The sequence below is a fragment of the Meleagris gallopavo genome, chromosome 2, assembly GCF_905368555.1.
Source record: "Meleagris gallopavo chromosome 2, MGAL_WU_HG_1.1, whole genome shotgun sequence".
Lineage (NCBI taxonomy): Eukaryota > Metazoa > Chordata > Aves > Galliformes > Phasianidae > Meleagris > Meleagris gallopavo.
Window position 1 is genome coordinate 53,064,508 of NC_139405.1, and position 60,948 is coordinate 53,125,455.

The 60,948-nt window shown below is 37.5% G+C and overlaps 1 long non-coding RNA gene across 1 annotated transcript; it reads left to right on the forward strand.

Annotated features, from left to right (window-relative positions):
- The first annotated feature begins 8,821 nt into the window (after positions 1–8,821).
- On the forward strand, positions 8,822–38,004 carry LOC104909737 (uncharacterized). The gene is made up of 3 exons (XR_014881371.1): positions 8,822–8,978; positions 34,681–34,726; positions 37,738–38,004. It is a non-coding gene; the product is annotated as an uncharacterized LOC104909737 (long non-coding RNA).
- The last annotated feature ends 22,944 nt before the right edge of the window (positions 38,005–60,948 follow it).

The following is a 60,948-nucleotide window of genomic DNA, read 5'->3' on the forward strand; positions in this document are numbered from 1 at the left end:
TAGAAGAAGCCAGGCATAGCATGTCAGGTCCCAGCACACAGCAGCAAGCATATCCCCAAATGTGTCCTTGTACATTTGCATGCAGGTCTTGCCCAGTGTTTTTCCCAAAGGCATAGCGACTGAATCATCTCAGAGCAAACAGATGGTCAGCAAGAATATGATACATGATGATATCACTGCATAAAAGTATGCATATTTGAGTGCGTGTGCACGCCTCCTTGGAGTGAGAATATAGAGTTTCACTGCCTTTTCTAGGGATTTGGGGAAGTTGTTTTCAGCTTGAATTTAGTGTCAAATAAATCTGTTTTATAGGTCACTTGTGATAGCTTGTGACTGAGTTGCATAGTACTGTGAAGCAGATACCATCACATACTATATCTTCAAGAACTCCTGGTGAATAATAAGCCAAACATTTCAGTTTTGTTGATAATGAGTTTTGAAGCTCTTGCAACTGACAAACTTGCCAAAATAAGTAAAATGCTGCATAAAACACCTGACATGAGTGAATTATGCTAATAGAATGAGTACATGTAGCTCACCATAGATGTATATCTCATGGTTCTTGTTTACACCTCGGCATCTCATTCACACATTCCTGAGAGAAAGATCAATCAAAAGTGAGGTGATAAAAAGCATGCCTTTAATTAACTAGATTTCAGAAGTTTTTATGCATCCAAAAACTGTTGAAGATGCATATTGTATGGATATTTTTTTCCAACATTAAAAAGTTCCTGCCCTCCAAGCCTCTGTCTCTCCAGTCATTGCCTCTCTCTTCTGAACCTTTCTCCCAGTGCTTCCTTTTAACAAACACCACACATTTTAGTTTCTCATCCACCAGGTGACTTCCCATTTCACCAGCTTCTTCTAAATCATCTCACTATCTCCTCAGAAATGTTTTGAAGAGCTCTGTGGAACCTTCTCATTGAATTTTCTTGTCCAAAAGCATCACATCACTACTCTAGCATTAACAGGAATATTAAGACATGGGAAAGTAATGTGAGAGGACAGGCTTAAGGGAAGAAGCAAGCATGCACCTTTTCAGCAAGACACCTGAGTCAATCCAGCAGATCCCTATTCCCAGCAGAGCCTTCATGATCTAAGACTTTCCCCTGCACTTGTAGACTACATAGGCTCACAGAATCACTTCTCAAGAGTTCTCTCCAAGATGGCTCTGGATAATAGATGTGCAGGAAGGGAAACTCTAGGGGGCTGAAAAGGTAATAAATGTCCAAAGTTCTGCTTTTTTTTTTAAATCTTTTATGCCTAGATCTGACTTTCAGCACTTGGTGTCTCTCTAGTGCATTCAGTTTTAAAGAACCAAAGCTTTGTCACGGACTTTATCTCTTTGAAGCTCTGCAGCTAGTAGTCATTTTCAGAGACATATTAACACTTTTTTTTTCCAAACAGGCCTGAGTTAATCCTTTTAGAATCTATAAAGTGGAATGGAAAAGTGAGTCTCTCATATTTTCTTTTCAGACCAAACTGCCACAATTCCAGCTGTCCCTCTATTTTCTACAGCAAAGACCTTATTGACAATTCTGCTGTTATGATGTTTTCATATGTGCTGCCTCATGACTATTACTGGTCTTGCAATACACCTCAAAATAATTCTCTCTTAAACCAACAGATCCTGATCAGTCTTTCATGCTCACCCCAATGTCAACAACTGATCTGATTCCTCAGTTCCAAGGAGGAAATCTTCTCCTCCAATCTTAGAAGGTCACAAAGTACAAGCAAACTGTCACGTATGAAAAAAAAAAAAAAAGAAAAAAAAGGAAGACAGATGCTTGTTCCATTTTTCACAGACTGTCATGCAGGAGCTGTATACTCAGCTCCTTCTTCCTCTTTTGCTTTCATACTATAGGCTTCTATAGGCTTTTTATCTGAGGTAAGTGATTGTCAGTTTATTCATGCACTTATTATATTTGCAAGAACTAGCCCAGACCTCTCACATATTTGGTCTAGGTGTGATAAGAACATTTGCTCTTTGTACATTAGCCCCACTTAAAACTTGTAAAAGACACCAAGTAGTTCTGCAGTCTATCATCTATTTGTCAGTGCAAGTGAAGCTGAGTGGTTATTTCCATCAACCCTTTAAGATCACATATTAATATTGCTGCCCAAGAACAGCAAAAGCTGGGATAAGTAGGAAAGATATAAACATCATGTGAAATGATCAGGCCTGTATAAAAGCATCTTGGTTCCGCTCTGTCAGCTGGAGATGCCCTGAAGACTGTAGGTAAGTACCCAAGAGGGAGGCCACAGCTACTCAGTTACACCTGTACTAGTAAACTTAGCAGGTGCTGGGCTGGCTTATGCACTGAATCTCCTTCAACTCCAGTTAAATTTCTAGAACTGTCCTGACACTGGACAACTTGCACCCACTCAAAAGATTTCCAGGAAGTCTTCCTGAGTTGGCACAAGCCAAGGGCTCTTCCCACTCAAGCATGGCTGCAAACACCTTGTTCTTACAGGATATTCAATCACCCAGTCTGTGGATGTGGGCAGTTCAGTGCCAGGTGTCTTCAAGAGCAGAGAGCTGGACATGTTTTATTTATTAATAGAGATGTACCCTCACTGTCTAACAACTTCCTGTGAAGCTGAAAGAGAAAACTTCTAAGGGAGCCCAGCTGGTTCCCATGCCCCAGATCTCCTCTTTGCTAGCTCTGAAAAGTCAGATTCTAAATTCTCTGCTAAAGTCTTCAGTTGCACTGAATGAAAAGGGGATGAGAAGCTACACAGAAGACATAATTCTCCAATCTCCAGGTTACCCACCCTAGATCCATATGCAGAGGGAAATATGTATATGCCTTGGTTTCCTTTAGTAGACCATGCAGTCTACTAGATTACATTTATGGCATGGGCTAATGTAAAATTTATTGTCCATAATTAATTAACCTTAGGCAAGAGTATTTAGCACTTCTGCATTTTTCATTCTCAAAGTGCTTTTCAAACACTACCTAATTAAATATCAGGAACAATCATTTTCAAGCTACTTTACAGGCACTTTTAAAAAATGAAATAAGCACATTTTATCACTTATACGAGGAATCTTTTTAAACTAAAATAGCTCTATTTGTAACCTGCTGAAGGAATGAAAGCAGTAATAGGACAGAAATTTCCAAACACAGCAAAGTAGCAGCGATTTAGTTATGATCCTATGCACATAAAAGCCAGTAGCACAGCTTCATTTTTGAAACTTCTGTCTATTTCACATTTTTAATTTGTCTCAGAAGGAACACTTTATTATTAAAGAACTGGAGAATTGAGTGAGGAAGATTTTTTTCTGTGCACTGGGCAGATGTCACCAGTGGACCTGGGGTTCTGATTCTCATGCTCAGCAGTCACTCATGAGGTCACACCTGTAAGTCTCACCTCATCCTTTTCACAGAGGAAGCAGAACAAGCTGTGTAATCATGCAGCAGCAGTGTCTATACATGCAAGATCAATCCAAGGCATTATATTTGCACAGTGAGAACTGTTCTCAATATTCTTTCCTCATGACATGGTCAGCACTAGCAATTTTCACCAGTCTCTAAAAAATGGGTGTGGTGGCCCATGCCTGTAATCCCAGCTGCATAGGAGGCAGGCAGGTGTCTATGAGCTATGAGGCTGCAACATGCTGGGCCAGTCAGGTTTTGCACCACATTTGGCATCAATATGATGACTTTGATACAGCTCCAGTCATTGTGTTGCCTACAGAAGGAGAATCCACATGGCTTAGAAACAAAGCAACATGGTTGCTGCCAGCACACTCCAGTTTATTTAATAATGCATATCGAAACTGTTGGTGATTTCAATCAATAGGCCAGATGACTGAAGAGTGGACTGTACCATCCTAACACTTTTGCTGCACAGACCACACAGTGGTAAGGCACAGACTGCAGAGGTGATATGTTAAACCTAACAGGTATTGTGAGTCAGGGTTGTCAGAGCTTAACAGCAAGTTCTCATTCCTGCCAGAAAATGAGATTAACACTGCATAAATAAACAAGTAAGGAAGCATGGATTCTTTAGGACAAGAAGTGCGATATTTTTTTACGATGAAATATATCAAATCAAGCAAAAAATATGTTCCCCATTAAATGTTAAGAGTTTATGGATGTGCCAGTATGGCCCAGTGAAGTTCTGGGCAGAGATATCTAGGCAAGCTCTAAGATGCTCTGCTATTGGAAGCAGCACAGCCAGGCAAATACGGCATTCTGCACCAGCTCATTAGCCCTGCTGCAAAGTCAGCTATGTTAACTCAGACAGTGCATCACACTAATGTTTTTTTGCTTCTTCCAAGGAGCAAAGGGGTCCAAGTAGGTTCATTCAGCATGGGTAGCTCAGTGTAGCACTTACATCAGCCCTCCAGGTACGCAACAAGGCAGGGGACAGCAAACTTTCAAGGTTGGTGCATACCAGATGGTATTTTTCTTTCCTAGATTAGAGGTTAAACATGCTGGTAAGAACTCTGTGAGATCCATGAGAGACTGCCTCTTACGGAAACAATATGCTACCATTTTCTAACATCATTAATTGCATCAGTATGAGGCAGAAGCTCCTGCTGCTCTCAGAACTTTGAGAAAGCTAGAAGGTGGGAATCACCAACTTCTCTCTCCATATGGTACAACCCAAAACCAGTCCTGAGCTAGCCTTACCGGTGTCTTAAGAAATTGGCCTCCATGTTGCTACTAGTTTCAGTGCACCAGTTTGTAAATAGGCTGTGAGGGCCACTACAGTGCGATAAAAGAACAGCAAGATTGAAACTTAAGACTAAGACTTTTTTACACATATCCTTGGGACGTTTGCTGTGGCACAGCTGCCTTACAGGCAAATTACAGAATGTGTTCCAACTTAGAAGTAGGCAACCCTATCTTCAATTCACTTTGAGATAATTTGAGAGTCTTTCATAACAGTGCTAAAAATTGGGCTTTGGATTAGGTTGTTGACCTACATGTCTCAGCTGCCTGGCAGTAAAATGGGAGCAGCCCTTCCAGCAGGAACACTGCTGAGAGAATTTCATTCCTACTTCACAAGTGTGGTGAAGTAATATAGACATATTAGTTTTACTAAATTATTTAAAATATTCAGAGAAGGGAAAATGGTCCTAGTCTTTCTTCTGCCTGTACTATTGTAAATTAAAACAATTGTACTGGACACAACTCACTTTATATAAAACCTATTTGAAATTGGCCTATGTGTTTTTATGCAATTAAAATGGATAATAGGCATTTTTCTGGTCCCTCTCACAGCTACACTGACTGTATGTCTGAGGATATATTTGTGGACAATTTTGTTTTGTATTTTAGCTGTTTTCAAGGCTTACACAAAATTCTTGCATGTTTTGATTTCTTTATCTCAGTATCCTCTCCTGGGTAGAGTAACTTGAAAGATGCTCTAGGCTAAGTTTGAAAATATTGCTATAAAATAATTTATGAAGCTGTTTCAGACATCAGATACATCAGCATATCAGATATCAGCAGATATTTTAATAGTCATAATTACGTAGAAACTAGAGACAAAATTAATTGCATCTAACTTGGTGGGGTGCAGTTTTCTGTGTAACATTGCTGCATATCCCCATACATATTTTTACCCTCCTTATAGATATAACAATTCCAGGAACACAACATAGAATATACACAGCTAACAGTTACACTTCACTGATCGCAACTGATTCTGTTTTGATGCCTTTCCCTGTAAGATGGAAGCTGCTCAGCTCAGCACTTCTTGGCAGGGACATGATGACTGACAAAGACAGAGTTCCCAGTCCACTGCAGACATCAAGTGTAACGTGTTAGTTAAACTGCCAGACTAGATCAGGCTTCAGTGATGACTGAATCCCAGCTTCAAAAGGTATTTTATTTCAGACAGAAATCAAAAATGGAAAGGACAAGGGATTCTAGCTTTTCGGTTCCTAATGCTGTATGTTTTTCAAAAACTTTTACAACAAAGGTGTTCTCCTTGATTCTTTTTTAAACAAGTCTGACAGTCTGAAATGGCTTATTTCATATCACTTTATGAAAGCAGAATGAAGAGGGCCCAAGTAAGAATCTTCCAGTATCAAACCAGTAGCCTCTAGTCATTCCAGAAGTTCTTCCATAAGTGAACCTGTCAGCAAACATCTACCTACACATTCACGTCAGAAAAGAGTTATAGGGACAGGAGGACCTCAGGATGGATCCATATGTCTTCCTTCCAAGTGGATAAAAAAGACAAACTTCCTTTTTCTTCTGATCTGACAAGTTAGTTGGTGCCAGAGATTCAAAATGAGACTGAATTGATCATTTCTTCTACATTCACTTGCTTCCAGCATGCATTTTACAAGCTACATGAAAGCTAGTTGGATATTAACACTTTGTATAGTTTGGTTTCTGAAAAAAAAAAAAAGCTTCAAATAAAATATAAACCTGTTCTAGCTCTCACTGATGTAATGGAAAGAGAATAGAATGAAAGAAAATGTGAATGTGAAAGGCTAAATGACAACAGTAATGATATAATTCCAGACCAGATACCTCATGAAACACCAAAGGTAGTGGTCGGAGCAATGCCGTAGTCACTAAATAACATAAATTTCCCAAGCTATCCCACAAATCATAATACTAGCTTGTATTTCTGGTAGTTTACAAGATATAATGCTATAAATGATCAGCAGTTACTTAGAAAAGTCAAATATACAATCCCTTCACCAAGGACTCCAGGATACTTCTCATCTGCCAAAAATTCTGGACTAGTCAGTATTTCCATGGAAGCTACTTAACAGCTTTCTGTCATTGCATGTTGCATTTTGTTACTCTTCTCCTAAAGAATCACACTGTGATTAAGAAGGATAGAAAAATAAGTTGTTATTATAGCAGACAATGATTTTAAGCTTTCCAAAACAGTTAAAGTATAAATCTTCCAGCAGCTATAATAATTCCATAAAAAAGACTTGGATGCAACCAGCATCCAAGAATACAAAAACCCATTACATTGTTCTTTAAAATAGCAAAGTGCTGGGTTTTTTTTTTCATTTTATTTTATGACTAGCTGTTTATTTCCTTTACAAAATTCCTAGTCTCAAAAAATCTCAAGAAATTAGGTGAAAATGATAAATATTAACCCATTAGCATTTACAGAATTGCAGCCAACTTTCCAAATTCACGTTTCTCAGGTTTAAATTGTGTGTGGACTCCTCTAGGTCAGATGTTGATCTTGGGTGTGGAGGTAGGGATGGGGTTAAGGGTAGGGAAAAATAAGAGAGAAAGAAGAGAAAGGAGAGAAAGTTTAAAAAATCTTTCTCTAGCAAAGGCTGTTATAGTAAGATAGCATGGAAAGACTAACAGGAACAATTGAACCAGTATGTGAGGTTGTTCTGAAATTAAAAATAAAGTGTATTTTGTTTAAAACTTTTCATGTAATTTTTCTCCTTATTTTAAATAAATAAATATAGGAAGAGGAATTCCAGCTGGGATGGAACCTACAGAGCCCTTTGAGCAATTTGAATAATTATGGACTTGGACAAATTGTAGCTAAACCATTTGTTTCAAATGTGCTACAGCCAAAAACTAAACCAACAACCTTTCAATGAAAGAGGTCTGTTGTTGGCTTCAGAATAAAGTACAGTGAGCTGTAGATAGTCACTGACTATCCATAACTTACATAATGAAGAAAATTTTTCCTCCATAAAGACTGTAATTTCCACATTTCAGATACCAGCAAAAATAATGGTATGCATTTGCCATATGTATTCAGACAAGAGTAAAGGTATTTTCCTGAAATAGCAAATATAGAGTTGGTTTTTGTCTGTTACATCCTCTAATTTCAAAAATGAGGGTTGTCTTAGTAATAAACTAATCTTTATTCTTATGAGTCTTAAATGCAAAGGCAGGAAGACTTATTTTCATTCTAACAATGGCCAGAGCATCCATCACGTTCTCATTTAAAATTTCACACCCATCCTTTTCTTACTGATTTTGTACCAGTTGATGACTGCATGTACCTCTACCATGCCAAATATTTGAGACTTTACTCAGGTAAAATGGTGACATATGGCAAAGCTTCATATTCAGGGTTCCATGAAAATCACTGTAAAATTTATCATTCTTTTACAGACAAGATTCCAGTAAAAATCCCTGATTTTGCAGTGAGCTCAGCATCATGACATCTCTGGCCACCTGGAACCTGCAGGATTCAGTGCAGCTGATTTTGCCACAGGTTCTGCCAATCTCGCCTCTTAGAGAAGCATAGGAAGAGAGGTATAGACATGAGGATTTGATCTATTTGACTCTGCCAAATATACAAAATTTTTCACATACCAAATCTACTGAGATACCAAATTGCTTAATTTGCTTAAGCCTAAGGTGGCTGAGGTAAAACAATGTTATTCAAACTTGTATGCTACGTAACGGCATAAATGGTTCGAATTGTATATTAGGAAGAATTTCTTCTCAGAAAGAGAATGGAATAGGCTTCTCAGGAAGGTGGTGGAGTCACCATTCCTGGAGGTTTTCAAGAAAAGTGAAGATGTTGCACTGAGTGACATGGTTTAAAGTGGTCACAAGCATGGGTTGATGGTTGGTCTGATGGTCTTATTAGTCTTCCCAGCCTTAATGATTCTATGAAAATCACATTGCCACAGATCTGAGTGGTCATCTAGCAATAGCAGTCCCAGTTACACCTGTCACCCTCAACAGCAGTCATTTATCTTCTTTCTCTAACTCCTTTGTATAAACAAATATAAACGTGCACAGTGCTAGTGCATTTAAACGGTGTAGTCAAGACTTTTTTACTTCACATGCAGTTGATTTGGGATTTGCCTGTGGCTGCCAGGATTATCAGTGAAATTTGGCTGCCTTCCCTGAAGTCCTGCTGCTTTGGAGGTCTCCACTGTAGTACGCAAGACAGTTGGGGCAAGGGAACAGATGCTTCTGCAGGATCCTTTCATCTAGTGGAACAGAAGTGCAGCACTAGTAAATATGTACCTGTGAGAGCACACTGAAACTGGGACAAAGGTAAAATGCATTGATTTCACTTTTCATAGCTAAATTCCTTCTTTCACATGAAAAACAGATAAAAATTTAAAAGGAACTAAAAGAGTTATGAAATTGAGCGAACTATTGGAGATTTAGTTTTAATAGAAGCAGAATGACAGTGCAGGAAAAAAAATTAAGCTATTTGCATAGGCTGATGGCTTCTGTTGACATCTCAGTTGGGCATTTTTATGACCAGCTCAGCGAGGAACTGTGTTTTGTTTTCAGCAGTGACTAGAATAGCAAAATCAACTGCTCAAACTGTTTGACTTTAAAGGACAGATAGTGAAGATATATTGCAAGACTGGAGAAAAGCAATACAGCCTCAGTTCCAGGTCTGGAGAGGATTGCTTATGAACTGAGTTGTAGACAGCAAACCAATATATGTTTCTCAGCAAGAAATATAGAATAGAAACAGAAAACAGAAATTAGAGAAATGGGCCACTGACACATTCTTGCTTAAGTGAAATTTTCATCTCTGAAAGGGAAAGTGATCATCATAGCGATGAATGTGATATTAAAATAAAGGTGTGATAGTTTTCCAATGTTCTGTCCAATCCATTTTTAATAATTTGACCTACTTTTCTTTTTTTCTTTTTTTGTGAACCTGTTCTAAGCATTTCTACTTATATCCAGCCAGTATCTTCTACTGCTTACTTTCGTCTTGTTATTGTAAGTGATAATTGTATGAAAAATCCTAAACAATGTGTCTGCCCTTGCTGTTCACAGTCTTAAAGTGTTTATTCATCATGATTTGAGATTTAATTTAATTCAGACAAGCTACATAAATTACATTCTTTTAATCTTCTGTCATAAACCAATTCTTCTTGTCTCTTCATGATCCATCTTCTTTGATTTATATGCATTTTGACTGACACTATGAGGTTTCCAGGAAACAATGCATGATTTTATGTATGCCTTCATCCATGCCAAAAGTTGTATAGGGTCTCTGAATAAAATCAAATACCACAAAAGACTGCTGCTTTTCAACAAAGAGCTATGACAACATCCACTTCTCCCCCAAAACTCAGAAATTCTATTCTTCCCTGTGTCTCCAAAGTATAAAAATGGTTTTATTTCATTCTAATAATCTGCAACCATTCTGAGTTACAATTGTAATGTTTTCCCCAAGGGCCATAGTACTGATTTTGATATTTGTTTCCTTATCTTCTGTAAGTTGTTGCCATGTAAGAACAACTTACTATTTAAGGGGAAATCCTTACAAACTCTTCACAGTCTTGAGACTGGGCCTCTTCTCCATGTGACATTGAATTTTGGGGCACAACAAAAAGTAGGACTTCCTAGAGCTCAGTAAACAGAGAGAAACAGGGGCAGTCTGCTGCTTGCTCTGTAGGCAGCTCCAACTCTTTTTTCAAAACATTCCTCTGAATCAATTATCTAGGAAAAAAAAAATCTCAAATACCTGCTTTGTCTTAAATATGCGAAGAAAATAGTGATTTTGATAGGAAAATTCAGATGCCTAAATTGGAGTGTACTTTAAAGTGTTTTGCTGAAACAGAGCCCAAGGACAAAAGATAGAGTTTGGAAACTGCATCAACAATAGACAGCCATTACCTAAAACATGAAATGAACTCAAATATTTTAGCTCTGCTATTTAATTATTTATTTTAATATTCACTCATACCTGCAATTCCTGCAGTGAGAGTTACTGCAATAATATAATATGCAAGAACAGTCTCTTGATACTTTCTGCATATGTAAAAGTGGAAATCTCACAAGAGAATTTGAGCTTGAAAGATTTTTAGCCTGATTTCTGCTGAAAGGCTTTGTTGTGCTCTTGGATCAGCTTCAAAATTTTTTGATGCCTCTTTCCGAGGCTCTCCAACTACTGCTAATGCAAAGATCACAGTTTCAATTTTAAGCATTTATTAAAAAGATAATTTTCTCTGAGGGGAGGGGAAATAATAAATCCACCGATTAACCCGCATCACTTAGTTTGTATCAAGGAAACCTAAATAATTTTCATGTTGCCCTTAATTCCTCGGTTATCAGAATCATTTCCCTACAACTCTCCATCAGCTTCTCACTGAGGGTGTGTTACGAGGCTGAGTGGGGACATGCAAATCATGCATACATCCCCGGAAAAATGCTTGGCAAATCTGGCTTTTCAGTTTTGTATTCACTTGCCAAAAAATATTCCCTCATCCCCCAAGCCTTCCCTCTGCCATGCCTAATTTAATTTCAAAAGTCAGAAGCTTAACGGGGACATAAGCTTCCTAAACATGCTGTCATCTAGCAGGGAATGTGAATTCAAAGCTCATAATTATGAATTTCTTTAGATGCAGAAAAGTCTGTACAATCTTCCAGATATTCTCTTCCACAAGTGCTAACATAACAGGCTTCATACAGAAGGTGGGGAGCTGCCCCTCCCAATCCACTTATCCTTCCCCCCTCCCCCCCCCCCAAAAAAATAAACCATAAACATCGGGTTTTTCACTATCCCACGTAGCCAATGAGACATGACACTTTTTTTCTGTGATGCCAGCGGTTGTGAGTTGCAAAAATATTCCACATTTCATTGCAACAAGAAGCTAAAGGTAGAGAGCTGAGGGCAAACCGGAGTTCTGTAACTTCGTTATTTTATCTGGCAGAGAGGACCTGCATGCACTGAATTTTCAGTTTTAAGTAAAAATAGATCACTCGCTTCCAAGAACTCTCTCTTTGCACCTTCCTTTTCCTCAAGTCTTTAGGACCTTTGCAATGTACGAGTGCAAATACACTGTGCCTATTTAGGAGGGAAGAAAGGAAATGATGGCGATATCATTCATTTTAATCACTGGTTTTAAAACAGCTGGTGAGACCTGCCTTCTTTAAGCACAACCATTTTGTACCTTTTTCCTTCCTCCGATAAGGAGGAATTTTTGCTTAAAGTGAGAGTTAAGTACTTGCCAATAGCCCACAGTAAATACTTTTTTTTTTTTTCCCCTTTTTGTACTCCTGTGATGACTGGCCTTCTTTCCCCTTCAGTAATCACTGTCTAAAAAAAGAAAACCTCCAAGAGCACTTCACTTCTGTCCCTTCCCCCTGGCAGAACGCCCAGCCTCAGTATGATGCTTTTAAACCCTTCCCCCCACAGACACACGGTTTCCACCACATCATTATCCTGCACAGCAGAAGGGGGGAGGCAGGGCTGGGGGATATGATACAATACAAGCAGAGAGACATTCAGACAGCTCTTTAGAGCAAGCACCTAACGCTTTCCGTTCTATATATCTGCACATACAGTTACACGTATGCACACGTGCACGAATAACCACAGAAGAGAAATCTTTTGGTGCAATGTATCTCATGGTTGCCTTGGGTAAGAGGTCTGTGCCACAAGGAAAACATATTGAATATACAATGAGTTGAAATTGCCAGGGAATCTAAAGTGCATGTGAATGCATCGTGCACATGCAAGTATGCTGGTTTGTTGGAAATCCTGCAGCAATTCCAGTAGGCTGAGAATAACAGCCAAAAGAAAGAGAGAAGGAAAAAAAAAAAAAAAAAGAGGAAAAAAAAAAAAAAAAAAAAGAATGCAGAGCCTTTCTATTGTTGTGCAACGGGCAGGTTCTCAGATAATGATATGAACTGTGATACAGCACTCTTTCCACAAGAAACTAATGGGAACTGTGATGATGCACAACAATTTTGGATCCTACCCTGGGTTAACAGTGCTGTTATCATCCTAAAGAGTGCTGCAGGGAGGTGACCAGCAGATGAAGGCTGCATTATTCAAGACATTTGGATGGAAAAATTAAACTCGGATTTACAGCAAGGAGTCCTTTCAGTGCTGTAGCTTTATCAGTCACCCAGAGAATCAATACGTTTTTTGCTATATCACTTATACTGCTGCAGCAAGGCAAAGATCTTCTGTGATAAACTATGGTTTATTTTTTCATTCCTGTTCCTAAGTAAGCAGTCACTCAGGTCATACAAAGCTAAGTATCTTACTCTCTTCCTTTTAACCCAATTCTAGTTTTCTGGGCATTAGCTCATGAAATTGCCCAGAAATGCTGAATAAGACTGTGTTCTCTTTAAGCTGATGATAGCAGCATAAAACAATTGAGTCTGGTATCTTTTTTTTAACTTGCTCCTAGTAGTTTCAATAGAGATCAAAATAAATATAGAGATAAGCCTATTTAACTAGAATTAAGATAACCTGTGAAATGTCACTGGATGAGGAGATACAGTTCTATCCAGGGAAACACTGAGGTTGTGCTCAATGGCACCAAATGTACAGAGCAGCCCTGGCTGAAACTGTCCCTTCCCCCTTCCTGTGAGCTGTTTACTCCTGTTTGCATGATCTCAACCATTTCAGGGTTGCACCATGAAACTTATTAGGAAACAAATCCAATTAAAAAAAAAAAAAAAAGCAATAAAACAATACAGATGGGAACATGGGAACAGAGAGGCAGAATCAACTGCTGAGGACAAAACTCCCATTACTTGTATTTTATCATCAAATCACAGTCTTGAGCAAAAGTCCTGCAACTTTTAGATGCTGTGTAAGATAGTGTCATGCTACAAAATGCACCTCCTTTCACAAACAGCTACAACTCCTCCATTTGTGGAGGAAACCTTCACAGTTTTTGTGGTCATATTTTGAGCCAGATTTGAGAAAGGATCTTCTGCGAAAGGTTGGGTTTTAATGGTTTTGTGTTTTTTTCTCCTGCAAAGACAACAGAGGGTTTGTTTGTGAAGTAGATGAGTTGGAAGACCTGGTGAGAGTGCAGCTGTACCAGCAAAAGGAGTAATTCCTGGTTGGGGGAAAGAGTGAATACGATGATGGGGCAAAGCAGGGAAAAGAGCTACCTCTGGTGGGAGCAGGGTTTCCAGAGCAACCCATGCCCCAAAATATGTAATCGTGCACATAAACTGAGCTGCAGTCACTTTGCTCTCCACAGGCTTTAACAGTCATTTTACGGCTCAAGTGTGCCAGACCCTTATGAGACCTTTTACAGAGGAAAATCTGCCACTTAAATAAATTCCTATCTATATTAAGACAAGACCTGACACTCAGACTTCAGAAGAGCTGGGATTCTGCTTAATGCAGTACAAAGACAAGTGTTTCCCAAATCATTCACCAGAGTCTTGGGAATAAGCCTATTAGCAAACCAGGTGAAAAACCTGACCACACCTTTTGCATTTGGAGCCACGTGCATTCAGATGATTAGCTTGTGTAAGGTTAGGATCAAAAACTAAATGTTGACACTGCAGTCAGTCAATCAAATCTTGCAGCTAAATAAGAAGGATGCCTTCGGCAAGACCTAGTCGACCTAGATTTCAAGACTGTGTAAATACTCTAATCCTGTTTATCTGCTACCTCTCTCAGGGAAAAGCAAATCCTTAGTGGATTCCCAAAGCCCCTCTCCCTTGTGCTAGAGTTACATTTGGTCGGTGAGGGGACAGAGACAGAGCTGCTTCTGTGGCTTGTCACCACGGCAGCTTGGATTCAAAACACTTGCAGCAAACTGCTTGCAGTTGTGTATGAGAGAGGAGACACTGGCAGGAAATTTTAATAATGAATGCATTTGGGAGGAAAAAAAAAAAAAAAAGAAAAAAAAAAAGCTATCATATATCCAAAGTGCAGAGGAAAACGATGTTTTATTTTTAAAATAGTCAGAGGTCAGAAGAATGGCTCAAAGAGGACTTAACTTTTGTGAGAGACCCCTCTTATAATGAATGTAAGACCAAGCCAGTCATAAGTAGCATCCAATATTCTCTCTGAAAATCTAGCACTTATTTAAACATGAAGTTTCTTCATTATAACTACTACTGCTATTGCAGATCATAACCAACTGTGTGGAACAGCTTCCAGTTAGCAGAGAAAGGAGAGGCTGCGAAATTAAAATCAGCAAGAAAATGATCCATGTACCACTACAGTGCAAAATGCTGGTCCCTTTTGCAAGAGAATTGCACTTAGAATGTGAAATAAAAGTTGTCCCTCATCTGCAGTAAAATTTCCCTCCATAGCCTGCCGACATTAAGCACAAGGCTGGGGGAAAAGCTGCCTGCTCTGCTGGGTGCTGGGTGGGAATGTGTACAGGTTGAGCAGCCCTTTGGGCTAGGAGGGAGGGAGAGAGGAGGCCCGGAAATTTAAGCCAGTTCGATTCTGTTCAAAACCCCAAGCATTGTCTCATTCTTCCATAGCAAACAGTGCTTGTAACTGCTCTAGTAAAAAGCATATGTCGAATATGTTTTCCTTCTTTTCCTGCTTTCTTTCTTTCTTTTTTATTCTTTCTCTCTTTCTTTCCTTCCTCCCTTTCTTACTTTTTTCTTTTCTTTCTTCCCCTCTTTCCTTCTTCCCTTCCTTCCTTGCTTCCCGTTTCTTTCTTCCTTTCTTTTTGTGCGTGTGTTTTTTTTTTTCCTCCAGGAAAATGGTCCTGCAAACCAGTGTAACACTACCCTATTTGAGATTGTGCAAAGTATGTTTACCAAGGCTGAAAGGAATTTCATACATACACCCTCCCCCAGGATCTGCAGGGCTCAAGAAGGGCTGAGCCAGGCAGGGTAAGAACTTGAAAAGTTAAGAAAAAGAGAAGGCTTTTTTTTAATTTAAAAAAAAAAAAAAAAAAAAAAAAAAAACAAGCACCCCTTTATTTTCTTCAATTCTTGGCCTGAAACACAGAAGTCACTGCGAAAACATACTTCTTTATTTAAATTTATTCCCTGTTAGATAGTTACCACTGCTTTAAAAATACTTGATTTTGTTGAAATTCAACAAATGCCCCCTCTCCAAAACACGCACACAAAGGTGGAGGCACAGAAAAGATTTCTCTAGTAGGGAGAAATCTATTGGATGGAGGCACTTCTTTATTTTTTTATTTTTTATTTTTTAACCCAGATAAATTAAACTATTTAAGTAATGCCACTGCTACAAACAGTGATATCAGTGCAAGCAGAAAGGTGCCATGATGTGAGGCAAGGGTGTCAACAAATAGCCAGGAGACAGGAAATGTGTGATTCACAGTCTCTGCAGACCAGATGAATCTCCCCTCAGAAGTGTTTGTCTCCATCAATTATAGATAGAGCCTGGTCAATCATCCAAGATTACACACTGCACTTTTTGCTGGCTGGCAGCTGGAAGCAGTAGTGGAGGGCGAGTGATAGTTATAGAAGGCATTTCAAAATGTTGCACATCCAAGGAATGTAGTAGCTCAGATACAGACATTCTCTTCTTGGTGCATGGCCTTGTTCTCACAAGACACAGCATCCTGTTCTTCCAAAAGAAGCCAAGGCAAGGAGTGTCCAGAAGACACTCTGCAAAATCTTTGCAAAATCAAATCCTATATCTAAAGCAAACAAACAAACAAAAAAAAGAATTTACAGCCACAGCTGACCTCTTCTTAAGTTAACATGATCTCCACAGATGCACACGAATGCTGTTAATGTTAGCAGTTAATTTCTTGCAGGCTGGAATACTATGTTCTGTGTTGCATAACTTTGACTATGCATTTGAGCATGATTATAACTGATTCATTGGATGAGCTACTTATGCTGCAGCTGAAAGGGAATTTGTTAGAAAGACAAATATGGTATGTATGGTAGCAGGATGTATGGTAGCAGGATGCTATGACAAACTGTTTCTGCTTACATGTGCTCATATTGTTTTAACTGCGGGGAACTGCTCATAGCAATGCGATACAGACTAAAAGTTATATAGAGAGAAGTAGGTTCTTCAGTCTGCCTTATTTTAGACATCTAAGAATTAGACGAATCACTGCCCACAAGTGTCCGTATCTTTTCATGGAGTGCACAGCGTCTTAGCAGTTGGATATATATCAGAAGAAAAATAACACCCTTTCTCTATCACTGCTTTTTACTATTGTGGCAAATTATTGTGAGTACTCCATCTAAATAACTGTATTTATGCAATACATACAAATTGTTATAACTCATATTACAAACTCACCATAGTTCCTCCAAGCAAATCATCATCATCTCAAGATTAACTTCTATACCCAATCTAGTGGTAATTTGTGCTTCAGCCAAGCAAGACCTTTATCATATTCTCACCAGTTTCCTTTCCACAGGTTCACATTTACCAGCCAGTGAACATCATATATTTAACTATGGAGGAATAAATAATGCATAAAAAGCCTTTTTGTGAATACTCAAATCATGTTTTTAACAGATTTACATAAAGTCACATTCACTTTGTCCTTCTTTCTTCACTTTCAATCTCACATGCATGAAATACTCATGGGAAGCAGAATTTGAGGTTACACACTGAAATTGCCTCAGATCTGCAATTACAGGAATAACTTCGCTGTGAGTTATTTTTGTAGAAAAGAGAAACAATACCACATATATGAAGAATTACCATTGGCAGACCCCAATACAACACTAGTCATAGAGCTTTCGATATAATTGACTTAAGTCATATTGACTTGAGTCATTTCAGGCTAGATCCATTAATTACAATTAAAAAATAAAAACAGCATAGCAGAACAGTAGTGTGATTCCAAGATGTTCTCATTATCTACAAAATACAAATGACAGCAATAGCCAGAAGGCTAGAATATTTTGTTCATAGGTATTCTGTTACTAGAAACCAAGGCATAATATTTGTACAAATTACTTGCTCAGAATATAGATTAACACTTTGAGAACCTCTAAAAACTCCTTGTTTTTCAGCTAAAAGAACTTTGTTTCCTTTTAAATCAATGAACTTTTTTTAGCTCAGCACATTTTTGTTTCAATCTAAAACCTTTCTTTCCAGCCATCTCAGTTTAAAAGTGCAGACAGAAAACAAGTGACTCCTTTGCACTGCCCCCAGAACGTCAGACAAAAACGTGAACCAGGGGAGGTTGCATCACAGTAACAACCATGTACAACTTTTTGTTGTGTTAATAATAGTCAAACATGCAAAACCTGTCAAAAAGAAGCTGAAGGTCCCTTCTCCGAGGCACTCTGGGGTCTTGGAGGTTTGTACTCTCTGTTTCAGTGTGACATGCATTGTCTTTTTGGCGCTGTGATTATCTTTGCCTCATTGTCTGCCTCAGGAAAAGATATCACTGACTGTTCCACCTTAGTGACTCTTTAGGTATGAGATAACCTACTTAATGCTGGCTCTCCAGATGTTGAGAAATCTGGACTTTACTGCCATGTGGGATCTTCATGGCAGTACATCCACTGTCAGTATTTGTTTCCCTTCTTCTCTCATAGTAGATAAGCTTTATAGAAAAACATGCTAGTAAGACATGAGACAGGCAAAAGTAGCACAACTGCTATTGCAGAGTTCATTTTCCCTTTTCCTCTCTCCAGAGATCCCCTGCCTTATTTTTTCTCCATCATTGCACTAGATTTATTGCTCCAGTAAATTTCTGCGAAAGGAGAAAAAGATGATACTTGAAGACCCTGGGGACTACCAGCACGGATCCCCTGTCCACTCAGGTCTGCTTCGGAACAGAAGTATTCCAGAGGGTTCAATTGTTCTATCAGAGCTAAGCCAGAGCCAGGGACAAGTAACAGAGAGAATGGGGGACAGGCAGTAAGGAAGAGGATGAGTGTTTGGAATGGCAAGATGGAGAAAACTCTGGAAAGAAATGGAAAGTGCTGATGGAATCCTTAGCCCTAGGGGACATTCGGATAACAGAAAGAGGAGCAAAGGAGGAGTGAGGCAAATGTCCACAGTTCTGCTGGTAAAAAACGTGCCCATAAGAGTCTTGCTCACCTATGGGGAATGAATGGATGTTTTTCCCATCCATTCCATATTATTTGACTTTGAAATCAAGTGAAACACTCTCTCTCTTTTCTGATATAATATAACTTGGTTGCATGCTGTAGTGGAATATAGTGCATTACTATTTTATTTTTTTCACTACAGTAATTTGCACAATGAAAGGAGAAATGCAAAGATCCTGTGAGATGGGCCATGGTAATGTCATACCACGCTCAAAACTTTACTTAGCACCATTGTGTGCTTCGTTTAAAATCTGACAATGCCCATTCTCACATTGCACTTCATTTAAATCTGACATTCCAGTTACCTGGAGCAAGTGCTTTGATGAAGAGAAACTTGGAGGGTATTCCACCAGGACACATTAAACTGTTACAAGTCATAAAACATCTGCACCCAATGGCAAGCTATAAAGCTGAATGGATAAAGCTATTAAATGGATAGCATTGCTGAGCTGAATTTTGCCCCCTGTGAGCACACTCAGCTGGTTCACACATGCAAAAGGTTTTCCCATGATTGTATCTTGTACAGCTCATATGATTACAATTTCCAGTAAGGAAGATTGCTTGCAAGTGTTGAGTTAGGACAAATTTGTTTGCTCCTGTTGAATGAAGAGCAGATAGCATGTAAGATTCCTCCAGTGTTTATCGAGCATATAATCTGAGATGTCTTTTCCCATCGTTTTGGCTGTGTGGTTTTATAAAATGATCAGATAAATTAAATAATACTGTAGGATAGAAAAAGTCACTAATATAAGAATTTATATACTTGTGTATTTTAAAAAGCTTTGGCATTTCTATCAGCTCTTCTTGTTCAATTCCACCCTCTATATGCAGAAATGAACAGGGAGAGGAGGTGGTATCTCGTTCCAGCTCTGCTCTGAAGTTCAGCAGAGCCGGGACCTGCCTGGACTCCGACAAAGACCCCAGAAAAGATCAAGCAGATCACAGCATAAAGGGTTCCTACACTCTATATATCTAAACAACATTGTTGTCTTAATTAGTCTTAAGCTGGTTAAGACTAAATAGAGGTAGGCATAGGTTTCTTTCTAGCAACCTAACATAGACAAGAAGTCATCCATCCAAATGTGATTCCTAGAGACCATATTTAATTTTTTAAGGGGAAGCTAAAAAATTATCTTCAAAGAATGAACAGAATGACTGTCTATATGCTGTCACAGACTCCTACTGATTTTGTCCAAGAAATGTGACCTTATCTTCTACCCATGTCTTTTTCCTAGCTCTGCTATTCACCACAGCATCTACTCAGTGGAAGCCACATTTGTAAGATACTGTTCTAAGCTGTTTCATGTTCCAACCACCACTTCTCCCTTATTTTCCTTGAGTGGACTGCCATTTTCAACGCATACAAAAGCTTTTAATTGCCATAGGGTTCATAGAGTCCCACTTAAGGAAGTACTAGGATTTCTTTTCACTGGTATCTTTACCAATTTTTTTCACTCAAAGATTGAACAAAGAAGAAATACAATTTATTGACACGCGTTTTCTAAAAAAATCCTGCTCAGTAATCTGAAATTCTGTTTCTATATATCAGAATTCCAGTTTTCGTTACTAATGACAAATTCTCGACACTACAGATTAATTTGTTATACAAAACTTTGCATTTTTAACCAAGTAATATTTTCAAAAGTAAAATGTTAGACTGAAAATCTGCCAATCTCCTGCACCTACTGTATTTCTAGGTAATCTTGTTTGCAAACATTAACTCAACTACTACCTCTAGACGGGGTAATCGCTTAAGCAAACATTCAGATACTAATCTCTGAAAAGACAGCTCACATAGCTGTCTTCTTGCTATACATCTATCTCCTTTAGATCAAATAGACTGACTCTCTGTTCATACAACCACAGTGGCTTTCATTCATACTGGATCACCATTTTACCTGTACTAGTATCTACACGATGGACTTTCATCTACCACTCGGGACATTCCTTAAAGCTTTAACTTCAGGGTAAATTTAACTGTTGTGAATTTTAGATGAATAACATCTCCTAGGCAAGTTTTACTCTGCAGATGTCTGCTTACACAAGTAAAGCAAGTACAAGAGTTTTCATAACAGTAATCCTATACTGCAAACAGTATAGGAATTTGGACAGTATAACATTATCTAAAGACATTATTTCTTTAGCGTCTTTTGTTGCCTCCCATTCCACCAATACTAGCTTAGCTCTTATTCAATTGTTAAAATTTCAGGTAAGTATCTTTACATTTTCTCCCACATTTTCCTTTGGCTTGAGAGATGTTGTTGGTTAACAAATCCACTTCAAACTATCTTAGATTCTTTCTTAGTAATCTCATTTGCCAATCAGTATGTAGAAAGAATTGTTAGTGATTTATGTACTGGTGTGACAAAATCTCTGCTTTTTGTGTAAACCTGCCTTACCGCCTCTTTATATTATTCTATTTGTTTCTAGCAATTACTTTCTTTTACTGTAGGCTCATTGCAGAATATCTTCCCTTGGGGTCTTAGCAACACTGTGGTGGTACTGATACTGCTCCTGAAAAAGAATTATTTGAATAAGAAGAGAATCAGAACCATTATATCCATATATTTCCAACACATAACACTATTTTTACAAAGGCCAAGCAATTTTACAGTCCCAAGCAATGTTCACACTCTTGTAGTTTTGTGCAAGTGTGATGAAGCATTTGTTCTCTGAGCATGATACAGACTAACTATTCACATACAAAAGACTACTCTTTCAAAACGAACATATTTTGTAGAGTCACAGATAATGTCATTCACTGTTAACCCTCCAAGACAAGAATGTATAGTATATGTTGCAACAAAGGTATGAGCTTCAGTTACTCCGGGAATCACAGAAAGAAATTTCTTCGAATAAAAACAACTTGAACATGCACACCATAACCATCACATCTTGAAGCAAGGATTTATGTTGCGTCTATGAAAACTACCTGCAATTTTTGCTAAAAGTGAAGAAATATTGTATTATTATTATTATTAAAAACACATCAGTATTTTCTATTGTCAAATTCACCTGATGATATGCATGAGCCTCATGAAGTTCAAGGCCTAGTGCAAGGTTCTGCATCTAGGTCAGGGCAATCCCAAGCACATACACAGGTTGATGAGAAGCTCAGCCTGACCCAGAAATGTGCCCTCACAGTTCAAAAAGCCAATCATATCATGGACTGCATCAAAAGCAGCATGGCCAGTAGGTCAAGGGAGGTGATTCTCCCCATATATTGTGCTCTTGTGAGACCTCACCTGGAATACTGGATTCAGCTTCAGGACATGGACCTGTTGGAAAGGAAGAGATTATCACAAAGATTATCAAGTGGCTGAAACAGTTCTACTATGTAGATAGAGGGATCTGCTTTGTTCAGCCAGGAGAAGAGAAGGCTTTGAGAAGACTTTATAGCAGCCTTCTAGTACCTAATGGGGGCCTATGAGAAAGCTGGAGAGGGACTTTTTATAAGGACACATGATAGGAGAAGGGGTATTGACTTAAAACTGAGAGAAAGCAGATTTAGTTTAGATATAAGGAAGAAATACTTCACTGTGGGGGTGGTGAGGTTGCCCAAAGAAGCTGTGGATGCCCTTTCCTTGAAAGTGTTTGAGGCCACATTGGTTGGGAATTTGATCACACTGGTCTAGTGGAAGACATCCCTGTGCATGGCAAGTGGTTTAGAGCAAGATAGATAAACTTTAAGGCCCATAGCATGATGATAATCATTTCAAATATTTGAATGTCTGCCGTCCAGGGCTAATTTTGTTATGAAGTAATATGGAAAATGTATTAGATTCTATTTTACCCATCTCCTATATCACTGTGTACTTTAAAGGTATTTTATAAAGAGAATCCCTCTACATTTTCTATTGTATATTTCTGTAAAAATATGGCCCTCCTCACAAAAATAATGCATTAAAATTATCATAATAAAATCTGTTGGGTCATTTCTGCAGTTTGTGGAGGTTCCTTTGAATGATAGCATGCTCATCTTAACTATCAACCCACTCCTATTGTCTGCAATGTTTCTGAATGTAAACTATGAAACATCATCCAGGTCATTCATGAAACATATAAAACAATATTTGCTCATGGGATGCACTGCTAGTAACTGGCCTCCAGCTAGAATTTGTGCTGCTGCTCACAATCTTATGAGTCTATCAGCTTAGAAAGCTTTAAGTCCATCTTACCAACCACTTATCTAGCCCATACTTCATCTGCTTTTCAACGAGAGCCTTATAGGAGAAAGTGTCAAAAGTCTCATCTGAGGTGTCACATGAGACGATCTTGAAAACCACACTAGAAATCAAGAGAAGCAGTATGAGCCACTGCTGCCTTACAAACATAAGGCTTCTCCAGTTGTCTGAAAAATTGCATCACCAAATTCTTCTTGATCAGTGTCAAGGCACCATGATGGCCAGTGGCTTTGTGGGATCTAAGTTCAGGAAGCATCAGGGACTCACTAGGCCTGGGCAGGGCCAGATCTGGCAAACAGGTCCTGTTCCACACTTTCAGCCAGCAACAGGACAGCCTGAGCACTGGGGTAGCTCCAGCCCTGGACCCCAGGCACTTTCCTGGTGATGGGTATGGCCAAGGCCAAACTGGGATATCAGCCCTTCCATGGAGTCAGGATCATCCCTGTTGAGGGAAACCAGGACCAAACCATTTCAAGAGTAAAATTTTTCTCTTTTTTTTTTTCCTTTCTAGACAATTTTTCAGTCAAAGTAGCATTTTGAATTATCAGAATGTGAAAATATTTTGAAACACACATCCATGTTATATGACAAAAAAAAAAAAGGAAAAAAACTCAGCCATTTATACTAATTTCATAGTTTAATATTTTCTCTTTGCTATGTTTGATGTTAGCTTACTGAATCCTACCCTCCCCACTCTGGTTCTGAAATTTGTTATGGGCAAGATAGACTTACGTTTTTGAATCTCAAGATGGAAATCTATTTCTAATTCTATTTCTAAATTTTAATGTACTTTCAAAAAAAAAAATCTAAGGTATTAATAATAGTACTTTGTTAAGGATTTTTTCAAAATGATCCTGACAAAGCCCATGGAATCACATTAAATAAGCTCAAGTATTAATCAGAATGTGTAGTCTGTAAATCTCATGAACCTCCACTTCAAATTGTATTAAATATTCTTGTTTTCCAAAGTACATTTTACAAAATGTAGTACATCAAGCATCACTTCTTTTTTAAATAAAGATTGGCCAAATACATACCTCAAACTGAGCTTTAATGGTCCCCTTTAATTCTGTCAAAGCTACGGATTTCAGAGAGGCTTTGTTAGAAATAAAATTGGGATTGAGAACATGTATAAAACAGCTCTCTGACAAAGAGCCATATACTTAACTTTGTTTAGAGCACTTAACTTTATATATATCTCCTATCCATTCCTATGAAGAAAAGAAAAAGAGTCTTGCATGTATTTCATCACAGGATCAGAGACAGAATCATTACTTCTGTTAAAATATGAATACAGTCAAGCTTGCAATCCTTAAGAGGATTTCTTCTTCAAATTAATATTCATTAATAATATATTAGAATTTTCCTGACTTTCTACTGAGAGGACCATATAGAAAAATGTGACAAAATAGAAATTACCCAAGTGATCCTGTCTTGAAATCAAATTTTGGTGTAGTTTATTTATCTGATCCTATTTTTGCATGAGACAGTCCAGCCAATGCAATTCTGTGAACTAAGAAATCATGTAGATAAGTAAGGAAAGAAAGTGGAAGAGATATTATTTAAAATGGCAAAATCATGTTTCCAGACATGAGGACTTGATTTTCCCCATCTAGCACAATGGACTTTGTGATGCAAACTCTGGGACCACACCTTCCCTCTAGCATTTTAACGTCATAGCTTTCATTGCTTGACTACTCTTCTGCATGCTTACTGTACATTTAAAAGAAACAAATCAACTCTTCTTTACTACAGAAACACACGAGAAGAAAAAAAAAAAGAAAGAATAAGACGTCCTAGTGGATTGTCTTCTAGTTTCCTAATTTCAGTTATCCTTTGACCACATTTGTGAAGTGCTATACACTTTCATCAGTGATACTGAAGATGTCTCCTCTTTTTTCTTCATCTGGTCTAAAATACTTGTTCAAATTAGGTCATGACCCTATATTCCCTTCTAACAAGGAAATGGACAAGTTGATGTTTCACTATGATTTCTTTTAAGTCTTTGCAATGGAATAAATTTTTTCTTGGATCAGAATTCAATGCTATGGGCATTTGTGTGAAGTCCTTCTGTATGCAGCCAAGTTTTCCAGTTTTATATACAGTACAAATCAAAGACATTTCAATATATATTGTCTCATTGTAAATATGTAGAAATAAATATAAAGTCATGTATTTTCTCATTTGCAGCATCATTATCCACTCCTAATTTAAACTAATTGTCAGACTGTTGTTTTTGGTGGGACTTTTACTTGCTTGATCATTCAGTAAACTACTCAATTTTTAGAAGTTCACTACTCTAAAACTGGGGCTACAACCCTGAAAACAGTGATTGTGAGGTCTACTGGATAAAAGCTCCACATGAATGCCAAAGCACTTGGGCAGGAGGAATCCCAGGCACCCATACAGACTGGAAGGAACGGTCTTTGAAAGCAGCCCTGTGGAGAAGGACCTGGGGGTCTTGATAGCTGAAAAACTTAACATGAGCCAGCAGTGTGCCCTTGAGCCTCAGAAGGCAAATGGTATCCTGGGCTCTGTCAACACAGGGGTGGTCAGCAGGGACAGGGAGGAGATTGTCCCCCACTACTCTGCTCTTGTGAGGCCCCGTCTGGAATACTGCGTCCAAGTGTGGAGCTCCCAGTACAAAAGAGACAGGGAGCTGCTGGAGAGGGTCCAGAGGAGAGCTACGAAGATGATCAGAGGACTGGAGTACCTCCCCTATGAGGACAGGTTGAGGGAGCTGGGCTTGTTCAGCCTGGAGAAAAGAAGGCTGCGGGGTGACCTCATTGCAGCCTTTCAATACCTAAAGGGAGCTACAAAGAGGAGGGGAATCAACTCTTTGAAAAGGTAGATAACTTTAGGACAAGGAGAAATGGTTTTAAGTTGAGGGAGGGGAGATTTAGGTTGGATGTCAGGGGGAAGTTCTTTACAGAGAGAGTGGTGAGGTGCTGGAACAGGCTACCCAGAGAGGTTGTGGATGCCCCGTCCCTGGAGGTGTTTGAGGCCAGATTGGATGGGCCCAGGGCAGCCTGGTCTAGTATTAAATGGGGAGGTTGGTGGCCGTGCAAATAGCATGGGGGTTGGAGATTCATGATCCTTGAGGTCCCTTCCAACCCTGGCATTCTGTGATTCTGTGAAAGCTTCAGCAAAACAGTTAGTTCATCTATGGGTTCTATAACTAGAAGAGTGATGCAGAAGAGCAGAACAGAGACAAGTAGTTAAACTCAGCTTAGGATACTGTTAGGACTGATGTTTATCTTCCACTTCTGATGCTTACATTTTACGGTGTTGACATCCTACAAAGGTACAATATAGAATCATATAAATGAGGACTGAAAGAAATACGTTGCAGTGAGAGTTATAGACCTCACTCTATTTTTCCATGAGAGTACAAGGGATTAATTGATCACAGCATACAAGTACTTTTATTAGGAGGAATCACCAAGTACTCAAGGACTTCATATGTAGTAGAGAAATAAAAGAAAATGAATCAGAATTTCAAAACAGATGCAAGAAAATTGAAGTGAGAAACAGAGCACAGAGATTTGATTGTAGGGTGGGTAGCCATATGAAGAATCAGTCAATGGGAGAAGAGGACTGAGTCTATTCCTGTTTTCAAATTAATATACCTTTCTGTAACATGTATCAATCTTTCTGAAATATACAACCTTGGAAAAAGAAATTATTAAAATTGGCTAAATTTATCTCAGATAGTTTGGTGTGGCTGCATGTTGTCTATTAATTTGTATGTGTCTTTTACATTTTTATTTAAAAAAAAAACAACAACAACTACAGACTTAGAGAGAAGCAGACAAAGCCAGAATGAGAGCTGGGAACACAGCCCACAGCCAAGCCAAGGGAGAGTTGTCAGGATAAGTGCTGATTAGAAAAGAGCTCGAGCTTCAAGGAAAGCTAACATCTCTCTTCATTTGATATTTGTTGTACTGAAGAAAAGAAACCTTTGTTCTTTTTTTTTTTTTTTAATAATAAATAGAATTTTAGAATCAGTTTCTCTTTCCTTCTGATTTAACAGAATCTGGTTTTCTGGCTAATTGCTCAAGTCAGGGAGAGATAACACTGAGTTTCACAGACTCAGTTCAGAGAGTAAAAGGCAAAATTCAAAAGCCTATGATCAAACTAGAAGCTTTAATGTTCTCCACATTCCCTAAGACCTGTGAATCTATGTCTATTCTGAATATGTATTGATTTGTCCTTCCTGCTTGATATAACAAATCTGATTTAAAGACTAGAATTATGCTGCTTTACATTCTTAATCCTCTTCAGCAAACTTAAAATTGAAAGCATATTGAAGGTAGTTGAAAGATGTTAATGCATATCAAAGATGATACAGAGGAAGGTCTCCAACACTAAGTTATTTTCTCAAAGTACATATGAGTATCATCATTTTGCAGGCTACTTTGGATTTGTTTTCCTTTTTGCTATTTTCATGATTCCAGACACGTTTGCTGTGAGTTTTTGACATTTGACATGAGATATCTTGGTTATAAAATCCTTGATCGTCTGTTGAAATATTGATCTCATTTTGCCATATTACAAGTTTCCTCATATTAAAATATATTATTCAAAATTTTTCAAATCTTCAAAATATGATTCTATCTAAACTAGACCATAAGTAATCTGGTGCTGTGTTATCAAGGCCTCTAAACTTCCAAGTCACATTTGTTTTCTCATGATACTAAAATACATGTTTTTAAACAGCCAGGTCTGCAAACTTAGCCATGGTTTTGACTGTTCTTTTGAAGCATTGCCTCATAGTACATTGTATGAGTCTGCAGCAAAGTTTTTATCTCTTACATTTGCATGAAATCCTTCCTAATTGTGTTAGTTTTTCTGTTCATAAAGATAGCAGGAAAAGTCAGTCACAGTTGTATTGTTACTGCAAACATGAGGAAAGAAAAATACAAGTTTATGTTACTAATTTGAGTAAATTTGAAATCATAAATTCAAGTGGGCTGAACAGGAAAATGCATTTAAACTGTAAAACAGCTCTTGAAATTTTCCAGAATAGAACATGTTCCATAATACTTAACCAAAAGCAAAGAAATGAGGTTGATAGTAATGATTTCCAGTCTCTATCCTACTGCACTACTTACTTTCACATCACTGTGAGTGTTGCTAGTGAAGTGTTGCACAGATTAAGTCCATAGTTTAATCAATGTTATGTTTTATGATATTCTCCTTCCAGAATCTTCAATGGAAGATAGATTATACTTAAGTTAAATATATAATCATCACCGGTAGAGCCTGACCCAGTAGATACCTGTGTCAGTCATGCTTTAGCACTGAATTATGTAGGAATGCCCACCGTCTTTCATTACTTGTATTAACTTTCCTGTTTTGTGTCATCTTTCACATTATTCATATTCATATCTTGTACACTGTGAAACATGTCAGACTCCACTGTATCTTTCACAGACAAAGTGTCACTTGCATCAGAAAAAAAGCCTAGTTTATTAAACTTATTTGCCAGAGGACTTGATTCAAGCATATAGAAAATTTCCTGTTGCTCTCCGGGGAAGAGAATTTCCAGTCCTTAGAGGATTTTGAAGGAAATTGGAAAGTAAAGAAAAATATTGTTCACCATCATTGACTAAAATATTCTTTACATTTCAGACAAATCAGGATATAAACCACTTGCTTTAAAAATAATTTACTTCATTTTGATAATATAATACTTATGTTTCAAGTTACTGCTTTTCATTTTGACACTATCAAAAACAAGACAGTTTGAGTCTATTACAAAATTACTTTTCCCTTTCTCCTTAAAATGGAATTACAGCACAGAAGACTCAGTTCTGTGAATTAGTTAGATTTATTTAAATCTGTGTTCTCTGACAGAATTGCTCAGTTTGGTTTGTTCCAGCCAGCCTTAATTTACATATGCAAAAAGGAGTCAATAGAACATGAGAGTGGTTAGTGACATCTCACTAAGCATTTGATATTATATGGTTTTAATACAATCAAAAGCACCTATTTCTGAGTTTCACATCAAATTGATGTATGGTTATCTAACACTCTCTTAGAGTCTGTAAAGTAAAGACAGGTATCTCCTGATGGTTCCATTTTCATCGACTCTACCTAAGAGTAGTGCAAAGCAGCTGCTGGAGTTCAAGACTATTTTCTGAAGTGGTGCTTAGTGCTTTAGATGAAGTCTTAGCTAAAGAACATTATCAGTAAGCACACTATAAATACATTGTTCCTCCCAATAGTTAAGATGTTAATTTTTTGCCATCTTCATATGTTTATACACTATATGCTTCTGTGTAATTCACTTCCACCAACATCACAAAATGATAATAGGCCTTTTTATTATACTTGGACATACATACAAGATAGAAAAGGAAACACTATTAGCATCTACCCTTATTTTACAAATAGGAAGCTAAAGCACAAAATAATTTAATTCACTTGCAAAAGTTAGGGCAGTTGCTGATCTGGTACATTTTCTGAGCATTCTCTGAATGCCTACAATTTCAATTCTTCAGGGACTGCAGAAAACAGTCCATGTACAACACATGAATTCTTTCTGATGTGTATAGATGCACCTCTAAAGCATCTTAATATTTCCTTATCTAGCTACAAAGTATGTTTTCACAACCCAAAGGGCTTACCTGCCCCTCCGCTTTGTGTTTACCATTACTGGATGGAAAGCACAGGCTTGAATGACTTAGTGTTACCAAGAAAAGACGCTTACAGCCAATGGTACTTTATTCCCATCAATGTGTACAATACAGAGAGAGTCACAGAATAATACAAGGCTGGAAAGTACTCCCTGAGATTATCTAGTCCAACCTCCAGCAGAGTCTCTTAAAGCAAGTTGCTCTTAACTGTGACCAGTGGCATTTTGAATATCTCCAAGATGGAGACTTCACAACTTCTCTGGACAATCTGTTCCCATATTTTACCATGTTCACAGTTTAAAAAAAAAAAAAAAAAAGTTTGCTATGTGCAGGTGAAATTTCTTGTATTTTAATTTGTGCACATCACCACCCATTCCTCTCAGTGGGCAGAGCACCACTGAGAGGAGCCTGGCTCCCTGTTATTGATTGCTTCCTGTAATGCAATGGAAAGCACAAGGATGACAGCAGAGGAACAAAAATCCCAGGCTAAGCAAGTGAAAATTTACTCAAACACCACCACAATGAGCACAGTAATAAAGGAAAGAAACAGCTTACCTTCAGAAGACCTCAGGTACACAGAAGTTTCCAGAGAAACACTCTCATCTCCACTGGCTCCACCCCTTTCAGTGACTCAGGTGCATTGCATGCAACTGAGCTCCCCTCAGTTGGCCCTGCCTTCCTACCCGGTATTCAATCACTGTTTCAAGTCCTGACTTAGCATTTACACTACACCTCACATGAAGCACATTAGTAAGATCTCCTTACCATTCTCTAGATAGAAGAAGATAAACTTCTTCCTGTTTTTTTAGCCTCTCTTTGTATGGAAGAAGCTCCAATCCATTAATCATCTTTGTGACTCTTACTGGACTCTTTCCCTTATGTCCTTATCTTTGTTTTATTACAGAGCCCTTAACTGGATGCAGCGTTCCAGATACGTCTCACCTGTGTTGAGTAAAGGGGAGGAATTACCTCCCCTAGTCTACTGGCAGAGCTGATCCTCATGCAACTCAATGTGCTATTGGCAGAGAAAACTTTCTTTTGTAATAGGTAGTAGTAAGACCTCATATAATGAATGCTACTACCTGAAAAAGTTGACTTAGATGTTAGTGACTCCAAGATGAGTGAGACAAAAGTACGGGTTATGAACAAGTCATAAATTCAGCCCTGGCTACAAAACCACAGTGATATGCATAAATTCTGATTTACGTTTGTTTCCATTCTCTGAAGTCCAGAAATGAAACTAGCTCCTTCTAAACCACATCAAATATTCCTCCTCCTCATGACAGATTGCACTGTAGGTATCACTTCTAACAACTGGTAAAACAATTGGGCTCATGATTTACACATTAGCCCTACAGAGTACTACAACAGCAGTTAAGCTTTGAGTGAATGAGCTAGATTCTACCCTAAATAATTAGTCTAAAACATGTTTTTTAAAGACAATTCTTGGAGGAAAATTACTAATTTAAACTGTGGGTCAGGTACCCTGCTTTTTGATATTACTTTTTTTTTAAATTTAAGTGCTTTGTACGCCTACAGTCATGAACATGATAGATACATCTAGAATATTTCAAGGATTTTTGCTTGGGTCTTATTGACTCCAAACTTACCACTCTAAAATACACTTTGATCAAGTGAAAGGATATGTGATGGCTTATGTTCTTTTAAGGTGAGAGTGAACCACATTATTCTAAGGGCTTTTATATTATTCTTATTATTTTTGTTGTTGCTGTCAATACTATTATCTAGAATTACTCAGGAATCCGTAGATTCACTCAGTGAGGTTTGCTCTTTCTTTTCAAATTTATCACCATTTAACTGTTTTGGAAGCTAAGTAAACAACAGAATAGGTCAGCAACCTAGTTAACTAGGGTAACCCATTAAATAGTTTAGCGCTTGAAGTTGCAAGTAACAGTGCATATTATATCATTTTTATGATTAGCACGTACACTGGTTAGATTCTATCTAAAGTACCTGAGAGATATTGTTAGCAGTGTCTTTCAGAAAATAAATTCACACTATACTTTTCAGATCAAAGCAAATTTCCTTGAAAATTAACATTGCCCAGTAAAGACACAGCCCATGTTTACAATTTTCATCATTTTCACCCAGGCATCTTTTCCACAAAAGATATACAAGATCTGACACTGGATAACTACCTGTGGGGAACAGAAACCCCATTCATGCTGAAATTTGGAGCCACTTGATTAACTCATCAAAAGATAATTTTTGAACATTCCTTGCATAAGAAAGTGGAACTGCTGTTTATGTGGCCTGTTACATATTCTTCCTGCATTTCACACAGAAAATAAACATGTGCTTTTTTACCACCCAAACTTTAATAAATTTCAGGGGAGAACAGCTCTTTTTTTAACTGTGAGTCATTCTTTGCTAATTCAATCAAGTTGAAGCTGACAAAATAACAAGAAGATTTTGGAGATATTTTTACCATGTTTGTCACTCCATCAAATGACAGTGCAAAGTTCCCCTGTCTGAATTTCCATCAAATACTTAGCAGGAATGCTAAGCCTTTCAGAATCCCATTGTACCTCTGTTTCATGGCATGTGAGTTATTTGCTTTCATCTCCCCTTTGCTGTATAAAAGAGGATCTAAGGCTGTAAAAACTTCAATCCAGAGATTCATGCAGCTGTACATAACAGATCGTTCCTCACTGCATCACAACATCAAACCAAACAAAATGTCTCAGAAAGCTACAGTATTTGCAGCTAGGCTGTCATAGATCTCCTTTTTTGTTTTTCAAAAAAAAGTGGCTGAATGCCCAGCACCTGCCTCCATACTGACATTTTCTCTAGCACTGAGGTAGAGGAATCAACCTTTGTCAGTATCTTCTCAGCGATTAGTTAGAAACAATGAAATGAAAAGCCTCAGACTCTTTCCTTGCTTTTGGAACACAGGATTAAAATAAAGAATGCTTGATGTTATTGATTTAATGAGTGCTGGAGGCTTTAGAGCATCCTCTATGTTTTGAGAACAAGTCATGTCCACAGGTCTCACAACCACAACCCATTTGGTTGGCTTTCCCCACTTCTTGGGAACTTGTTTATATATTTGACTGTTACAATCACCCACAGCGTTCACTCCTGTGCTGTATGAAGCATTCAAATGCCTGCAGTGATTTCAGTCTGTCTCTCTCAACAGGGAAAGAAAGAAAATAAAGGGCACAGTTCTGATGAAGAAGAGAGGATAGGGAGAAGAGTGGGGTGAAGGGGGTGAGGGGGGAGGGGGAGAGAACATTAAAATGCTAGATAAAACACCACAACAGGAACAGGGATAAAACCTCTTACCTGTTGTGTGCAAAATGCATTAATGTCCTAGTAGATTTTATCAGCTAGGAATCCCTTCTACTAGCTATGAACTGAGAGGTAAGCCAAAGGAGTTTGCATAGGGTGCTTTATAGTAGATTGATTCATAAGAAGTGAGTTAATCTCTCTCAGACCTTTTGCCTTTGTTCTCCTTTTTTCTTGAGAAGTTCATATGTTATAAAATGACATTTTCGTATGGTAATCTCTCCTCCTTGTAGTGTTGCTCTTCAAGATTAGCTAGAGGGATGAAACATAATGAACAGTGCCTTCCCAGAAAAACAACACAAACAACCAAGTTGGTCCCTTCCAAACCCTACAATTCTGTGATTCTGTGATTCTGTGAACCAAAAACAAACATACAGACAAACAAAAAGTTCACCAAAAAAAAAAAAGAAACAAATCGAAAACTAAAATACAATCCTTATAATTAATCTGACTCTGTGATAAAAGTAACAGGATTATGAAGTCCTGATATATATAAATATAACACAGTAGATGTAGGTTTATGTCATAAACATCTACAGTAATAGTTCTGTGTACACAAATACACTTAAATAAACAAGATGTCCAGCTTCTTTGCCCACAGGTTACCATCTCTGGTCTCCAAAAGTTACAAAGACACAGTACCTGAACATGTGATTTCTAAATGGCCCTTCCCCCATGCTGGTTTTGGTTTCCTCAAATTGAGCTGCTTTCTCTTCCCCCATCTCCTTTACTCTCAGTAGGCAAACGAGTCTGAAACCGAGAGGCAAAATCATTACTTCCCTATTATTTTAAGCCATGCAAGATAACCTCTCTCTAAGGCTGATGCTAAAATATGCACATAGTTCTGATGTCTAGACAATTATGAAATATATGTGTAGAACTCTGCACATGCAAAAGAGAAATGCATCCCAAATGAAGCACTTTTATTAAAGAAGTATAATCACTGGGATAACTAATTACGTCAATACCACATAGTTAATTAAACCTATTATAGTTACTATTCCCACGGACGAGAGGTCAGACAAAGAAGCTATACCCCTGACTCTACTGTGCTAACAAAAGGGAGAAATAAAATATATTAAATACTGTTTCTCATTCAGGTTACAGAAAGAAAAGTTTAGCAACTACACATTCACCTAACAAGGGAACTCCAGAGGTAATTTGAGTCAGTATATTTGTAACAGACTTCTTCAAATGGAGATCTTAAAAATACTGTATAGTTCCATTTGATTTGTGCTAACTGAGTAGATGAGGCATCTGGCAGAATTCTTCCAGATTTTTTCTAGTAGAATTTAAATGCATTTTTTCACCAGTGGATAGATTTGAAGTGACCGGAAAAACATGACATAATGTGGGAAGATAATGAGATTTGCAGTGCCATTCAATCAAATCTCTTTCCACCTCTCCTACCTAAAGGTAGAACAGTTAAAGATGACATTGTGAGATGTCTCAAAGTTCTGGTAACATGAGAGTTTTTATTTCAGTTCCCAGTCATCCATCAGAAAAGTTTTCGCAGGTTGCTATTACTTATTTTATAACAAATCATGCTCTGAATCTAGTGACAGGGATTAAAAATCTAAGCCATAAGCAGTTCTTGTATAAGGACTTGTAAATTCTTATAAATTATCCAGTTAGTATCTGAAGTAATAATATCTAGATGTACGAGGTGTAAAGTGTTACAACAAAATCTTAAAGATGCTGAAATCTTTTGAAAGTATAGGCATAAGTGATAAAGCTCACAAGCCACAATAATACACTTATATACACACATACACAGACTTAAAACTTGATTTTCACCAAAATATGTAGACATCACAACCATCAACATTTATAGTAATTGCCTGTGTCAATGTTTTTCAGGTTTTGACCCATGGGATCTTTGGAATCAATAGCATGCTCCAACGAGGTCCGTGAGTGATGTCCAAAAAATATATTTTTTTCACATGCCACACAACAATTTAGATGTCAGAAACATCTTCAGGAGCCCTTAACTCCCTGGACATTTTGGAAATTCAAAAATTAAAAGGGTTTGCAAGGCTGATCTGATGCTAATCAGGAAGAAAAGAAAGAAGAAAGAAAGGAAGAAACGAACAAACGAATGAACAAAGGAAGGCAAATAATTAGGTTAGGAACAGTAAGCTATTAAAATTCAAAATTTTGCTTTAAAGAAAAATTGCATGTCCCAAATCTGCAGATAGTAAATTTTTTCTGCAAAATTATATGCCTGTACAATAGAATTGGCATTTCAATACTGATGTGCCAGCTCTAAAATTCAGTCAAAGTCATCCTAATGGTATTATTTAATTATCTTACATTGTTATTTAATGTACTGCTAGAGACTTTATTTCCGTATAAGAAAAATTAGAGTTCTCTGACACCTTAATATCCAAACTGAGATTACAATCAAGAAGTAATAGGAGGGAAGTCCTATTTAAAAATAAACAAATGAGACACACACCAATCAAAGATATGCTAATATTGTATAGTACAATGTACACTAAAAATCCTAGATTAGTTCCAGATAAGCTGGTTTTGCCCTGAAAGCACTACGCAGCACAGCTCCCTGAAGAAATAGTAACCCACTTCAAAAATGATACTACTACATCACAACACTGTACCAAAGTCAGGATGAGTATGGATATATCATATATGACTAGCTCAATGCCACACAGAAAATCCATGGCAGAGACGTGTCAGTTTGGAACAAACTGGAAGTGAGGCTAATCTTCTTCATGAAATTTCCAAAGGAAAGCAGAGATGGAGTAATCTTCCAAAATTAAAAACAGTTGTGAAAGAAAAAACTGCCCTGTTTTTATTATATGCCCAAATATTGTGTCAATTTATGAGCTCAGACAACAAGAGATGACAGAAAACCTTACTCCTGAATGTCTGTACAATTCTAGTCTCAGTGAGAGCTCCTCACAGCATTAAATTTATGCTACATTAGCAAAAGTGTTGCTACTCTATGACATTCACTTCAGACCTATATTCTAGAAGTTAATTACCTATGATATCTATGATACCTAAGACTGCTAAGGAAAGAGAAAAGCAGAAGGATTCAGAATAAGTTGGGTACTGCAGTGTGCGTAACCAAAAAGTGAAGAGCTTTGCTATAGGCTGGTAGGAATCACTATCCATTCATTCAGACAACTAATACCACTCTTCTGTCTATTTCCCTCAAAATTTAACTTAGATAAACAGAAGACTCAGGTGTCTAGAAATACATCACAAAGCTCAGAGTTGTTTTGCTAAAGCTTGTCCCCTATGCTGCTAAATGGTGAGAATGGTCTCCGTCCTGCTTTTTGCCCATATCACTTAGCACTCTCCCAAGTGATTCCTTCCTGTGATCCAGAAGTTAACACAAACTATTCCAGGTAGGCAGTTAGATGTAGCCAAACTCTTTCCTACTTTGGAAATTAGCAAAATTAAATCACGTTTGCAGCCAGAACAGGCCAATGGGACACAGGATCGGAAAGAAGGCAATGACACTGTTTATTTCACTATACAGAGGTAATTCTGTTTTGATATTATTATTGGTCCCTAGGCAGTTGCACATCATGTCTTGCTACTTTACATTTTAGCCATGATTCCAGTATTAATACTTGAAAACAGACCATTTCTAAAATGCAAAAATACTTCAGAGACATCAGAACAGCTTTTGAACGTCCAATTCTTCAAATATCTTCTTGCTTTTGCTTAAGGTTTTCTGCCATAAAAACATATCTGCCAGCAAGAAAACTGTGATCCAAAGCAGTAATATGCAATTCCTCTGTGGTTTGTTTGGATTATTATTTGGCAGCTAGGCAGAACGGCCATTTAACAAATGAGATGAAGAGGATAGAATAAATTTAAAATTTAAGATAATGTTTTCATTTTTCTGTGAAGTCTAATCACACACAGTCAAGAAAAAAAAAAGTGACTCTCTGAATGATTTTTTTACTGTTGTCACATAACAGTTCCCTAATCCCAAACAAGGACAGCTGTACTTGTCAAATGTTTTCACTGATACAAGTGTTCAGTTCCAATTCAAATCAAAGACAGACCTGTGTGCTCTCCTGTCAGAGTGCTAAGGCCAATTAGAGAAAGCTCCTGACACCCACCAGCGTCAGAACTCACTGTGGAATCAGTGTGCACTAGCGGTGTTTTTAAAATGCTCTTTTGAGAACCTAGTATATTAAAACTAAGAAATACGAAATAAGGACTCTTACCATAAGGCATCAGGATTTTCAGCATTTTGCTGAAAAGAATTGATCCCACAGTGTAAACTTGCAATGGTAAGAATCTTTAGCTTTCTGCCTTGAGGCATCAGGTAAAGACCTGCCAAGACTGTCTCTTTGGAAAAAAGTGACATCTGACTCATTTGCTCCAAAAGGACTTTATCTGTCATGGAGCAATTTTTCAGCATACGAAACAGAAATACACTAGCATTGAAATCTCTTGACTTGTTGCAGGAGCTATTAGAGTGAAATTACGTGTATTCAAAGGCTATATTAATTATTAGAGGCCCTATTATTTTCAGTACGTGATCATTTCTGCTTACTAAGGACAAGTCAATACATTACTTATCAAGCTTTGTGATTAAGAAGAAACCAGGTACTAGTATCCTCTCTGGAAAGCCCATCTATATGTGTCAAGGTGACCAATGATTTCCAGTTGTTGGGAATACTTTTTATGAGTAAAAAATTTGCTAATCTTGTAAGGAATGGGTTGAAATCATTGTCATCACAACCAAGCGTAGAAGATAACCTGAAACTCAGTTTCCCTCAAGTTGGCTCCAGTTAAAAAGACAAAGAACATGTGAAGTAGAAGTTAGTTTCATTCCTGGCTATAGTGAAAAGCTAAAGTTGGCCTACCAATAGCAGTAGCAAAAATAACCACACTTTCTTTCTTCTACTCTCTTTTTTTTTTATTATTCAGATTGCACTTTCTTGCTTCTGTAAATGCTGCTGACCTCTGAGCATGCCCAAATGCTATGAATGTAAAAACAACTGACATTCCTAAAGGTGAACTTGGAGTCATCCTGTCCCAGTACCATTTGTGCACCATTCTTCCTTCTTCAGATACAGATGTCAAGTCTGACAGCCATGGAGACTGACAGCTGAAGATGAGGGGCTCAGACAGCAGGAGTCCCATGATGATGACTTAGCAGTGGGAATATGCAAAATAAAATGCAGCTTAAACACATGTTCTCAAATTTGTCTCATGTGGTCATTCAATTTTCAAGAGACTGGTGGTCAATCTGTCTTGCATGTAGACAAGAGCATGACCATACTGTTATAATGTTATCTTAAAATGTTAAAATGCAAACAAGATGTTTCTTGTTCTAATCAACAAATAAACATTGGCATTACAGGAAAAAAAAAAAAAAGAGAAAAATGAGTGAAATAAAATCAGTTTTCCTATTCCCATATTTGCTTTATTTATCAAGTTAGTTAACATGCAATTTCATATGGAAAAACCACCAGACATATGTCTAATTAATGTTCTTACTGGAAGTATGATTCAATCTGTCACCTAAATCAGCATTGCCATAAGTTGACAGAGCAATATATGCCAACCTATTGGTAAACCCAAGAATTACAGGAGAGGAAATGAGCACTGAATGATCACCTGTTCCATCTGCTGCAGCTCAAATAAAACCAGAAATATCTATCTCATTTCTCTCTCTACCTAATACATACACAAACTGCAACTCTACAGTCTCTTTAAGTAACCCATTTTAACTCTTCACCATCTTCATTATGAGGTTTTTATGGTTGTCTTGTATATTATTTCATAGTTGTCTTCTAGGTCACTGATATCTTTCATTTACTTATACCTAATTGTATATTCCTCCTCAGTCCTTGAAAAACTCTTTTTAGACTGAACACAGCTAATTTACTCAAATTTCCCTCACAGTCAAGTTTTGTAACTCCCTGATCATTGTTTGCTCCGGGTACTTTGAATACTGTCCTTAAAGTTTGAGAGGGGAAATTTTGCTCCACCTGAGGCCTAACCAAAGGCAAGGAAGGAAGAATATTTCATAATCACTGTGCATCATTGCCCTATTTAATGAAACAGTACAGCAATTGCCTTTTTTTTTTTTTTTAATGCAGCTGCATTTAAATAATCTTGGGCCAGGAATCCATTTAGTCTGTATTTTCTTCTCTAAGGAATGATCAAAAATGGTATAGATAAATCTGTACTGTACAATAATATGATAACTTGTTTCAAATTTTTTTTTTTTTCTTCATCAGTGCAGTGATAGAGTTTTATTACCCCCAGGGCAGGAGGACTTACACTGCCACTCTAAAAAGGCTTTTTAATTTTTCTTAATGTAAATATTTTTCTTAGTGTAAATAAGTTCATTATCCACAAGAAAGTCCAAAGGTTTTCTGAAGCCTACTGAACTTCTGACTTCTCCTGTTGCCGCAAGATCAGAATCACCGACATGCAGCCACCACACGGAATATAATTTTTTCCATGCAGTTGCTACAGATGTGTGTGGAAATAACCACATGGACAAGTGATCAGTTAGGTCACAAATAGACTATTTGCACCTGCAAAAACTTAATTAGTTTTCACAGCCATAATGACCACGTTTTCATGGATATCTCTATTATTTTTTAACAATGTTTATGTGTGTTTTTTGGGAGAATCCTTCCATATTTTGTGATATACCTATTCAGACGGTCGAATTGGATATTATTGGAAAACTGCTATTCATAATGTATTAGACACTGCCACTCAAGGGCAGCTGAGACTGGGCTTTATAAATCCCACCCAATAATATTACTTTAATCTAATAGGTCTGTGTGCAAAAAAAAACAATGTTCCTTATTTAAAGGAGTGATACAATGGCTGTGAAAACTTTCCCCACACTTCCATGTCAACTTGTCTTATCTCCTATCTCATTGTTGAGCGTTGTTGAGGCCATATTGCTGATCTTACCAATCTTTTGTGTGTCCAAGTGACAATTTGCACATGCAACCAAGGAATGCGTGCATGACCTGGCTGGAGTTTCACATTCATTCAAGCACAAGTTACACTGAAAAAAATAAATAAATAAAATAAAAATAAATTAAACCATTTCTTGCAGCCAATTTGGGAAAAATCTTTTAGGCAGAGATTCATCAAGTTCCCATTTAGTTTTATGGGCCTGACTATATTTTCTTTTTATGTAACTATGTAAGGGCTCTGCGTGCTAAAGCAAATATCTCACAACTTGCTCAGCGGAGTCTGTGCTATGTAGAGCTTACACAGAGCCACCTATTTTTTATTGATTTCAAAATGCATTCTCCTGTAGTTCAAATTAAGATTTGACTACTACATCTGTCATTTCAAAATACATGGAAATAAAATATTTGTAATTTGTGCGTAAAATCTTTATAAGTTTGATTGGTTAAAACGTCAAAGTTTTAAATAAATAGTGTAAAAATACTTTTCCATGTAAACGTATACCTGATCATCCCAAGTCACTTGCCTGTTACTCGCTTCATTTGCCTAATATACAATGGTATAGAGACTTCTGGACAATGATGACAGAATGTTTACTAGAAAGAACACTTTATGCTATTATAGAGAGACTGTTTAATTCATTAATCTTAAGAAACTTCACAAGCACACTGTAAGCTTCACAACTCTCCTAACAAGAAGAAACCTGAAGGAAGAAGAAAACCGATTAATGCCAGCAGAGCTGGTAGACAGTTCTTTCTGATGAAGGTGGCAGAAATGACTGATGGCAATCACTTTATGCTGTTAGTTGAATGATCTCATGACGAAGAAATTCAGAGAAGTTTCTTCTGAAAACCAAGTGACTGAGCTCTTGTCAGAAGAGTGCATCCAAGCTTTTCTTCCACAATAGTGCTGAAAGAGGGACAGCTGACACAAAACTGAGAAGGAAAAATAATACAAGTAACTTTAGCAAGTTTTGTCCAGATGTTTTGTAGAGCATAGCCACTGATTGTAGCCAGCTGTATTGCTGTTACTGAAGAGGTCTTTGCTGAAGATGTGTTTTCAGCCTGATAAATAAAGCATTCATCATGTTTTCACTTCATTTGTCATTTAATTACTGATAAAAGGCTTTTAGTGATAACCCTTTTATAAAGTTATTACAATCAGAGTCTCTCCATGAAAGGAAATGTCAGAAAATGAGCATTCAACAAGTATGGAGGCATAAGGGACATAAGTGGCACTGTTTGCTACATTTAACTCTCAGGTGTACTTTCTTTGGATATTACAAAGAAAAGCTTTTTACACATTTTAAAATGTTGCAAAACACTGATAGAAGCAACTTCTCTGCTGTTCTTGTCAAGGCAGCTGATCTTGATAATTTCCCTTTCCAGAGTCTTATAAAATGGATTAAGTAGATATTCTGGGGGGGGAAACGTAATTTAGATCAGTAAATCTCCTTATTTATAAATAAAACCATATGCATGGTCACCCTTTAAAATTTGCCAGCTACCTATGAGAACAAACTTAATCATAGTATTTGTGATTTGTAATTAGGCCCTGTAATAATTTTGGAGATATTTAAGAGACACTGCAACCAGGCAGAGATCCAAAGAGTAAGAAACTTGATGGGATCCTTGCTATCCAGTTCAGGAGATTTTGTATTGACTCTTATTGAATTAGTTCTTTCTCCAAGGCAAAACTTGCAAGTTTCAAACTCAACTCCAAAAGCTTCTTCCCGTGTTTTCTACTGAAAATCAGAACGTGCATTGAATCATTGGATGCTTTGGGGCGTTACTCAGTCTAGCTTCTTGGAGGCTTGTGAATGGACAGAAGACACTTAATAACACCAGAATACTGGTGTTACCAGATGTATACATAATGTATATACATGGTTGTTGCTTTACCAACATTGGAGATGTTCCAATTAAATGTTACAGTAAGGTATATTCTGGTAGGCAATTCCTCTGGGAGCCAAGCTCTGTAGCTTTGTGCCACGGTTAGCCAATTTACTGCTTAATACACAGAAATAAACTGAGTCTGGGGCAAATTATATGTTTTTTTACTGTTTTTCATTTTCAGGGCTGGAGAAGAGGAGGACACAGCCAGCAGCACTTGAAAACGAAGGGTGATATTCTGGCCTTGGATGTTCTGGGCAAATCCCACTCAGCTCACAGCTCACTGCAAAGTGAACTGCTGCAGTTCCCACAAAGTATATTTAATTTGGTCATGCAGCCCACTGACCTTTCTACCAGTGAGAAAAACAACAGTGCTGTCAGTCATGCTTCAGGCAAGTAGAACAGCTAGCACATTCCCAGTGCCTCAGCACATCTCAGTATGTGCACACATTCACATACCCACACACAATTCATCACTGCCTGAACCAATACTGTTAAAAGTTCATGAGTCTGTATGTAGTAAATGTGGGTATACAAATATATTTATACACCTCAAAGATGCAAACACATTAAAAATTTCAAGAGTCACTGTGCTACAGTAAATATGGAAATACATATTCATTCTCTCTTCAGTCAATTTGCCTCCAAAATACTATCAAAGAGCAAAAATTTTTAAAAGTAAATATAGTTTATTTTTACTACCTCATGCTAATCATACCATCTTAGCTTCAGCTCATCCTTTTCAGTATCAAGATTCAAATAAAAAGCAGATGATAATTATTGGACTTACTTCGGACAGAGAAAAATGAAAAAGAAAAAAAAAAAAGCCCCTCAAAATCTAGAGAGCAAACTGTGAGATAAACATAACATTTAATTTTTACCCTTACTATATTAGTGCTTTCCAGAGTATCAAGATAATGACTGCTTGTGAGGACAGCCAAACAGAGGAGAATCAGTAATGAGGCTTCACAAGGACATTACTGTCTGAACTCAAGACTGCAGGGGACCTATGTGAAATCAACACAGGGAAGATCTCCTAGGGGTGTCCTTCTGCCCAGTCTGCTCAGTGGTAGTAAACCAACTGCTATTGAAGACTATACATTCTACAAAAGACATGGAGAGAGTAAACTCTCCTTTGTCTGTAATCTGGTGAATAACATCAGGTCAATAAATAGGTGCCTATAGAAATACCCTCTATCAGAGGTTAGAGGAGGACCTGTCCTGGCCATGGGAAACACATGTAAGACCAGAGGTTTCAGCAATGGCAGTAGATCAAAAGGAGGAAATTCTAATCTTTCCTATTCTTCTGTGCCAAATATAACTCATTTTGTGAGGTTGGGTATGTATTGCTTATGATCTCTGGATTCCCCACAAATCGTTCAGTTGATTCTTGGATTTGTGGCAACACCTGTTTTCTTCATATAATTCCCAAGCATTTTATTCAACCTCAGTCAGTCTCTCTCATCTACTCCCAGAAAAGAGATTATCATAATGCCTGGGATTCTTAAGTACCTCTGAGTCAGAGAAAACACAGAGATTTCAGTACAGTTGTCCCAAAACTTAGAAGTGGTAAAGTTTTATGTGAGTACAAATATGATTCCACATAAAAATCCCAAATAGCACTGAAGATTATATTTGTTACTGCCATCAAAACATGGGAAAATATTAATGCTGAGATGCATTACATATTTCATCCTTATGCACACCTGTTTCACCAAATTTTAACTCACAAACAAAAGTCATCCATTCAAGGGAACAAAGTGGGATAACTGCATGCTGGCAGTTTTGTTTAATTTTTTGCCATTGCTGGTGGCGACTAGATACACAGTTTGGTAAATTATAGGGCGCCTGCACTTTCTGACACCAAGGAAAACTTGGTCAAAGACTACAACACTCGGGTAGGAGCAATTGCCTTTGTACTATTCCTTTCTCTGCTCTTTTGAGAGGTGTCCCCAATTATACAGATTTCAAACTCCAGACTGAAGCATAAATCCCCCTCAAGTTATTGCTTATTAATGAAAAGGGGTGCATATTGAAAAGGAAAAAGAAAAAGAAAAAAAGAAAAACATTTCCATTATTCCATTAGTAACTTTTATTTGGTCAATATCTTGCAGATGGAACACTTGCCTTAATAAACCAATCTAGTGGCTTTCTGTCATGGAGTGACATCATCGGTGGACAAAGGGAAAGCAATTGATCTAATCTACCTGGACTTGTGCAAGGCCTTAGATATGGTTCCACCACTTGGACCATTGGAGATACATGGATTTGAAGGGTAGACTATTTGGGGGATAAGAAATTGGTTGGAAGGTCACAGCCAGAAAGTTGTGGTCAATGGCTGTATGTCCAGGTGGAGGCTGGGGATGAGCAGTGTTCCCCAAGGGTCTGTCTAAGGACTTGTACTCTTTAACATTTTTGTGAATGATATAGAAGTGGGATTGAGTGCACCCTCAGCATGTTTGCTGTTGACACCAAGCTGCGTGGTGCAATTAATATGGCAGAAGGAAGGGATGCAATCTAGAGGGACCTTGATAAGCTTCAAGGGTGAGCCCATGTGAACATAATGAGGTTCAACAAAGCAAAGTACAAGGTTTTCCCTTGCGTCAGAGTAATCTCAGGTATGTTTACAGACTAGGAGAAAAGCTCCTTGAGAATAGCACTGCTGAGAAGAACTTAGGCATCCTGGTAGATGAAAAACCTAACATGACCAAGCAGCATGCTCTTGCAGCTTGAAAGGTATCCTGGGCTACATCAAAAAAAGGGTGGCCAGCAAGGCAAGGAAGGTAATTGTTTATTTCCACTCTGCCCTCTTGAGGACCCACCTGGAGTGTTGTGTCCAGGTCTGGGCTCCCCAGCACAGGAAAGAAGTTGAGCTTTTGGGAGGGTCCAGAGGAGGGCCATGAAGATGATCAGAAGGCTGGAGCACTTCTCCTTTGAAGATAGACTGAAGGAGCTGGGCTTGTTCAGTCTGGAGAAGAGAACACTGCAAGAAGACCTCACAAATGCCTTCCAGTATTTAAAGGAAGTTTATAAATACGAGGGAAATCAGCTTTTTAGATGGATAGATAGCAATAGGACAAGGGGAATGGATTTAAACTAAAGTATGGAAGATGAGGATTAGATGTCAGAAGCAATTCACTGAGAATGCAGTGAGGTGCTGGAAAATGCTACTCAGAGAAGTTGTGGATGTTCTTTCCCTGGAAGTGTTCAAAGCCAGATTAGATGGGGTCCTGGGCAACCTTATTGAGTATTTGATCTAGTGGTTGGTGACCCTGACTGTGGCACAGGGATTGGGATTTGATGATCCTTGAGGTCCCTGCCAACCCAAGCTATTCTGTGATTCTGTGACTCTATTACTCTACGATTCTATGATGAACAAGGTGTTACACTGCTATTGCACCGTAAGATCAAAACAAATAACGTGATCACAGAACAAGGGAGGCAGAATATAATATGCAGATAATTGGAGTTAAAGAAGGCAATATATTTCACATCAGTATGGATGGCAAGTGAAATGTTCTGTAGCTGGCCCAGCAGTTTATACAGCTGAGATATAGCTATTTCTTTATGATTTTACCAATGGATAATTCATGGCAGGTCTCTTGAATAATTTAGTTTGAGAGATTTTTAATACTCTATCATTTTTTTTTTTTCCTAAAACTGTATTTAAAAATATTAAGCATTCATTAGAAGATAGAAAGTTCTAAAAAATCCTTATCTTCCACAGCTTCAAAGTAATGTTCTATTGAAGAAACAAAGATATAGGAATGCCAAAAATACTTTCCCTTTAGAGTATTCACTTGCAAGATTATTTCCATGTAATTTTTTACTCAGCATACAAGATTGGAAACATTTTGGATTCCTTTCAGCTATGCTGAGGCCAATCCAGATGTTGAGTACAGTATTTTTATTTTTGATTTCTATTCACTCATCACCAAGCATCAGCCAAAATCTGCCTCTGTTTGTGCAGTCTTTTTCATTAGTAGAGAGGAATATGTAAAATGTTTACAGCTGAAATACGCAGTAAGAAAATATATCCAATTTATGAGAGAATATTTCATGAAACTACTTATTAAATATTGCCAGCAAGGCACCAAGTGTAATTACACCCAGTTGTCTTTCATTCCTCTTTGCAAATATGACAATTTCTCATTCCTGTTTTCATATCTCATCTTTTTGTCATCATCACTAGCAGTGAAGAGAGACAAAGCTCATATTCTCTTCAAATAAAAGAATAAATGTTCAATTTGACTGAGAATTTGTAAATTTGGAGTAATATCTAATTGATTTCCAATCAATTTCCAGTTCAAATAGATTCTCCTTGAATTGATTTTTTTTCTCCCCTAGAAACTATTCTAAACATGAAGGAGAATTATAGGACCTAGGGAGGAAAAGAGGGAAAGAGCTATTTTGGCTTACTAAAATGCATTTACATACAAGGAACAGCAATAAATACCACCTGCTGAGACTTAAGGACTTGAACAAAACCACCCCAATACACAGACAGAAGCCTGCAAACTAAGAGAGAAGGAAATTTAGCTTTCTGAGAAAAAAATATTTTAAGAAAGTAAGAAAAGTATATGCTGTGGTGGGGAATGTTTTTAAAAGCCTCTTTCAAACCCTCTTGGCAAGTAAAGTTTTGTTTGGTTTGGTTAAAAGCACTGTAGCTTATGCCTTTGGCATTCAAATTTACATGCTAATAAAAGTGTGCTTATAAACTTGAATAACCACACTCCACAGTCGCAAACACTGCACCCCTGAATCTAAAAGCTGCTACTGCCAACATATGCTTATTGTCCAGATCTCTCCATCTGCAGTCAATTATTTTTCTATGACCAAAAAATTCCAGTCCTTTACTGCATGCTCCCAATTATTAAAATGCATTTTTGCTCTCTGAAAATCACATTTTTTTATCATCTTCCAATTCCATATCAAATGCATTCAGTTTAATTACAGCTTTTCCACCAATTTGCAAAGCTTTGAAAATCCTCACTGGATTCTGAGGATGAAACTGAGCATCCTTTATTTCACTGAACATCCTCAACAAAGGGAAATGCAGACCAAGGTTGCTCATCACTTATACCTGTGTAGCCTCATTGGCTTTAAATTACACTTTCTGCTACCCAAGTATAACTCAAATTTCAGTACCATTATTGGTGCAGTTGATCAGAACATATTAAACAGTGGTGACAATACACAAGAACAAATAAGTTCACTTCCTCTCTCTTCCTCACATCACACCAAAGAACAAGAATTGTTAAATAAAAAACTGTTATATTCCCAAGCTCTTTTCACACTGTATACATTTTAAAAGGCTACCTGTTGTGCCTTATGATGTGTTGCCCCTGCACACATCATGTTTGAAAGTAAAAATTTTTGTTTTCTCTAATGCTGCACCTTATGTGGAAATCCCTGATGGACACAGGAAAATAAAAGGTAGAAGTTGTCTATTTAGCCAACACAAAGAAATAATAGAGACTGATTAGGACATGTCTATTTGTGATTCATCTAGATAGCCTGAGGTCTTCAGAATGATAAAAGCATTTATACAGTGTCAGAAGCTAATGCCAGGCTCTTTCAAAACTCATGCTATGGTTGTTATATGCAGATATGTAGAGAAATAAACAGAGAGGGAAAGTGAAGAAAATTCTGATAACCTTCAGATAACATTCTTCATATCACTGAGAATTTGTTTTCAAGCTTAAGTTTCATCAGGAGAGCTCATAAATGTCTTTCTATGTGAATTTCGACTGAAGAGACCAAATATATGAATAGTTTTATTCACTGGTAGACCTGTAGATGACAGTAAGCGTGCTAGGACTCAGAACTGGTTTCATCAGTTTTCAGCCAACGTAGAAAAAAAGAAGAAAATGCAACCACGGAATAGATACAAAACAACAACATCCTGAAGAGAGCTTGTGACCAAAGGAGAACACTTCTGACAAGAATCAGTGGGTAGTGACACAAGCTACAGGACTGCCTTGGGACTTTTACACATGCCTGGATACTGGGCATAAAGAGGAAGTCAATGAATTAACACTGGTTTAAAAAAAAAAAAAAAAAAAAAGAGAGAATCAGGCTCAATGCATTGGAGGATTCTGGCATTTTTACAGCACTTACTACTAATCCTGTAGTACATTTGATTCTAAGTGACAGTAAGTGGCATTATCATAAATGTCAGTTGCATTACTGTTGCAACTTTCATACCCTAATCCTAAGGAAAGCAGAGCTGTTAAGATGTTAGGAAAGAGATAAAATGTTTTATCCTGATGTTACAGACATATGATCACTTGTAGCATCCTACTATCATGAAAGCACTAAACTCTCTGAGCTGCTCTCCTAAGATCTAGTAAATTGCTAGTTTCATAGGTTTAAGCAGGAGGATAGGAAGAGCACGGCTGTTAACTAAACTTCCCCAATGTTTTGAAGTGGCAGGGCAGCCTGCATGAATGGGATAGTTTGAGGGAACCACAAGGAATTATTTACACAACTTTGTAATGGGATATCAAGGGTTTATCTTCATGTGAGCAAGTTAAGTGAAGCACTCCGAAAATTGCTGATTAAATCTGACTACCATGCCATCTTGGATCATATTATACATATATAGTGTTTTACAGAAGAAAAAAGAGTTCAGGAAAATCCTTTAAAGTTTAGTGGAGTTTCACTCACTTATCATTTTTCCTCTGAGGAAAAAAAACCAGCAAAAGTACTGAGAATGCCTCTGAAATCCATAAAACCAAGAAAGACTTCAGAGAAAGTGAGAAAAATCCTGCAGTGTGACAAACATTAGAACACAATTAGAAGGTTCCTGAAAGCACTCATGAAACTCTTACCTGGACCTACAGTATTGAAGACAGAACATGAAAGACTAATGACAATTATGCCTTTACACTGATGACACTGTTGCAGCTCCTAGCTCTTTTGCAGGACCAGCACTAAGGATAATATACTCCAGATAAACAAAGGAAAAAAAAAAGAGAGAAGAAATAAAGAATTTGTGGGAAAAACTGGTAATCTTTTTTTTTCCTTTCACTTATTTTACAATTCAGGTAAAGGAGTCTTCAACTTTAAAAGCATAATGCCAGTGGCAGTCATTATAAGGAATAGCATTAGCTAGCTTCATTAATTTTGAATAATTTTAAGTAAAGCAAAACTAGGGCTTGTAAAGCTACTAAGGATATGTTCTTCACTCAGTCTCTTTGGGATATCTTAAGCATTGGTTTTAAGTTAACGTTTTTGACATTTACCAAACATCCTATTAAAGCTCCTTAAGATTAGGCAGTTCGTGTTACAATCGACTTTGTTTTAAAGAAAATAAAATCGTTGTTTGAACACCAACCTTTGCCCTGAGGCACATCTGCTGAGGAAGAGACAAAAACAGGTTACATCATCTTGTTAGCTTAAGAAGAGGCCCACAGAATACATATCAAAAACAGAATCTTAAGAAATCGCATATTTTATTTTTATTATTCCAGGAATACTGAGTTGGCATGCTTGTCCTTGAACATATAGTGCCAAAATTAATACAGTTATGCACAAGAGCCTAGTTTTATACAAAGTACAGTTTATATTTTTGAAATACTAATACTCGACACATGCAGAAGCACTTTCACCATGGATGAGTTTCAGCTTGCCTCACAGAGAACTGAATTTACTAAATAATCCTACAGAAGAATAACAATTCCTATCTGAATTATGTGTTGTAAGCTTCAAAAAGAATATAATGTTGTTCTGTCACTTTCACCCATCAAGAGACAGAATTGGGAAGGCAGACAAAGTCTTGGGGATTCTTCCCAGACTAATAGAATCTCAGAATGGCTCAGGTTGAAAGGAACCTATGGAGACCATCCTGTCAAACCCCTCTCAAGCAACCACCCAGAGCAGGTTGCCCAGAACCATCCTATTATTAGGCCCATTACTGAAATAATGAACACATTGCTGAATGCTTGTATTCAGACACATGGCTCAATAGCTTGCTGAGGTGAAGTTCCAGTTACTAAGTCCCAGTCACCACATCGCTGCTCTTGCTTCTTCCCTTCCAGCTTGATATAGTGACAGCATAGCTTCTGCCTTCACAGAAGAATCAGTGGAGGCTGTAGGGAAACTTTGATCAACAAACCCGTATCTGCCATTCACTGCCATCTATTGCAGTGCCGCTACCAATCAGTGGCCAAAGTGATCCAAGTGAGACTGCACCTCCTTGCTAGTTGTTGCAGAAGTGCAAGGGTGCGGCCCTCCAGACTATCACCCTGAAAAACACTCCTTCTTGACCCTCCCGCCAGGAGTTCACACGCTGGTTGTTTCAGCTGTCACCTGAGCTTGGAAAGCATGATCCTAAAGAAGTCAGTGAGCAAGATGAAAGGGAAGGCATGGTCACTCATCTTGAAAAAACTCATTTCCCTTCACAAATTCATCTTTCGCAGTTCATCTATCTTCCTGCCACCTCCCATTTTGAAGTGAGGTACATCCCTTTCCTTTTTCTTCCTTCCCATTATAGTCAGACTGGCTGAATCTTTCATTCCCTCTTTTCAAATCTAACATAGCATTGTATGCAGGGAGCATTTCTTCGAGGGAGAAAAACACGCTACATTGTACTATAGGCATAGTAGCACACTTGTCAGTTCACCTCCTGTGAGGTAAGATACTTTCTTCTTAGATAGACTTGAGCTTTGAAAAAAGTTTGCAGGAGGCACAAAAATACTTGGTGAGATTTCCAATGACAAAGGTTTACTCAGACCTGGCTGGATTATGTGAATTGCCACAGGGCGTTCTGGTGACACTGATACTGTCTTAAAAGTGAAAAAGCCTATTGTTTTTTTATTTGCCACTTCATATGATTTAATACATAAAATACCCCAGGGAAAGTGTATCTTTATATCTTCAGATACCCATGGAGAACTGACTGTGCCCACTTTCCAAAGTTTTCAAAATTCAGAATTTCAATGCCATATTTTATTTCTGTGAAATCTTTACTCTTTTCATTTGTACAAATATAATTGTTCCAATAAAATTCTGGCAATGCAGTGTTTCACAAGAGCCTTTTTGAACAGTTGAATTATAAAGTGTTACACAATGGACATTTTTCCCCATTCAAATGGTATAACAGCAAAATCAGTCCCAGGAGGAAAAGTGTATTGCAGACACCAGCTTTTAAAGCGAGTTTAATATTTGAATGTCCACTTGACATCTGATCTCTTGTGAATTAAGTAAAAGATGTGGTTCTTTAGTGTAGATTCTCTTTCCTTGACTCTTTCCTTTTTCTGTCATGATAGACTATTGCCAAGTAATGATCATTACACATGTAGCCATAACATTACACACACTATAGAGCTTAAAATCTGAAAAAAATCACATGCCCACATTCTCAGAAATTGTTCATATAAGATAAATAAATAAATCCAAAATACTGGAAAAGAAGACACCGCAAATTCGGCTTCTAGTCATACTGTTGGCCTAATTTTCTCTTCATTCTTAGCCAGCAAACAGTGAACAGGTGAAGTGCAGAACCCTGCTCTCTTGTTCATCTGACTGGTGCAAGACCTAGAGCTCTGCTAAGCATTTCAACTCAGGGTGAAGAGATTACTTTAAGTTTACTGTACTCCAATATACGTCACTATTACTTGTGCAAAATTAAGCCTTTCACAAATTCAGGTACTTGAAAATGCACACTTCAAAACAAGATCTGCCAAAATACCTCCCTGCAACATTAGGCTCCAAAATATGATGTGAAACGCTGGCCCTCAATCCTGGAAGCCAGATAGTGAGTCAAATCAAGTAGCTTGTCTAGATAGCTTCGCAAATTATTCTGGAATGAATATTTTATGAGAACACAATTCTTTAAGACTGCCAGAATCTTGCACTCTCATTCTCAGAACGTCTGGTCCAGGATTTCACTCAAGATGGATTCTCTTCCAATTCAGTTTATTTTTCTTTTGAAGTATATCACATGTATTACAGCATGAATTAGAAGTCTGGAAAGTTAAAAAAAATTGCTGAGGAAGTACTAAAGTAAGAAATTTCATCCTCAAAACCTGCTGTAAACTTACAATAAAATGTTTAAGAAAAGTTAAGTATGGTATTCAGTATTACCTAAATTCTAATCATACTTGATAGAGGTACAATACAACCTTGCTGATATGTGATGGCTATTTAATGACTCATGATATATGAATGCTGTGCCTAAGACTGTTTCTTAGAGCTTATATGTACGTGTTGCACAGCATGACTGTGACAATAACCATGACTTAATACCTTGGTTGGCTGTATACCTGCACAACCAGCCAACAGAATTACAGTTCCGAAATACTGTAACTAACCTTAAATAAGAAGCAGAGCAAATCAGGCTTTGTGAAACTCCAATCTGCCACTCAAGGTACATTCCAATATTGAACAAGGTTATATTAAGCTGCCTTGGATATTTCTATTATATCTCCAACCTTCAATGTTAACAGAGAAGATGGCAACTTAAAGCCATGAAGAGTGAACCTGTATATCCTCAGAAACAATCCTGAGAAACCAGAGCTCAGGTAAGGGTAGAAAAATAGGTTTTGGTAGAGCTTTCCTTCCTGGAAGCCTTCCAGGAGCACCTCACCCAAGCACATAGACTTTTGCAAAGCCTTCATCTAAGACTAGACCCTTTTACCCTAAATATGGAGATGTCAGTATTCTGTAGTGTAAGACACATTTCTTTTACAGTAAAATTACTGTAATTCAGCAACCTCTCAGTCTGATTCAAAACTGTCATACACAGGTGTTTATATGACTCAGTTCATGCTGCTCATCCAGTAGACAAATATACCATCTAAATGAGACTATTATACCAGAGATCGCAATCTAAGCAAGTCACTGTAGTTTCATATATTCTTTTGGCTTCCTGCATGATGGAGCAGTTGGCACTACCTGGAGTTTTGGCAACTGATACAGTTTTCAATTTATTCCATCCTGAACTTATGATGGACTGTCAGCCTGTAAGCTTAGGAAGAAGGAGAGGATCTTGTTTGCTTAGTCTGAATCTCTTGGGTATGCTCACTGCTGTTCAAATGTAAATGTTTATGAGGGATGCAATAAAATATTAAACTAAATGAATAATTGATGTTTACTTTATAGTAATTCAGATCCTTGCTTGTTTGAATAAAATCCATTATTTACAATATCCTACTTAACTAGGAGTGATTTCTCTTTGTTCATGCCACTTACTAATTACTTGTTCCATCTGACACGTTTTCCAGGGACATATTGAGATGGTTATTGCATGTCAGTGTTTAAGGGCTTACTATTCATTTTGCAGATACTCTATAATACCAAAAGATGTTTGCAAATTTATTTCTTGCTTGGTAGGTTATGTTTACCTCTCAAATATTTTTGACACAACTATCACTTTCAAGATTTAGGTATATTAATTAAAGCAGAATGATTGGAAAAGATCCACAAAACACTTCAAAATAACATACAGCTTGAACTCAATACATTGTTTTCGTACTTATAATATACATTATTCATGAATATTGAAATGATAATTTCAAAAAAATGTACAAAAATCTTTAAAATTTTATATCCAAAGTACTGAAACAGGAAAAAAAAATTCATTTGTAGAAAGGCTTCAGTCATCCAATTGGAAAGCGAAAAATGTATCTTATGATTAATGATCAAACCTTGAAAGCAAGTAGTTTAAAACTGACAGTTTACAAGCAGCACATAGCTTGAAAATTATCCATCCAAAATATCCAGAGCGAATTCAGAAATTCCAAATGCAGGTAATACAGAAAATTCAGTTCTGTTCCAATTAATTATGCAATCAGTTCAACTAGTACAGTCCAGTCTAACACAGCAATTCATGTTATATAACAACTCTTAACTTATCACTAAGCACAATGTGCACTGATGTTTTATACATGCTTAGGCAATTAAGCAAAGAAGGAATTCCATTTCCCTGCTCAGCACAGGCGTGCCCCATGGATCAACGCCCACAAGCTATCTCTTAAAACCAGGGTGTGAGAAACACCAGGAAAAAAAAGAGAAACTCTGAATGTGAGTTAGAAATTCCACCATTAAATTATGTTGTGAATCTACCACACAAAATAAAGCATGATGTTATGTACTGTCATAATAAACATGACACAATTCAAACAAAATAATATTTTGCAAATGAAGTGCCAAATGTCTCCTACTTAATATGTAATAAATGTGAAGTGAAGTAGATTAAAGGCAAGCTGCATATATTTATTCTTTTCAAGAATTTACAAGAAAGCATCCCATCTATCATGAGGACAACCTGCTTGCTAATTCTTAATGTGAATAATTGGATTTACATTGGCAAAATATCAGCCAACTTCTCTGGCTGATGCTTTGCAGTTAAGCAAGTGGAACTTGTATGATTTTGTAGTGTTATGCCAGTAAAATCAGTCTGGAAGTCTAAAGTGCCAGATTGCAATTTATAAAGTGACTTCACCCCTGTGTGACCTCTGAAATTTTGCATGAAGTTACTGGAGAGTTGGTATGCATGAGAAACAGTGGACTGAGTTTAAGGAAAAAGTCATTGACTATTTCAGAAATAACCTACAAGAAGACCTCAGAACTGAATCCAGCATCCCTTGAAGTTGATCTGAATACAAAAATAGTTAGAAATATACTGCCACTGAGAAAATTTTTTGTTTCACTATTTACTATTTCACTATTGTTTTCAGCTTTTGAACTACTACGTTTGAGGTTTAGTCCAGGCCAAACCTGGATGCATGTGTTGGTTTTTCTTACCACGTTCAGTGCTTTTTATATATGGGATTTTAATATATATGCTAAATAAAATTGTATTTATTTTCTGTCTAATGTTTTACCAAAGAAAAGTGTCATTGATAACAACTACATTCTTTTTGCCTCTGGAGGACCTAACAAATAATGCCCTTATCTAACGCACTTCAGGATAGAATATTAGCACTCTGTGATATGAGTGTAAATAATGCTTTAGTTAGTTAAACATGATCACCTTGCTAGGTTTGTAAAATCATCACCATGAAGATGAGGCCTATCTTTTTTTTAAAGAGACATTATACATATTGTACAGTGACAAAAAACTGAACAGTGAAAAAATGCAATCAGATAAGCAAAATAATACTGGTGCTAAGAAACTCCTTATTTCCAGCCCTTCATTCCAGTCTTCCGTATTTTCCATGCAGAGGGAGAAACTTTAAGATAGGACTAATGGGACTTTAGACATCTGTGACTTAGAAGTATGAAGTTCTAGTTTAAGTCTGTCGTCTAGAATCTTTTACTATCCTTTGAGGGAAACTGGAAATTTTGAAACATTAACCACCTCTAAAGTTAAGTATCTATGTCAGCTAGATGAATTACCCTCTGGAAATATGTATTTCTCTCCACTGATTCCACAATAGTCTCTGTCTACATTGCAAAAATTTATCTGGAATGAACAACACGCACTGGATTTTAATTAAAAAGAAAACAAATATTTTCAAGGAAAATAAATGTATCTACATATTATGGTCCCATGTCTAGTGGGTTAAGCTAAATATTAGATCAATATGGCAAATCTAAGACACGTAAAGAAATAACACAAATAAACTTATATAAAGGTAGTCAAGGGAAGGGATTGTTCCATTATATTTTGCACTGTGGTGATCTCACATCACTGTGTGCAGATTTGGGTGCCACAATACTAGAAAGACATAAAACTATTAGCGAGTGTCCAAAGGAGGGCTACAAAGATGGTGAAGGGTATGGAGAGCAAGACGTGTGAGGAGCAGCTGAGGTCTCTTGTTTTGTTCAGCCCAGAGCAGAGGAGCTGAGGGGAGGCATCATGGCATCCTACAGCTCCTCACAGGGAGAGTGAAGGGGTAGTGCGGAACTCTGCTCTCTACTGACGATGACAGGACCCAAGGGAATGGCATAGACCTGTGTCAGAGGAGGGTCAAGCTGGGTGTCAGGAAAAGGTTCTTCATCAGATGGTGGTGGGCATCGAACAGGCTCCCAAGGTCACAGCCCCAAGCTGCCAGAGTTCAAGGAGCATTTGGACAAGCTCTCAGACGTAGGATTTGGATTTTGGGTGGTCCTGTGTGGAGCCCAGGGTTGGACTCAATGATCTTTGCGAGTCCCTTCTAAATCAGGACATTCTGTGATTCTGTAAAAGACTTACAGTGTCATGAATATTTCAATACCAGCACAAAATAATGTAGTTTCTTCAGAGAGAACATTTAATCCAGACAGCATCACATATAAATGTTTTAAGTTCAGCAAACTAAGAGTCCAGGATTTCAGATTGAGTATGACCATACGAAAATCTTTCACACAAAATTCAGACAACCTGAAACTCTATTATTTGTTCACATTTCAGAATTTCCTATTCTGGAATGATGCCAAGATCGAATTTATCAGATGTCCCAAGAAGATTTTTCTCATGATATTTACACTCTACATGGAGCCAGGAAGTCATGAAGGCTTGAATAAGCTTAACTCTAAGTTGATTTCTTCATATGTTTTCCTAGAGCCAAAGGATTCTAATTCTGAAAGTGCCCTAATTCATGATGTGAAATTAGAGCAATTAGTTGAAGTAAATTACTCCAGCCAGTATCTTTCACATACCTATACAGGTATACCAGAAATAAGAAAAGAGATTACTCATCCCTCTTTTCCCAGCAGCACATTTTCTTCCAGGTGTGAAAGGAGTCTGTGAGCTAGAAACACATGCCAGCACAACTTTCTAGAGATATATAAAGCTTCTTGCCTTTCAAATGTAAAAGACAGCAGCTATGCTATACAGTGTACCTTTCCAGACAAACTGCCTGAAGCTTCTCTGCGTGCTTTTCCAGATCCATTAGGCTAAGATCGGATTGATTTTGGTTGCTTCTTTAAATCTCTGACTTTGTAAGTGTACAAGCAATGTCTTTTTATTGCTGCATTTTGCAGTCTACCGTCCTTTGGGGTGGCTTGACAGAGTGTGCTCAATATTGTGGTTAAAAGGGGCAACAGCACCATGGATTGCATGGATGTGCTATCTTCACAAGCTGGCTTTCCTCTAACTGCAAACAAGAGCTTGCTGAGGATTTATTAGTGGATGTACAGACTAAACGAAATTATGTGAGGGTCATGTCAAGTTACACTATCAGTATAACTAAGTCGCTATCAGTAACCACTAACAGTGGTTTGAAGGTCAATTTGAATAGAACTGATGGATTTATGAAACATTGCAAACCTGAAAAATCGTGCAATGATGGGAGCATAAGAGGAACCTGAATAAAAACTCAACAAATTCTAAACCCTGCACAGATATAACATGCTCAGTGATATCTGATTTTTTTTACATATACCACTTTAAAATGGATAGTTGTAAACAAAACTAAAACAAAAAGGATTAACATTCCTTAGATATTTCACCTACATCAGCTAGTCCAAAGGAGACATTTAGCCCAAACATTCATCATGTCTTCAACCTTCCTCTGTGACACAACACTGAAGGAAAAAAAAAGGAAAAGTACTTTAAAAAATTTGGACTCTAACTTGAAAAAACCTTTTTCCGCACTACTTTCTCAAACAAGTAGGATTTAGTAATGAATTGTGAAAATAGTGCTTCCACTCGTGGCTTGCTTTTAGTGAATGCAGTGATGAAGGAACTGCATTTCTGCATTTCTCCCTAAACATTTCTTCTGAATTAAGGTGTGCGTTACAGATCAACTTTCATAGACAAAAGTATTTGTTTATTCGGTTTCTCAAGTTCCAAAAATGAAATCCATGTTAGAGAATAAGTAGAGGGCTTGCCCTGAAAATACCAAAAACTCTCTCATGCCTCCCCAGCACTAGAGTTGACCTGAATAGAGTGACTTCAGACTATTTTCTGGGAATTGCCCTAAACTGTGACCCATGGCACATTATTTACATAACCTATATCTGTTCTATGGGATCCAGGAGCATTTCCCAGTTTCGGTGGCTGTCATTCCACTTTCCACACATGCTCACATATCGCAGTTCCCATATAGAAATACCACTCTGAAAATAAGCATGCCAAAATGTATGTCATTACTTTCACTGGGAAAAGAAGATGAAAGATATTGGTAGATTGGGAAACGGGGGCTATTGAATTAAATATTATTTATTTATGAGTCAAGTTATGACAAGACCAGCACAAAAAATTCCATGTATTCATACTATGTTTCTGTGAGCTCCAGATACCCATAAATCTAAGGAAATAGTTAAAAAATTGGTCCACTTCTGCAACTGCTAGCAGAGAATTCACTCAGAAAGCCTTGTTAATTTTAGAAAGAATCCATGCACATAAAGGAACGTAATCAGACAGAGTTTTTTTTAAAAAGTGGATAAAAAAAAGAAATTCTTAAATCCTTTTTTTCCTCATTTTCTTTTCCTTGGATAATGAGCATGCTATCCAAACAGCTACTATACAAAACTTGCCAATACTGTGATCCAGACATAATAGTCATGAACAGTTAATCAGAAACCACCCTAAAATAAATCCTGTACAGTATTCTTTATCCTTAAGAGTCTGTCTTGGCACAAGTTTTCACCTCTAAAATGACTATGTTCAAACTTTACTAGGAACTTCTCTCATGTAAGGTACTAAAATGTCTGAAGTAAATAAAACGTAAGCAGTAGCATTCTTCTCTTATTTCTTGGAAAATTGCTGCAATCGTCCTAATGCTCCCAATCTTCCCTAAGTCCTCCAAAAACTGCCATGAATATTTTTTGTGTTATGAGTAACCCCAGGAACCAGACTAGTTGCTCCCCTGGAGACAAAAACTCTAATGGGGATGACCCCAGGGAACAGGAAAAAGGATGAAGAAAAATTGGGGTAAGAAGAAGGAGGATGCCTTTGAATAGAGATGACAAGTGACTTGACAGTCCTTCCACCAACATTGACTATGCCTAACCACCCTAGGAAGAAATACTTAGCTGTATCTTTCACTCTCTTCAGTGCAACATCTCAGAGAAGGGAGAAAGCGGGAGTTTCTGGCTAAAATTCAGCACTGGTGAGATGCCTGCAGTCTCAGTCATGACCCTGGCCCCACTGTGCACACCTGGACTTTGATCCATGATGCCTCCAAGTAAGTTAGACATCGAATCCATCAGAAGCCAGGTGAAATGTGTTGTCTCCAGCCATTTGCTCTGAATTTGACTACATTAATTTGGTTGTATTTGGCTACTCTGCTAAGTTTATGCTTTTGGATTGTGATGCATCACTGACTTGTCACCCAAATGACTGTGTTTGTCACCCAAATAGGAGACCTCTCTACATCCCTGCTCTAGGACAATCAGTTTGAGACTAACATATTTTTGTTGGTAAGAGAGAGTATCTAAATATCAGCTGTAAATTGATATTGAAATAATAAAGCATTTACTTATAATCACATCTTTCAAATGAAAGACAATATCACCCTTCTCATATAAGACATTGACAGGTCCATTTTTTTTTTAATTCAGTTCATTTGAGACTAACATAACAGCTAAACTTTATGCTGTTAAATTCCCAGAAATCATTTTTATGTGGCCAAAGAAAGGCAAGGACACTAGAGATTTTAAGAAAACACTGTGGTGTTTATTTGATTTTCTTGTTACATAAATGGATTTTATGTACTGGAAAAGTAGGTAATCTTGATAGATGTGCATGTGGTAATACAGCTGATGGTTACTGAAGCCAGACAATGTGAGCTTTCTCTTTCCAAGCCTCTTACTGAGGAACTGTGCTGATACTTAAATAAATAAAATGGCAAAAGGAAAAGGGATAGAAATACAAATCTGATTAAGATCAAATTAAAAATAACTCAACAGCAACTCCTACTGAAATGCACTCCAGAAGCTGCAGTAGCATCACAGCATAACACAAATGAAGAAAAATACATTGATCTCCAGAGACAAATATAACAATCATTTATTTCTTTATATACATCATTTAGACATTTTATAAAACATTTGTTTGGAATGCCTGAATCAGCTCATGAGATCACTGTATGGTAGTCTCCAAAAACTGGTGAAGCTTACCAAAGTAGTTGACAGATTACTCTGCTCATCATACAATAGGCCACTGTGAAATATCTTCTTCTATTTTGTCACCGTACACATTAAATTTAATCACTTTGTGTATGTATCGTTTGGATGTCTACACTGATTATATTCACCTCTTTCCCCACATTTTTAAATCTGCTTTTTTTTCACAAACACTGAAAAAACTTCTAATCTATTTTAGCTCATAAGTATGCAGAACGTTACAACACCAAGGCAAGACTACCAGTCGTGGAGCCAAATTCCAAGAGCAACTCATCCTACAAAGAAGAAAAATTAAGACAAAGATCTTTTATGCTGGTAGCAAGATGTTAAGTGCAGAAATAGAAGTGCATATAACCAGTGCATTATTTGTTTTTTCTTTGCACTTTATCTGATATCAAGTACACCACTAAAAGCCATAAGACACAGCAATCTAGTCATGTTTCTGATCTTGTCTGTTATAATTAGGACTGGAAAGGATAGCAGTTTGCACAAGAAGTAAGAGCAAATCTTGCAAGTGGAATGAGTTAAGAGTAGATAACAGGAACTCAATCTGAGTGTGTGTGGCAGATCAGTAACAAAAGCATATATCTAAATGAAAGTTATGTCAGTGCTGTTCTTGTTCATAAAGCCTTTCATTGAAGAGGAATTGAAAATAATCTATTTTCTGACAATTTAAAATCTCTTTGCTCTTCAAGAATTGCTTTTAAAGATGCATTTGAGAATAAGTTGGAAAACGCATAGCAATTTTGTAGGGAAAAAAATCAAAATATATTTCTTTATTTGGTTGTATCGATGATACAAAAAAACCCTTAGTAATAACAGAACTAATAAATCATAGAATCATAGGATCACCAAGATTGGAAAAGACCTCTAAGGTCATCTAGTCCAGCTGTCCACCCATCACCAACATTTCCCACTAAACTTTGTTTCTCAGTACAACATCTAAGCATTTCTTGAACACATCCAGAGAAAATTACCATCTTTCTGGGCAGCCTGTTCCAGTGCCTGACCAGTCTCTCAAGATAGGAGTTATTTCCTAACATGCAACCTGAATCTGCCCTGGTGTGACTTGTGTCACATAGTATGTCTCCAAGAGTTTCCACCAGAATTATGGTGGGGTTATACTGCTCCCTATCCAAGACTTCCAGGTTAAAGAGTAGAATACTCCGAGGATAACTGGTCTGACTGTTAAAGATAGATGTAAAGAAGTCATTGAGAATTTCAGCCTTTTCTTTATTCTCAATGGTCACACTACCTGTTGCATCCAGTAAAGGATGGAGATTCTCCTTAGCCCTCCTCT